Source organism: Miscanthus floridulus, chromosome 12 (assembly GCF_019320115.1).
Source record: "Miscanthus floridulus cultivar M001 chromosome 12, ASM1932011v1, whole genome shotgun sequence".
Classification (NCBI taxonomy): Eukaryota; Viridiplantae; Streptophyta; class Magnoliopsida; order Poales; family Poaceae; genus Miscanthus; species Miscanthus floridulus.
Window position 1 is genome coordinate 55,523,993 of NC_089591.1, and position 71,696 is coordinate 55,595,688.

The 71,696-nt window shown below is 44.9% G+C and overlaps 3 protein-coding genes and 2 pseudogenes across 4 annotated transcripts; 3 read left to right on the plus strand and 2 right to left on the minus strand.

Moving 5' to 3' along the window:
* Positions 1-3,566: 3,566 nt before the first annotated feature.
* On the plus strand, positions 3,567-7,143 carry LOC136496451 (probable folate-biopterin transporter 2). Its single transcript, XM_066492128.1, has 5 exons — positions 3,567-4,165; positions 4,249-4,508; positions 4,688-4,783; positions 4,877-5,047; positions 5,476-7,143. Exons 1-5 carry the CDS (start codon positions 3,811-3,813, stop codon positions 6,181-6,183), a joined length of 1,590 nt encoding a protein of 529 aa, XP_066348225.1. The 5' UTR covers positions 3,567-3,810; the 3' UTR covers positions 6,184-7,143.
* Positions 7,144-7,279: 136 nt separating this feature from the next.
* LOC136496452 (enhancer of rudimentary homolog) lies at positions 7,280-10,576 on the minus strand. Its single transcript, XM_066492129.1, has 5 exons — positions 10,331-10,576; positions 10,159-10,251; positions 9,441-9,534; positions 7,658-7,778; positions 7,280-7,558 (listed from the first exon to the last, which is right to left on the minus strand). Exons 2-5 carry the CDS (start codon positions 10,159-10,161, stop codon positions 7,465-7,467), a joined length of 312 nt encoding a protein of 103 aa, XP_066348226.1. The 5' UTR covers positions 10,162-10,251; positions 10,331-10,576; the 3' UTR covers positions 7,280-7,464.
* Positions 10,577-11,054: 478 nt separating this feature from the next.
* LOC136496449 (eukaryotic translation initiation factor-like) lies at positions 11,055-20,924 on the minus strand. Of its 2 annotated transcripts, none has more exons than XM_066492126.1 (9): positions 20,560-20,924; positions 19,911-19,982; positions 18,996-19,094; positions 18,668-18,889; positions 18,041-18,138; positions 13,546-13,633; positions 13,124-13,474; positions 12,805-13,050; positions 11,055-12,482 (listed from the first exon to the last, which is right to left on the minus strand). In XM_066492126.1, exons 1-9 carry the CDS (start codon positions 20,707-20,709, stop codon positions 11,445-11,447), a joined length of 2,364 nt encoding a protein of 787 aa, XP_066348223.1. In that variant the 5' UTR covers positions 20,710-20,924; the 3' UTR covers positions 11,055-11,444. The 2 variants fall into 2 exon arrangements, with proteins under 2 accessions (XP_066348223.1, XP_066348224.1); XM_066492127.1 differs by having other exon boundaries at positions 18,996-19,091; positions 20,560-20,923.
* A 5,276-nt stretch (positions 20,925-26,200) lies between these two features.
* Positions 26,201-40,614, plus strand: LOC136495917 (indole-2-monooxygenase-like; annotated as a pseudogene).
* Positions 40,615-65,992: 25,378 nt separating this feature from the next.
* LOC136495918 (indole-2-monooxygenase-like) lies at positions 65,993-67,679 on the plus strand (annotated as a pseudogene).
* Positions 67,680-71,696: the final 4,017 nt, after the last annotated feature.

A 71,696-nucleotide genomic window follows, 5' to 3' on the forward strand; every position in this document is an offset into this window, starting at 1 on the left:
AATCTTCACCACTCGGTCCATCTCCTCTTCCTGCTTGCTGATACGGGCCTTCTGCAGCTTATGGTCTTTAATGATGTCAGCAAGGTCGTTAAGGCACTCATCAATGGAAGCACTCTTCTTACTACGAGGGCTATTGACAGAGTAATCCCTAGTGATCTCTTGGAGGACTAACCAACACTCTAGACACCTACTGGGTCTGGTGACATGTGTTGTGCACTACCATGGCTTGCATTACTAGGTGTCCTCTCGCGATGACAGCCACCAGAAGATAGCAACGAACCCCTATCGCGGGGTGTGTGTCCCTAAAGAGTTTTCAGTAGGTCAAGGCATTTGGGAATTTTGGTGCGCTCTATAGAAGATTTGCTATTTTCCTACACATGTGTCATGGATCCACAGGTTAGAATTAGTAGAATGGGAACATCCCTAGTACTAGGTAGTTAGGGGGTTAGAAAGGAATTAGCTGGAAGTTAGTACTCCGTTGCCACCCTCAAAGAATGAGGGGTCAACTGTGACACCTCTTGTATTCGGGTCACGGCCTAGGCCAGTGTGGGTTTGTAGGTCGCGCCAAGTAAAATATGCCCTCTTCATCTCGTTGAACTTGTTCTACAACTGTTTCTTGTCATACGACAACCCCGTTGCCTTTTTGAATACTGGATAGACATTTGCCCAGCCAAGGGTTGTGAGGCCTCGCTGGTTCTAGTGTAATAGGTTTTTCTATTCTATCACTAATTCTAGAAAGGTCCTCAAGCTGGCGTCATCCTAGTTTGCACGATCCGTTGACATCTGTTGCCATATTTAAAATGTATGGTATGATGTACGCAACATAGATGAAAAAACAATGGCTCTAAGAGTTACAAACAGGAGAGTTAGGGCGTAAGAAATGGGGACGTGTCTTGGCAAAACGCTTGGCGCATTTTGAACGAAGGTTGTAGTGCCTGGCTTTAGGTGAAGAGCACGATGAAGTGAAGGATGCTGCCAGTGTGGGTAGCATTGAGCAGCACTGTTAGAACGTCCATGAAAATGGCTGCATAAATGGCAATACTACGAATGTGAGCTGTGCACTCATACAAACCCAAAAAAACACCTTGTAAATGAAATTATATGTGCGCAATCAAAGCGGCAGCATCAAGCAACAGCTACATCCAAAGGTACAGTTTGCATCAGCAACATTCTTTAAGCATGCCATCAACGTGTCATTCCAATAGAGCTACAACCAACATACAAGAAAATTCTATCTACCTGAGTATTTTGACAATTTATAGTGAGGGTAAATTTACCATTTGTCTAGCATCTAGCCATGAAAGAGAGTGTTTTTTTGTTCAAAAGGTGGAAATGTCACAAGACTAGGACATCCAGGTTCCTTAGAAGTCGGTGACGCAGCTCTTGCATGATTGGATAACTAGACAGTGAGTATTATTAACAAATAAGTGGTCAGGCACTCAGCCAAAATGTGTTGGAATTGTTAATACTTAGTTGCATCACATAACTTGCAGAAACATGAGCGCCGCGTCATGCAAACTTAGGAAGAGCCTACGAACCCAGGTATCCAATAGCATTAGTAGTTGCAAGAACATTCAACAACGGAATCAAGAATAACAGGAGCCGCCCCTGCCATGAGCCGCCTGGCTAATGTTTGGTCTACCGGGAGGCGCCAGCGAAGGGGAAGGCCGAAAGGGGCATGGGGAAAGTGGCGTGGTGGGGTGTGGCACGACGGCAGTGACTAGCGAGAGTTGGGACGTAGGTGCACGAGAACGAACTTAGGGTCCTCGGATCCAGCGAAGAGGCAGATGATTTCGGCGAGCTGAGATGCGGATCCGTGGCGGCGGTCGGGATACACCCGCAAAATGAGCATGTGGGGGTCAGATCCGGAGGGGCAGGGACGACGTCGGCATCGTATCCGAGGTTACCTATCCTCGACGGACGGGCTTCAATTACGGCGAGTTTTGGGAGGGATGCGAAGCTGGTGGTCGCCATGGAAGGCTGTCAACGACGACGGGGCGCCCTCACGGTGTTGCGAGGCGAGCGGGGAGGGAACCGCTTGCGGCGGCCGAGACAGGCACGGTGAAGCAGAGCTCACGGCCGTCGCGGCCCACGTGGAGGAGAGAGGTTGCAGGGCGACCGAGCGCAAACCCTAGCGGCTATCGGAGGAGATGAACAACCGAGGGAGTGCGAATACGCCGGCCGGTCAGCTTTTACATCAGCCGTTTGGCTAGACCTGGGCCGCCGAACGGCTGGGCTGAACAGCCTAGCCAACCGATTTAGCCTAGGCAAATAGAGCGATAATTTTAAAGCCATTAATTTATAAAAACATAAGAGGACCTATTTGTGGCTTGATCGAATTTTCAAGTTCATTTTTCACACAGAAAGGCTTATGCAAAGGTATGAATTCAACAAACATACTTCAATTAACTTTGTAAAAAAATTATAAACCACATTTTCACTATTTGAAATGTCAACAACTAAATAAATCTTAGGAAAATTTTATATATAAATTATTAAGTCGTTTATTCTATTTAGTGATTTCTATTTACAACAAAAAATGAGAATTTTGGGGTGTGACAACTTTGCCCCTAGCCGACTAGGCGTTGCTCGGGAGCTCCTAAGCTGTTGGAGAACCCCGAGAAGTTTGTATTACCCTTGAAACTACAGTGAAGAACTCAAATTGACCTTTGTGGTTGGCAAGGAGGCAAAAGAGATCCTGACCTTCATAGTCACCTTGACAACGAGGACGTAGGCACTCCTTAGTAGGGTGGCCAAACCTCGGGATAAATCCATATATGTCGTGTGCTTGTTGTTGTTGTGATTGCTTAGAATTACTTTTATTTGGTTCTTTCTTTCTCCCTCGAGCTTATTCTTAGGTATTGGTTTTGATCTACATTTGGTGGTATTTCAAAGCCAAGAAAGCATCTCAACATCTTTATCTATCTCTTAAGAAGTGGGGTAAATAATATATTTGAAATTCAAGTTGAACTTACTTTGATTTTATAGCTTCCCTTAGGTGTCGGAACTTCGACAGTTTGTGTTAAAACTTCCACCCCAAACTTTGGAACTTCCAACATTTTCTAATTCGCTATTTCAAGTTTGTGTTTAAAAACTTTCACATATGCCTAGTCACCCGCTCTAATCATTGTAGATCCTTTCACTTGCTCTTTGTTTTCTATGTGCCGCTGTTCGTAAATTTCAGGAGTTGCCCCCCTACTCAGGAACCATCATCCGTTTAATACCCTCCCAAATAACTTTAGGAAATTACCTACCTTTCAACACTTTAGTGTCACGTCATCCAGGGTTTGGACCAAATCACCTAACTTTTGGACTAAAGCCGGATGATCTGGCACTTTCCTTAGTCCAAAATCTAGATGACGTGACACTAAAGTATTGAGAGGGTGATAATTTAGTGAGGGTTTGGCCTAAAACCTTAGTGACGTGGCAAGTGTTGGAGGGTGATAATTTTGTGAAGTTATTTGGTAGGGCTGGCAATTCCTGAAATTTCCCCTGATGTTCCTTGTATCCACGGGTCCTTGTATCTGCTGTCCTAAAAATTCCCACTTCGATGCCGTCCTAAAAATTAACCGGGTTTCCCTATGAAAGGACCAGTTGGGTTCAGTGAAGAAGTCAATTCTGAGCTCGGATTTGCGTGGAGTGGAGCTAGCACTTCGCCTTTTGCGGAGTTGTGCCTGTGCTCGGCTACCCAAAACAAATTTTCGCATCTCACCAAACGGTTGCAGCCTCGCAGGCTCGCAGATTCCAGCGGCTTCTCACTAGATCCACAAGTAAAACCTGAGAAGGAATCGCTCCTGACAAGGTGCTCAAATGGAGCACCGGGAAGACGGACCCCTCCAACTCCAAGAAACAGCCGCCGGTGACCGTGGCAAATGTTGTGTCGCGTCCCCCTGCGAGTGGCTGGGACGGCTGTCCCGCGAGCTGCACTGGAGCTTCGTGCTCGCGGTCGTCGCCGTCTACGGCGCCTGCCAGGGCGTCGGCAACGCCATCGGCGGAGTCGCCGCGGGGTACTACTGGAAGGACGTGCAGCGCGTGCAGCCTTCGGCGGCCCAGTTCTACCAGGGCGTCACGGACGCGCCGTGGATCGTCAAACCCATCTGGGGCCTTCTCACCGATGTCGTCCCCGTGGTCGGGTTCCGCCGCCGCCCATACTTCGTTCTCGCAGGTCAAAGATCCGATCTTTCTTGGTTCCAGCGGATAGCTAGTTAAAGCCAGCGCGGCATCTCTCTTTGTCTTGCAATAATGCAGGCGTGATCGGCGTGTCATCTATGCTCATGCTTTCCCTAAACCACGAGCTGGGGATCATGCCGGCATTGCTGATGCTGACGGCGCAGAGTGCGGGCGCCGCAATAGCCGACGTGACGGTGGACGCTCTGGTTGCTCAGAACAGCATCACGCACCCGCCCCTTGCTGCTGATGTGCAAAGCTTGTGTGGGTTTAGCTCCTCTGTTGGAGCGTTGCTTGGATTCTCCTTAAGTGGCTTGCTTGTGCACTCAATAGGCTCCCAGGTATGCCATTTCTGGTTGATGAGTGCCTTCTGGTTTCTCATACAATCCAGAATATGCAACGTGATAACTAATTTACTAGTTTACTATGAATTTCCTTCTGGGATCATATTTAATTTTTTGACTACTAAACTACAATTGTCCGTATGGTATGACATATATATTTTGTCCATGTTATTCAGGGGGCTCTTGGTCTGTTGAGTATCCCCTCTGCACTGGTGTTATTAGCTGGCATTCTGCTGAAGGAGAACCGTGGTACAGAATTTGATTACATGCAGGTCAGATAAGGACCAACATGCAACATTTCTGTTTTTTGAATTGTTGAATTCACCCATGGACAGTAATGCAACTTAAGGTCGATCTGAATTCAGGTTCACAAGAAGTTCTACAAAGCAATACAATCCATGGGAAGAACACTGAAGTGCCCCGAGGTCTGGAAACCGTGTGTATACATTTTTGTTTCCCTCAATTTAAGCCTGGATATTCAAGGAGGAATGTTCTATTGGTACACGGATCCTGTTGTTGGACCAGGATTTTCTGAGGTACACGCGCTTACTAGATATCATTATTTCATCAAATAGATTAAAAGCCTGAAATTACAAGCTCTTATTAATTGATAAATCTCGATGGGGAGGTTTCATTTCAGCCGAATCATTTTTGTCCATATGTTAATTCTCCAAAGCTGTTCTGATTATCTAGTAAAATGGCAAGTTGTGTAAGTTACATTTGTAGTTTCTCTATGTAAATGAACATTAGTTTTGGTAATATCTGCTTATGGCCAGACCAATATATGTTGAGTTCTGATGAACAAGCTTGACAAAAAGGCTTCCAAATTTACTGAAATATATTTTATGCTATATTTTCCATTATTTGCTATATATATAATCTTGAAAATTCATCATTACATTTTATCAGTTATGCTTTGTTGCCAAATGGACTTATCACTTGTGGAACATTTGCATTGGTACAGGGATATATTGGTCTCATCTATTCAATTGGTTCAGTTGGTTCACTAATTGGAGTTTTGCTATACCAAAGCACACTAAAGGACTATCCTTTTCGGAGCATGCTATTATGGGGTCAAGTGCTCTCAAGTCTAGCAGGAATGCTTGATCTGGTGTTAGTGACCCGGCTAAACCTGAAAATTGGCATGCCAGATTACTTCTTTGCGGTGGCTGATAACGCAGTTTCCCAAATGGTTGGTAGGCTCCAATGGCTACCACTACTTGTGCTTTGCTCCAAGCTTTGTCCTCCCGGCACCGAAGGGACATTCTATGCATTACTCATGTCTCTACAAAATGCCGGGTTGCTGATGTCTGCCTGGTGGGGTGGCCTGCTCCTGCACATGCTGAACGTGACCCGAATGGAGTTCAGTAACCTCTGGATCGTCGTCTTTGTTAGAAACATATCAAGGCTTGTCCCTTTGATGCTACTGTTTCTTGTTCCTGATTGTGATCAGAACTCAACACTCCTGCCTGCAGAGATGCTTCATGGCAATGAATCAACAGAAACCATGAAAAAAGGATCAAATGAGTTTTCTGTTCTTGTTGGGGACAATTCTGGCTGCATTTCTCCTGGTGTGGCAGTTGATAGCGAGCAAATCAAAAATTTTGATGCTGAAACTGATGATGTCGAATTGATCCCACTGGTTAACAAGAGCGGACTGACCGTCTCATGATGCGTTGAATCCGGGATCCTTATGCTGATTCTACTACTGGTTCTTTCCAGCTTGTTGATGAAGACGGGAAGACTTTTTTTACTGTGACATGAAAGACAAAGGGAATTGAAGCATTTGATAATGAAGGCAGATGAGGTACTGTTACAGGGGTATTGTTTCAAAAAAGATACTGTTACAGGGGTGAGGGCACCAGAGTCATTTGCTGGAGTTGATCGAGCTCAACCGTACCTTCGTGGTACATGCTGTAGTTGTTAATTCAGTTCCTTCTGTCACCCTAGATGAGCGACTGACTGACCACAATGTTTCTTGTTATAGATAGTCCATTGTTTACTCAATTTTTTTTTAAAAAGGAGAAAACCTCTGGCTTTTAGAAAGCAATAGAATACAGAGTTCTTACAAAAGAAAACGCTGGGGAATCCAGCTACCCAGGCACACCAGACAGCCTTGTTTAGCAAAATACTTAGCACATCTGCTGCTATATTGAATAGTAGAGTTGAAAGAGGGTCTCCCTGTCTCGACCCTTGGAAGGTTTTAAAGAATTCACTCCTGTCATTTACATTTACACAAACTCTACCCCCTTGCACATATTTACTCAGATTCAGGCACAAGTCCTTTGGTCCCCAATGTAAACAAACCGGAATTACAGTAATGCGTTTCATAGAATCAGTTTGTAACTCCTGGCTTCGCAATCTGAGCTTGGATGTCTGTCCTGTTGATGACATGTCCGACTGCTTGAACCGTGTACACACCAGCAGCGTCGAACTGGGAAATGGAAGCAGCAGGCGTCCAGTAACAGTGGTCGGTCGAGTGCCGAAGCCAAATCGCTTTATGCCCACCAGCGCCCGTTCCGTGGACTCGTTTGCGGCTCTACCGAGGCCAATCAGCTGCTCTATTTGCTTCTCCCTCGAGTGAACAGTGAACTTGATCCCTGTTTGGATTTGGTTCTGTAGTTCTGCGAACGTGAAAATTCTAGATTCGCAAATAAAAGGTGAAAATTCTAGAATCAAATGGCAGTCATGATGAAGTACCTCTAACCTCAGTCATGATGCCCAGTTCGTCAGAAATCAGAAAAGAAAAAAAAAAGATGACAAATATAAAGCTGCACTGTCCAACCATTCATCTTCAGAAGCCGCAGCATCACCACATGTTTTACATCAAACTCGGGACAGAGGTCTTGTACACACACCCCGGACATTTCAAACCAAGCCTGAACCGGTAACCAGGCGCCTTGGTTCTCGACACGACGACGCATGCAGGCCAAAAACCAGCAGTGATGATGCTCTACTGTTGCGCCAGCCGCTGCAGGTGCTGAAACAGCTTCTGTTTTATCCACTGACGGTCATATGGCAGGAAAGCGCGAAGTGAATCATCGTACCTGAAATGAAAGCATAGCGTGTAAGTTCAAGAACGTAATGTGATTAGTTGTCACCCCTTCCTGATTAAACACTCTGACAGTCAAGAAACATGTACTCACACCAGTGCACTTATGTCAGTCAGGCCATCGATGAAGTTGTACAGGTCACTGATATCATAAGTCAAATTCCTGACCATCGGGTTGATATTCCTGATTTTCCTTTCATAAAGACCACAGATTCCTTCCATTCCAGATAATAATATGGTAAGAAAAATAACATGTGCCGGTAACAAATAATAACTCAAATATTAGCCACATAACTGCTGAGTAATATGGTCATATGAACATTGAACAATAGGGCAAAGTTAACAATTCTCATGCCATGAGAAATACTTATGATATAGTTGACTAGTACATGCATTTTACAAACCATGGACTCTCAATTCTTAAATTCTCCGTGTCATATGGTCAGTTGAATCTGTGAATCCACATCTTTCGTTGAAATTGCAGAGACTTGCATATTCTTCAAATAAGTCAATAAAATTCTTTAACCCAAGCATTAGCATTATGGTACCAACAGTAACCATTATATGTAGGATATTGGAGCTGTTTGTTTAGTGAACTGAAAAGTTGTCTGGCCCAGCCGATTTGCTACGCCTGTGGTCAGCGTTGCTGCCTGGCCGGCACTGCCCAGGCCAGGTACGCAAACAAACAGCCCATAGTACACAATGTCCTTTTTCACAGTTGCCAGAGCATCAGTTATATGCAAAACACCAACTTAAGAACCAGTAAAAATAGAAGATAGCAGTTTCAACTTCCAAGTCATACCATGCCACTGATACAGAAGCAAACCATAGCTCATCATGAAGGGTTGGTAGATACACCATTACCGACTAGTGTGCGTTTGGTAGGGTTCTGGATTTTCATAGAAACGTTTCGGATACAACTCTTCGGAAACATTTCTACAGCGATTCAAAATCACTTTGAAGTGTTTGGCTGTTTGGCACGTAGGCTAGATTTTGATTCTTGAAAGGCAGGGTGTTATGGGAAGTGACTAGCATACCCCTTGTGTTGATATGTTTCACCAATATGTAATTGCACATGGCTGATGAGTTCATCAGCTTCTTCTTTTTTAACTTAACACAGGCTTTATCTTTTCTTTTTTGGCCCAAGTCGTGCCTTCTTTTCTTCTTCATCCTCACACACACATCTAGTCTCTCCCATGCCGCCATGCGCCATGGCTGAGAGCTGCTATAGCTCCCATGGGTACAGGAACTATAGTACCTAGACTAGAATCAAGCGAAATCGAGCATCCATTGCCCCCTCCCTAGCTCGCCTCAATCAAAACAAGCAAATCAGGTGCTTAGGGGCGATGGGAGGAGATGGATCCTGTGGTGATGTCAGTGGAAAATACAGGTAAATTCAAGGTGAGTTCGGGGGAGGTAGGAACGGAGGTAGTGATTCTCCAGTGAAACTAGGTTTTGGGTGTTTCTCTTTGGTAGGCAAAATGAGCAAATCGTTTCCAGCCGTTCCACGCTCAAAATGAATCAGGAACGACGCTTTTGGCATGGATCCGACAGTTTCCAGGTAGAATCAGAATCATTTCAGCGTGCCAAAAGGGGCCTAAAAGTAGCAGTGTCATTTACACAGCTAGATAAAGGAAAGAACACGCAACCTTCCTCGAAATCAGTAAAGGCGTGAAGCAGATGCTTTAAAACACAGGAAATAATTGAGTGGCGTTACTATGGCAAAACAATGAACTGCGTTGAAGAAAGGTTAACATTATGCGATAACCTCATAACTATTACAATCATATGGAAAATAAAGTAATGATAAATGCTAGAATTGCATTAGCATTTTAGGCAAGGATATGAGAGGAGAAGAAAAAAACGAAGTTACATACCATCCAGCGCGTGGTTAACTGAATCGTAGTCCATAAAGGTCCTCGTCGATCTGTTCTGCGATGGTTGCATGAGAATGATGGTATGCCTTCCAGCCTGCAAGTGCGTTAGAAATCAGATAATATGCATTGGAGCCCAAAACAGTCTCAATCACCGAGTAGACATTGCTGACAGGGCAGAGGACACTACGAAGACAATGCAGTTTGCAGATGCTGAAAAGGGCGTTCAAAATTACAGAGACTGACAATTTGTGATAATATAAACTATTCGCAGATGTAACCATATCATCGTGGCATTGGTTAAAAGCGATTGAGCGCTAAACAACATTTGTCGTTTTTTTTCCCTCACTTATCACAGGCTCTGCAGTGCAGCCAGCACCTTTCGGACATCCTCAACTGAATAACTAACACGGGAAGTCTGTTCGTCACACTCAAGAACCACCCAGTTCCAACGGGGCAAACACCAGAAAGCAAAATCCCCGTGCAGAGCAAACTGCATTAGGCATCTAACTACAGCACTGGTGATAAAACCGAGCACCACCATGCACAAGGCCTGTTTGGTGTCGGCGGCCGGCTGCCTGCGCTTCCTGCGAAAACCTCACTAATAACGAAAGCAATGGCTGAACTGCTGAAGCAGTGACAGGTAACAACAAAACAGCGTGGTCGCCTCCGCCACTGCAGGAGCTGACAGGTGAAATTTAGCAGGGTTAGATCGTCATACCATGCCTGCGGCCTGCTCTCTGCGCGGAAGCTCAGCAGGAGACTGGGGACCCCGCCGCGATCCCCGCAGAATCCACCGTCCAACGACCAAACCCTAAGGGCACAAACTTGCAATCAGTCCGATGCAATCCAAGCACTGAATCACAGAACTATTGGGGCAAAGGTTCGCTTACTCAAGAAATGGGGAAAGTGCGGCAGGAACGACACTAAACACACGAACGCGCACCGAGTCCCTGCTGATGCCCCCGCAACAGCGAATGCCGAAAAGGATGTAGAGGAAGCCACTGCCCACTACTGGGTTGGGTGCAAACGGGGTGAGTCCGCTCTCGGCGGGGGTTGCGTACGAGCCACGCAGGGAGGGCAACGGTGATCGGTGAGCTATTAGCAATGCTCCAGCTCCAGTCGCAACTTCGCAGGGGCCGACCCTGAACCGAAGGAGGGGTAACTTTCACCAGGGCGGATAAACAAATGCTTAAGCAGATACGGGCTTTTCACCTGGGCAGACAAACAAATGCTTAAGCTGGCACCTTGTGTCTTAACTAAAATAACGTGACAGAAACAATGGAAAATTGGGCAGATAAACAAATGCTTAAGCTGGCACCTTGTGGCTTAACTAAACTAGCGTGACAGAAACAATGGAAAATTCTCAGAGCTTCGTCTCCAACTCCTAGACCGCCCAAGAACAGCGCCAGTCGACCGCCCAAGATATCAAAAAAGCGTGAATACATACTAGTGCATGCGCAGCCAAATGGAATACTATGCACATACACAGCCAACATCAAATCTTCAGTAGATACACAGCATGGAAATCCAAAGCCCAAAGGAAGAACCACATGCATCACCACAAGAACATCACGGCAGCAACAGGGTAAAACAGGGCCTAGGCAGATCGAGTCATGACTCCTAAATAACACAATATATTGTAACCGATAAAACATTCCAAAACCATAGTACAATGTTACAAAATGTGTAGTCACAGAAAAAGAACTAACAACATTTTAGGTGGACACAAAAACATCACATTTAGCCTTGTTCATCTGGGGCTCCAGCAAATTAAGCTGGTCGCCCAAGAGCAAAATCCATGGCTTCTTTCTTTCCTTCCTGGTTGAAACAATAAAATAATCAACACTCATCTGATCTCGCAAAATTATACAGCTCAAAACTGGCTGTTCCTGAGCATCTTTGGTACTGAGTTCCTTGGACACCTAAACTATAGAGAATACACGACCCTGGCTTCTGCAAGATACAGCATCTGAAAAAGTTGATAGGCCAAAGCTGCTAGGACGATTATTTCAAAAGGCTGTTGCAAGCGTCTATTACAGCAGCCTGTGAGCCTAACATAGCCTGACCTGATGGGTTTGCTTCCAAGGTTTTCATGACAGCATTAAAAACTGCCTTGCGGTAGAATGTATCCTCCATTTTCTTTAAAACCTCCTCCACAGCTTCAAATCTCAAGGCACCCAACAAAGTCAGGCGAGCAATAATCTCACCAAATTGTGTTGGAGCTTTAGGAAGGTCAATGCCAATGTCATCCAGCAGAGCACCGTATAACAAGCAACCGGCCTCCAGGTCTAGAGTCTTGAAAATTTTCTTTGTGTACAGATGCTCGAGTAGCCTAACGAGAGGATCAACAAAATTGGTGCCTTTATCTAGAGCAAGATTGACAGCTTCTTTAACAATTTCTGGGTAGTAACCAGGACTCTGCAACTCCTCGATACATTGTTGGGCTTCATCTAAAATACGTATGCCGAAATACTCCTCAAGAAGAGCTATTGTTTTCTTTTGAAGCTCAGCAGAGTTCCCCTTGGGAGCACTGGCTGGTTTATCAGGAGCAGGGGCAATAGCTGGTGCTGCATTTAATGGTTTTGGTGATGGTGTAGTTTGAGCTGGTGCTGGCCCAGGTGTAAAGCTGAGAGGACGAGATGGTGGAACACCAGTTCCCAAAAGTGCACTCTTGCCAATTAGTGCTGCGCCACTGCCTTGAGGAAGAAGCCTCGTGTTAATAGATGATGTCTTTTGAACTGTTGATGGCTTATTAAGCAACGGCCCCTGGTTGCGAATCGAGTCACCTCTTGGCATTGATCTAGAACGGGGAACTTCCCAGTTATCATTGTCCAACCCAGGCATTCCAGGCATCTTTCTTGAACCAGGCATTCCAGGCATCATGCCTCCAGTTCCTGGGCGATTCATTGGAAACCCACCTCCAGGCGAAAGGGGGCCTCCTGGTGAGCTACGGCCATTCCTAATGACAGATGCTGCTCCAGGTCGTAATCCAAGATTCTTTTCTGCCTCAGAGTGAATTTCACTGATCGTCTTGGCCTTAATCTGAAAGTCACAAACAGCATAGATCTCAGAATAATTTTACAACGAACTGAAAGTGTGGCTATGTTCTGTGACCTATGCATGATACACGATACCAAGAATGTTCTAAGTGATGCATCAATATCACAGATTCATTATATGCATCCAAAATCTAGAGTCAAGCATTAACTTCAGTAAAATTCATGCTGGCATATCAAAGTAACAGAATGATTCTAAGCACGCCATTCAGTCACATAGTACATGTGAGATCAAGGCATTAATGCCATTACAAATCCGAGGAAAGTAAGGTAGTTAAATCATATGTACACTAGAGTCATTTAATTACCTCCTCACGTCGAGGCACCCAGTTATTTGATCGGAGATCAATCACATTACGAACCATAAACCTCAATCGTGGTGCGAGCTGGGGATTCATTGTTAGCTCCTTCATCTGGATGAAGTAGGTATCATTAATCCGCCGAGACTTTGAGTTCTCATCAAGCTGTTTACCAATCGTATTGAAGAAATGACAGATAGCCTCGACATCTTCCTCTTCAGGGCACCTCTTATCGGGCCCAGACCCCAATAGCTCCTGCATACAAAGAATGGATTAGAAGGGTTCTCACTGGATAATAGAGGTACTGTTGTTAGTTCCTGGTATGTACCATAACGATGTGATGAACTATCTTCTCAGGAATCATTTTTTGCTTGAGTAGCTCACCAATTAGCCGAATATTTCCAAGTGTTCTAAGTTTTACCAACCGTTCTTTGTCCCTTCTCTCCATCTCTTGGTCAGGGCCAGTTAATTTAGCAATCTCAGCTCTTAAGCTGCTAGCACCTTCAAAGGCTTCCTGACAATTGTTCAATAACACACGCTTGAATGTGATCTCTTTGCCACCTGGCTCTTCAGTAGGGAATGTCGGGAGCTTTTCATTGAGATCAGAACAAAGTTGAGCATACATCGGACAGAAGGTGGGCTCAAAAACTGCCTTCTCAAATATGAGAGAGATAACATCCTGGTCAAAAGCAGTAGGGAAGATGTCAGAAAACAAAAGGTTGTAAACAGATGGTGGTAAATAAAACAAACCTTCAAAATATCAGCAGTAGTAATTCCAGCTTCCATCAGTTGACCCTTGAGAAGATCGAATTTCTCTGGTGTAAGTTTGTTCAGTATACTGCATAATTAAGAGCAATTAAACAAAAAATGGAGAAACAAGGAACTGGGGAAGTTTTATTCTATAAATCTATAAATAAGACAAACAGCATGTTGGTCCCTCAGCTGCCCTGCACAGGTAAGCAGTAAGCTTACCAGCACACTCACTCACTATGGCTAAAGGTAGAAGAAGATATTGAGAACAGCTCACACACACACAGCACAAGCTCAGCTCTGGACGAAAGCTCTGCTTCTGGATGTGGCAAACTAAACTGATTTGTTGTATTGCCTTTGGATAGAATATATACAACTCAGGTACATAGTTGTTGGTGAGTACACCAACTACCTACTACCGGAGTACAAGAGTACACCAACTACCTACTCCTAAGGTACATACTACCTACTTCTAAGGTACAAAGCTTAGCTCAGCCATCTACACTCTACATGGCTGAAGTAAACCACTATTACTATGGCCTACTGCCTTACTGCTACAGCTACAGGAACTGGTCGGCAGAGCCGATCAGTCTCCAACTCCCAACAGGGAATGGTCGGCCGAGCCGACCATCCTCCAACAATGGAGAAACAGGAGCAGCAGATTATGTCTTACAATTCTTTCCCTAATCCTGCTGCTAACCCGATGCCTTGACCTCATCCATGTCAATCATCTTCCTCAGCTCCATGAACCGCAGGCGCCCGAGTGACTTGGTGAGGATGTCAGCGAGCTATCTGCCGGTCTCGACGAACTCGATGACGATCTACCCTCCATCGATGCGGTCCCAAAGGAAGTGGAACTTGATATCAATGTGCTTGCTCCGGTCGTGGAGGACAGGGTTCTTGGCGAGGGCGATGGCGGGCTGGTTGTCCACCATCAGAGCTGGCGGGTGAGCTTCCTCACCGGTCAGCTCACCCAGCAGCCGGTGCAGCCATACAGCCTGGCACGCCGCCGTGGCTGATGCGACGTACTCCGCCTCACACGTCGACAGCGCCACGATCTTTTGCTTCAGCGACTACCGAGCAATGGGGGCCGCTCCAAGGAAGACGAGCACGCCGGAGGTGCTCCGTCGCCCATCAATGTCACCAGCCATGTCCGCATCGCTGAAGACAGTGAGCTCCGGCTCACCTTCCTTTGCCTTGGGGGTGCCTCACTGAAGACCGTGAGCCGCAACCCACCCTTGCCGCCACTCTTGGCGAAGATGATCGGTTGATCGAATGTCCCCTTCACATAGCGCAGCAGCCTCTTCACCGCCGTCCAGTGATCCTCGCGCGGATCCTCCATGAAGCGACTGACATATCCGACCGCGAACGTGATGTCCGGCCGAGTATGCGTGAGGTAGCGCAGCACAGCGACGATGCTCCGGTAGCGCGTCGCGTCCACCTTCGCCGCCATGCTGTGCTTGGACAGCTTCAACCGCTCCTCCATTGGAGATGCGCACGGCTTGCACTCCGCCATGCCGCTGCACTCCAGCAGCTTCTCCACATAGGCGCGCTGGCCCAAGGAGATGTGCTCCTTCCCCTGCCTCACCTCAATGCCGAGGTAGTAGGAGAGTGCACCGAGATCGCTCATTTTGAAACGAGCAGCCATCTCACGCCAAGACGTCCACATACACGTCGACGACGAGCTCCTTCTTCCCCCGTCACCGCGTGTACAGCGCGTGCTCTGTGGGGCAGCGAGTGAACCCAAGCTCGCCCAAGGTGGCGTCGAGCTTGGCGTTCCACGCCCGAGCCTACCGCAGCCCGTAGAGCGCCTTGCGCAGCTTGAGCGCCTTGTGCTCAGTGCCCTTGACGGCGAAGCCCGGAGCTTGCTTGACGAAGACCGTCTCCGCGAGCTTGCCGTTGAGGAACGCAGACTTGACGTTGAGGTGGTGGACGCGCCAATCCTTCGCTGCTGACATGGCCAACAGCAAGCGAACGGACTCCATTCGCGCCACTGGAGCAAAGACTTCCTCGAAGTCGATGCCCTCACACTGCACGAAGCCGCGGGCGACGAGCCAAGCCTTGTACTTGACAATGGCGCCGCGCTCGTCTCGCTTCACCTTGTCGACCCACTTCAACCCGATCGGCCTGCAGCCCACCAATGGATCCACCAGCTTCCATGTCCCATTGTCCTCGATGGCCTTCATCTCTTCCAACATCGCCCGGCGCCAATTGGCGTCGCGTTCAGCCACTGCAAACGTCGGTGGCTCCTCTGCACTAACAAGGAGCAGCTCTGGGTCGTCGAGAAAACGACTGGCCAACCCAAGAGCTCCCCCTTCGCAGACGATGTTGTCCACCCGCCTGAACCGGACCTCCTCGCCGTCGTTGAAAGCGTCAACGTACTCGTCGATGTCGGTGGGTGGAGAGGCGAACTCAATCAGTGGTCCATGGCCTCCCTGTTCTGCCGGAGTGGTCAGCATCGCTGCTGGACCGCTCGGCACCACTGCCGGATTGGTCAGATCCACTGCTGGAGCGCTCGGCACCACCTCTGGAGTGGTCGACATTGCTGCTGGACCGCTCAGCACCACTCCTGGGGTGGTCGGCACATCTTCTCCAGCGTCTCCACCACAGTGGATGACTAAGTGTTCGACGACGAAGGTGCGCTGCTCAACCTACCCGCTTCCCCCGTGCCCGGACCCTCCCAGTCCCAGGACGCCATCCCACCGAACTCCACCGTGCCGGTCACGTTGCCATCGAGCTCAGAGAGGGCTTCCTTGGAGCCCGTCATGAGGTTGCTAGCGCCGGAGTCCAGATACCACCGCTGCTCCTGCTCGCCGCCCACACGTCCGAGGTGGACTTGGGCACGCGGTTCGTCGAGGTTGACAGCCTTCAGAGCCTTGCCGTGCCCTTCCACCGCCATCACCTCTCCCTTCTCCTTAGCCTCAACGTCGTGCAGTGCACAGAACATCGCCATCAGGAGAGTGGCCTCATCAGCCTGTGCTAAATGAGCCTCAGCCTTCTTCTCCTGCTTGCGATTTGGGCACTCCTTTGCCCAATGGCCCATCTTCCCGCAGCGCCGGCAGGCGTTGGGGTCGACCTTCTTCTCCGAAGAAGCCTTGCCGCAGCGCTTGCCATCGCCACCGCGGCTGGAGGAGGCTTCCCCGAACTTCCTCTCCTTCATCCGGGTAGCCCACTCCTCTGTCAGCAGCAACTTGCCGCTGTCCGTCGTTGTTGTGGCCTGCTCCATGCGCTCATCCACCGCCCGCAGACGGCCTGTCACATCCTCAATGGTGAGGGTGGACAAGTCCAGCATCGTCTCTATGGAGAGAGCGATCTAGACGTACTTCACCGGCACGGAGTGGAGTTACTTGGAGACCGCCTCTTCTTCGTCGATGGTGTGACGCCGTGGCTCCTCAGCTTGCTGATGAGTGACGAGCGACTGCAGGCGGAGGAAGAAGTCATCCACCGACTCACCATCCTTGAACTTGAGGTTGGCGTACTTCAACTTCAGCAGCTAGCCCGTCGCCTTCTTTGAGCGGTCGGAGCAAACACGCATCGCTGCAATGGCCTCCCACGCCTCCTTAGCAGAATTCTTCGCCCCCAACGGCTCCCTATACTCCGCTAGCACAGCAGCGAGGATAGCCTCCAGCGCTAACATGTCTTCTTCGTTGTTGGTGTCCTTGTCAATGGCATTCCAGAGCCGTCGGGCTCTGAACTTGACCTTCATGGTCATCGCCCACTCGCCATAGTTGGTGCGAGTCAGCGTTGGCCAACTGGTGCCGCTAACCTCCCGCACCGTGCGCACGACGACCTCCTGTCGTGGCTGGGCAGCCACAGCAGCGCCGCTGCTGTCGCCCATCTTCGAACCGTCCATCATCGCCAGCGGTTAGTATGGTGACAACGCTTGTACAACTCTGATACCACTTGTTGGTCCCTCGGCTGACCTGCACAAGCAGTAAGCTTACTAGCACACTCACTATGGCTAGAGGTAGAAGAAGATATTGAGAACAGCTCACACACACATAGCACAAGCCCAGCGCTGACCGAAAGCTCTGCTTCTGAATGTGGCAAACTGAACTGATTTGTTGTATTGCCTTTGGATAGAATATATACAACTCTAGCTGTACCTCTACTAGGTACATAGTTGTTGGTGAGTACACCAACTACCTACTACCGGAGTACAAGAGTACACCAACTACCTACTCCTAAGGTACAGAGTACACCAACTACCTACTCCTAAGGTACAAGGGTACACCAACTACCTACTCCTAAGGTACAAAGCTTAGCTCAGCCATCTCCACTCTACATAGCTGAAGTAAACCACTACTACTATGGCCTACTGCCTTACTGCTACAGCTACAGGAACTGGTCGACAGAGCCGATCAGTCTCCAACTCCCAACAGGGAGTGGTCGGCCGAGCCGACCATCCTCCAACAATGGAGAAACGGGAGCAGCAGATTATGTCTTACGCGGCACACTTAAATAACCGATTAAGGAGACAAAATCATTATATTACCCTTTCACCGTTTTCAAGACTCTTTCTTTCTCCGAGAGATTGCCTCTTCGGGCTGACCAAGGCACTTCAGCCTTAATAAGAGCAGCGGTAGGGCCAACCTGGAATTTGGTAAAAAGAACAGGACAATTATGATCTGAAGAGTAATTACATGAAAATAACAGATAGATCTGCTAAATGGCTAGCCCGCTCCACGTACATACAAGTTTAGTGAACGCCAAAGGCCTAGATACTGTTGACAATGGCAGACCAATGTTGTTTTCCGTTACACTTATTCTCAGCACAACTTCATGTCATTTGCACAACATTCATAACTAGATTTAACATAATCAAATGGGGTATTGAACATTCCTAGGTCAGGCGTTTAGTTAAATAAATGGTTCCAACATTAATATAGTGTGATAGGCCAGAAGAATGAAGTTGGTCTACAAAATTTGACGGAAAGAGTTGCATCAAGCAAACATTGATTGTAAATGGGTAGCTAACCAAATAAGTTTCAACTTGCAACCACAGAGCAAAATATAAACAACAGCACAGGACAATAATCAAAATGCAAGGAAGAAAACAAATAATGGAATAGTAAAATGGAACAGCAAAACTAGTAGAGCTGTACGTACTCCTTGAAGGTACCTGAGCTTTCGAAGCAAACTGGGAGCTTAACTGATCTTGCCTGTTAGCTTGCTCTTGTTGCCTACCACTAGAGGCATAGGCTTCTTTAGCCTCACGTATGTTGTCCCAAGATTTCTCTTCATTAGCCGGAGGCGGTTGTGCTGACCGTGCACGCCAATCACGGTTATCAGTCTCAGCATACCGATTCTGTGCTTGTGCTTGTGCTTGGGATTGTCCTTGAATCTGAATAATGTATTTCAGTGGTTTAGCAAAACAGTACCTTGTGAACATCTGAGAAAATTAGAAGGTAAAAAAAAAGACCCAAGGAGAAGGTAATGAGGGGGCTCACAGCTGAATCATTGCGAACCCAGTTCTGATCTTCACCATGAAGCTCTACATCAATCTCTTGTTTGATCCTTAGAATGTCCTCAGACACATCAACAATCTGCTAAGACGTGGAAGAACCATAATCAGTGTATGCAAATTTGATAAACTGTATACATACCACATGATGCATTGAATGTCAGCCTCCCAATTACAAGTCATGAAGTCATCTAACATACATAGCCATATGAAATATTCCCTCAAAAAAGTGATAACCAAGTCAGTTGTCACCCTCTTCAAATTAGCACTATCCATATTTGGGTACAAGTGCGAGCTTATAAATTGAAATAAAATGAAGCAACCTAAAATGGCTACTGACAAGAGAGAAATCCAATCAGCTATGAAGCTTCCTGCCATTTTGTTTAACATCTACATGTGCAACTTCACCCTCATCTACTGTGAATGCCTCTACCTCCATCCTGAGTTTTCTTCAGTTCAGAAAAGTATACCCACTTTGGATACAGCACTGACTCCAAGATATAAATTTCACAGAGAAGTACAACTGTCAAAGTGTTTGATTAACAAAAAAAAACAATCTGAAAGTGCTACTAACAGAATAGTCATTAAAACCAAATTCTTGCAAGCAATCTAGAAACTGCTGTAATCATTTATTGGCCAAAGTTGCCATTTTACTGCACAAACACTTGACAGTAGCATACACTTGCAAGAGGAGGTATCATTTTCTCAATGCATGTATGCTCTTTTTGCCACAACCCAGATATGCAAGAATATTCAAAGAGAATTTCCGCAATCTGCAGATACGACAAGCTACATTATAGGCACTATTCTTTAAAACCACAAATGACACATCTAGGAAGACATCTGTAGCAATCTTCAAATCCAGAAATTGGCTTTGTATGAAGCATCAGATATTAAGTACCTCACGCAGCTCGAGAAGTTGATCTCTTGTGTAACGAACACGCTCGCGTGGCTCAAAATGTGAATCACCGATCTGCGCCAAAATATTAGCTATGTCAAGGTAGCACAGATGAGTCTACAGAACCATTTTAACTTTACACTAGCTATAGTATGTGATAAACTTAAGAAAATTAACCCAGTCGAAGCAGGGTGCACAGTGTACAAAACAGTTGAGCCTACTAAGAACAAGTCCATGTGTGAAATAAACAGCATATCGATGAAAGAAATATTCGTGTTAACTGCTTAGCCCCATCATATAGTATCCCAAAGACCACATACAAAGGCAAGTGAAGCCCGAAGGGTTGAATCCCTGGGCAGGAGCACGGCATGCATCAGAATCTACCAAATCGCATCCCAGGTAGTATTAATCCTTTGGTACGCATCAGCACCTTATAAATAAAATCTCATTAAGGGGCTTCAAGACTACTAAATCTCCCCATATCTGACAACGAAATGAGACGCCGCACCAAAACGAGCTCGTCTACAATTAAGTAGGCCCCCTAACAAGGAGATCCGATCGTTTCCCCCGGATCTCCGCCTCCCGCCACGCCGCAAACCAATCGAACCCACTACGGACAGCAAGCCATACATCCAGATCGAGCCTTCCTCACCTTGGAGATGCCGGAGGCGCCCCCGCCGTGCGGGCGGAGGAAGTCTCCGGAGCCGGAGGTGGCGAACGCGGGGGAGAAGAGGCGGCCGGCGCGCGGGCCGCCGCCGCCGCCGCCGGGGCGCAAGCTGATCACAGGCTGATCCGGCTGCATGCTTCGGGGGAGAGAATCCGACCAGAAAGCGAATCGCGCGGGAGTCGATCGAGGAATCGGCGGGCGCGCGGGGGAAAATCGCGGGGGAATCGAAGGTCACGGAGGGTGGAAGGGTTCCGTCTGCGACCTCTCCTTCGGGTAAGAGAGGAGAAGGGAAGGGAAGCGTGGGCGACGGGAGGAGGTGGGGTTTTATCTGTGGAGCTAGGGCTGCAGGGGCTGTATCGTAGTTCGCTGCGGAGTGGTGAGGGCAGTTTCGTGACTGTGTGCAAGGTTTTGCCTACGAGGGCTGGCGTCCGGTGGACCCCTGTCGGCGTGCGCTCGTTCTGGCGGTGATGGGTAATGACGGTTCTGGTCAGGTGAGGCGGGGGTATTTGCAGCTGGGTATCCTTTTTCAGCTGAACAGTGATGTTATCCCGTCCCCAACAGTAGACCTTGGAACCTCACGTTAGTAATCCTCTTTTCTCACTCTCCGTCGAAAATATGAATCACTCCTCCAAATTATAAGCGCGCGGCTTGGGGAAGGATGTGAGACCGAGGAAAAAAGAAAAATCACACCATCTTCTCTCTCCCAATCAGATTGCTTCTTAAATCTAAGGAATTGGTTGGGGTATGTGCTATATACGGTGGGAAGGTTTCTAAACTAATCGACGTGAGAGCTGATACATACCTGTATTTTGGATTTTTCTTTAGAAATCTATATGGCTTATATTAAGGAACGGATGGAGTATAATAACATTTATGATATTAAATAAGTATCATTAGATTCTTCATTAATTATATTTTCATGGTATACCTATTTGGTGTTATAATTTTTTCTATAATTTTGGTCAAACTTTAAATGTTTTGACTCTCAAGAAAGTTGAAATGAATTATAATTATCTATTTGATGTAATAAATCTTTGTATTTTTTGTGTAATTTTGGTCAAACTTGAAATGTCTTAACTCTCCGAGAAAGATGGAATTACTTCTAATTTGTAAGGCAGACATATATGTATTTATTTTCTTTTCATATATGTGGGTAATTTAATAAATAGTGAAGTTTTAGATATTATTAATTTTCATGCATTTGCATTTACACAAAGATCTACATTCAAATTGTGTGTGAAAAATATGGGTTTGTTTGGTCATATGGCATGCTAGGGTCTAGTTAATCGGACTAAAAACAACCAAAGAGTCTCTTTATATACCTCTGTATTGATAAATATGGATATTTTGATTTACAAACCATCATCCAATAGCTTCTTCGGTTAGATCTCCAAATTTTGTCATCATCTATTCTTGTATTCTCATTGGCCAGAGGTGAAGAGCGAAGCCACTCTCTAAAGTACGCATAAGATATAGAGAATGTTGTTAGAGGTCTCCAAAGCTCCGATACTACCACCGAAAGTCTCCGGTGATGTCAAGAACTTACAAATAATTGTATAACTGCTAGTTTATTGGTGAGCTTATAAATAGAGGGTATGACCGAACTTATAAGCAGTTAAGCACTCTTGGCACTCCTAACTGATATCCACACTTACTGGACCTCAAGGATCCACTCCACTCACATTTGCTTGCTAGAGACTGCATTTGTTGCAAGATTGGAGTGATATAGTGCATTTGCTTTTAGAGATGGCATCTAGTGGTACTAGTCATCTGTCTTTGCTACAGATTTCTTGTTGCTCTAGGTGGTAGCCGTCACCTATACGGCTTGGGGCAACAGTGACTCCGTGAAGGACTCAATTTGAGATTGCGAGGCGCTCCAGACATCGTTTGTGATAGGCTCTTGTGCTTCCTTACCAAAGATTGGCAAAGAGTAACTTTATAGAATCGGGGCTTGAGAAGCATCTCGTGATCGAACTGGCTTATGAATAAGTGTTCACGTCGGAGCCAACCTTGAGGAGTTGTCGAGCTTGTAAAGGAGCGACAATCATTGAGCATGCCTTGATGTGGACGTAGGTGACCAGCAAGTCACCAGACCATAGGGATATATCTTGCGTCTTGTCCTTGTGGTATTGATCATCTACTCTCGTGCTTTTTCTTGTGTCGGTGTTGTGGACCTAGGGTACCTCATTGCTTGAAAAAGAGCCCAACAAGGACAGGGTGGGTCGAGGCCGTCAAAGGAGAGGCCCAATCTAGATGGGGTATGTCATCTACTTGGTGGACAAGGCATAGCAAGATGTACTTAGAAACCAACTTTATTTGATAGATTTTCTTGTAATGAACTAGAAAACCTTTATGTAAATAGATCGGGACTCTATCAATAACCACACCCCCAGACTATATAAGGTGGGGTGGGGAGCCTCTCATCAGTATATCATCGAACCTTACTACCTATTAGACAGTCTTAGCGTCCTGTAAACCGTGAGCATACAAGAGAGATCAAATCTCCACTGGACATAGGCACCCCTTCATTGAACCAGTATAAATTTGTGTTCTTTGTGCTACCCACCTGATTCCCTATGCTCAATTCATTAATCTTAATTATTGAAGTTCATATTTTCCAATAATTAGTGCGACATGTAGGGGCCTTTGTGGACAAATCTATTCTCACGTGTTTCATACGGGGATTCATCTTCAATGACATTGGCAATTGTCGTCGTCTCGTGGTGACCCTCGTCGTCCCTTGTCGATAGCACATGTCATCAACTCGACGTCCCTCGTTGACGACACACGTCATCGACATGTTGTCCCTTGTCGACAGCTAGAGTTCGTCGTCGTCCCTCGTCGATGGCACTTGTCATCAACTTGACGTCCCTTGTCGATAGCTCAAGTTTGTCATCAACTTGGAGTCCCTTGTCGATAGCTTAGAGTTTGTCGTCGACTTGTCATCCCTCATCGATAGCTCAAAGTTCATCGTCGACTTGTCATTCCTCATCGACGCACACATCGTCGACTCATCGTCCCTCATCGACACTCGAAGTTCATCGACTCACTGTCCCTTGTCGATAACTCGAAGTTCATCATTGACTCGTCGTTACTTGTCGACGACACATGTCATCGACTTGTCGTCCCTCACTGACATCTCGAAGTTCGTTGTCGACTCGTTGTCCATCGTCGACACCACTTGGTGGTTGTGTAGGGGCTTCGATCATTGGCTATTGTGAGGGGCTTTGTGTTCACCTCATGTGAGTTCTAAAAAAAGTAACTCTAGTGAAATCAATCGAGATTTGGAGAGGTCCTTGGTGATCTACCAACTTCTAGTGGTGCCCTTTGTCATAAGGGCCGAGCTTGGGTGCTCACTAGGTCAAGTGAAATAGTGATATAAGGATTCACCTCAACAGGGGTTAAGTTGCCGGCAAGCAACCAAACCTCGGGATAAATATTGTGTCACTTGCCTTCAGTGGTTTGCATCCTCTCTACATTTGCATTTGCATTTGCATTTACATTTCATATCTTGTGCTTGTATAGTTGCTTGGTAGTTGTAGCTCTCTAGCTGGTTGGTTCATTGTGTATCTTAGCCCTCTAGTGAATAGTGTAGTTTAGTTGTTCTTGTTACTAGCTCACTAGTTGTTTAATTAGTAGTGCCTCTAGTTGTCTGTGTGCTCATGTGTTTACTAGTTAAGTTGGCAACTAAAATTGTGTAGGAGGCTTACATTGCTTTGAGTAGGCTAGGCAAAGTAGTGGCTATTAGGATTATTTTTTTTTATACTAATGCACTTTGTCTAGTGTCTTTGATTGTATAAATTTTAATTGGCTATCCACCCTCTCTAGTCATCCATAGATCATTTCATGGTTGCATGCGGGAAAAAAATCCACCGGCGTAGGAAGGGCAGTGGCGAGCGAGAATTCGCGCGGGGGAGGAGAATGGCTAGCCAATGCAACAAGTTTTTTTTCAGCCAGCAAGAGGTCCAAAATAGATCGCTTCTTATTTTGAAACACCATATAGAAAAGTTGTTGGAGGCTTGTTTCTTTTGAAAATTTCTAAAATTTAACTTCATGTTATAATAGCTCATCTCTTGGAGTTGCTTTGATAATAATATATCATGAAAAGTCTTCATAGTGAAATACTTCTCTGAAACCCCTAGTAGGAAATAAATGGTTCATAAAATCCCTGTCCTCATCTTGCAATGGAAAACACGTCCAATGTTACATGGGCCCGAGTCAACCCAACTCCGTACAGCTCAAACCATCAGTCAGAGGCTCTCAGCAGCCACTGAGACGTAGCCCACTACATCTTTTAGAGCAAGTATAATAAGGGATTGTAAGCGAGTTGTATGCTGACATTGAGGAGAGATGAGAGGAGAGAGAAGAGAAGCATGTTGTAAGCTTACAACCAGCTTATGCACAAAAAACAAGAAGTTCTGTGAGACAGATAAGTGGACTGTAAGCTGACTGACTATTATATGAGTGGACTGATAAATTGACTTTAAGTTTTTATAAACTAGCAGTTGGCTATATTATTAGCTTGCTCTTAGCCCGCTTCCCTTTCTTCCTCCGAGCTAAACTCAAGACGTTTTTAATGCACCTGAAGGACACGCCTTGTCGCTTGTCGGCTATCCCAATTCTAGATTAATAACAGTGTGCTCGCTCGATTCTAAAGGCATCTCTAATGTTCTAGTTTAGAGAAGTTGAATCAATTTTTTAATTGCTGAATAGTATAGTTAAAAAGTTTTTGCCTAAAGTTATTTAAAGTCCCAAATATATATTATAAGTTCGTAGATCTTGAAATCCAAAATTTAGAATTTCTAAACGGTCTTAAATGTTCACACAATTAATACTAAATAAAGTTGGAGTGACCGATTTGATCTCTAATTTTTCTATTGGTCATTTTTTTATTTGAAGTCATTTAGTGTCTCAAATATTTATTTTAAATTCACATATTTTGAGATATAAAATTTTGATTTTTTTAAACAATCCTGGATGGAGACATGTCCTATATCAAAGTTATAGTGCTTGATGGGATTTAAAACTTTATAGTTTAAACTCTTTTTTTTCAATTCAAGATTACAGAATATTTTTTTGTTATTTTTCAGTGGCGGCAAATGACAACTAACAGTGACGTCTGGTTAGAGATGAACAACCTACCACCTTTAAAAATAAAAAATGCCTGTGTCCGGAAAAAAAAACGTCTGTAGAAATGTTGTCTCGAGAGTTCCAACATAGAGAGTTCAATTCGCTCGTCCAAATCTAGAGCACCATAACTGTTATTAATCGACCCAACCCTTCACGTAGCGTACATAACTGAAGCCTATTCGACACGGGCTTGGCAATCCGCCTGGCATTACATTTCCCGTGGCAGTGGCCAGTGGCACTGTGGCAGCACGTTTGTCACGCAATTCACTATTTTACTCCTCTCGTACACGCAATGGTGCGCCTATTGGTGCTTACCAAATCCAATCATCCTAAACCCAACTTTATTAGCTCATAATAAATGCGAGGTCTGTACCACGTCAGTGACGTCTGCAATGTGGTCGATCGTGTCCGTCTTCTACTCGCGAGTGATATATCAAGCTCCATTTTGATCGATCGAGCTCTGTAAACCGGAGCGGAGAGGTACCATTTCGTTATCATGGAGAACCTAGCAGGGCAGTTCGTTTATGACATGACGAGCCCACGAGCATTGCTTCTGCTCGTCCTCTTCCTCCTCCTCGTATGCTACGCGTGAGCAACAACATTGACTCTGTTGGCCTGACTGAAAAAATAGTTGTGATGCCGATAATTTGCTGTGAGAGAAAAACTATTATTTCGTTAAAATGATATGACCGATAAGTTATAGTGAACAGGACCATTTATTGTTCGGTGCCAAGAGAACAAGGGACGACCACCAGCAGCCAGCAGATTGCCAGCAGAGTCTCCCGCCGTTGCCCCTGGCGGTGCCCATCCTCGGCCATCTGCACCTCGTCGTCGGGTCTCTCCCGCCCGTCTCCCTTCGCCGCCTCACTAGGACGACGCACGGCGCGGATCTCATGCTGCTCCGCCTCGGCTCCATGCCGGTGCTCGTCGTGTCGTCGCGCCGCGCCAGCGAGGCCATGCTGCGCACGCACGACCACGTGTTCGCGTCACGGCCGCACTCTTTAGTCGCCGAGATCGTCCTCTACGGCCTGTCTGATGTCCTTCGCGCCGCACGGCGACTGCTGACGCCGGGCGAGGAAGCTCATCACCACGCACCTTCTCAGCGTGAGGAGGGTGCAGTCGTTCCGCCATGCCCACGAAGAAGAGGTACGGTGACCAAGATTTAAGAATTAACGAGTTGTTCGCTGACGGCTTTTGCCTCTGATAAGCCAGCTGACGCTGCTTTGGCGTTGAAGCGAACGGGGCGGAAATTTTTATATCGGTTATTTGACGCTGGACTACTGGCCGGACTACTATTACTATCTACTGGTATAGGACTATAGGTGAGCATAGTGATGGCCTGGATCGCCGAGGCGGCCGCCGCGGGCGCGGCGGTTGACGTGGGCGAGCTGCTCGGCGCGTTCACGAACGACCTAGCTTCCCCTTCCTGGCTCGCTTCGGCGTGCTCGGGAAGCCAGGGGCGGAGGACCCGGTAGGGCGAGGTAGGGCGCTCGCCCTACCTTGACTCCGCCGCAGATCCCTACCCCTAAGTGCTTCCCGCTACTAGTCAGTAGCCATGGCGTGGTTTGGAAGTTCGAACGTGTCTGAATACGAACGCAGCCGCAGGTAGAAGATGAGCAGTTGAGACGAAAGGTTACTTGGGCTGTGGGCTGGGCTTTCATTAGTTTAGGACGTTATTGGCCTGCTGTGGTGCTGCCGGCCTCAGTCTTGTAGTCCGACGATTTGTGATCTCGCGCTTTTGTCTCCTCCATCTTGAATGCGTGAGGGCAACGGCGTCAGGCGATGTGGTGACTGGTGAGGTCGTGAGGGCACCGGCGGCCATCAGGGAGGCATCGAGCGTTAATGGAGACAGGCCAATAGTTCAGCACTTCCTGGTTTACTTGTGTCTTCAAATAATCAATTTATTGTTTATCAATTAATTTGGTTGCGAAGTGTTCATTAAATTTGGTTGCTGATTTTTTATATATTTTGTGCTTGACGGTCACGACTTGTGTATATAAAGCATTTTAAAGAGAGATATTACTTTGCTATCTATATTATCCATTTCGTCCACTAGTAGAGAACAGACCTTTGATCCTCGGCCAAAATGGGCTCTAGTCCCGGAATTTTTTTGCCCCCGGGACTAGAAATACCTTTACTCCCGGTTGGTGGCTCCAACCGGGACTAAAGGCCCCTGCCCAACGGCTACTGCGCCAGACAGAGGTGGCAGGGACCTTTAGTCCCGGTTGGAGCCACCAACCGGGACTAAAGGTATACTTTTACTCCCGGTTGGTGGCTCCAACCGGGAGTAAAGGTCTACTCCCGGGCCGTGGCTGCGCCCGGGGTTGGAAAGTTACCTTTAGTCCCGGTTGGATCTATCAACCGGGACTAAATGTTCTCCCTTTATAAATCGGCCGTCTCCTCCTTCCTCCCCGAGCCCGAGCTCAGCACATTTTGAAGCTCACTGCAGTAGTGTTCTTGCTTCCTCCCTCCCTCCATTGTTCCTCCATCCATTCTTCGATTCCTCCGTCGATTCTTCAGTTGTAAAGGTTACCAATCTCATACTCTCATTTTTTACCATTTTCTTATGCCATTTTATTCACTATATATATTTATGGTTCTTTATTGTGGTTTTTTTTCATTTGTAAGCAATTTGAGCTCAAAATCACTTTAAGCTTGCATATTTACATGAAAGAAGGTTAAAGTATATATAAATATAAAGTTAGAAAATAGTTAGAAAATTATAGCAAATCCTTACTAGTTGAACTTGCGGACCGTGTTCAGGTCGGCGAGGATGTTCTCTGCCGAGCGGTAACGGACGTCAAGGAGGAGCTTTGATTCTACGAGGGAGAGCGATAACGGTCGTGGAAGACCGTGTTCCCTTCCTCGTAGAATCGGAGCTCTTCCTTGACCAAGTACGGTGCCGTCCAGTGGAGAAATCCTCGCCGAGCTGATCACGTAAGCAAGGTCAACTAGTACGGATGGTTATTTATTCACATGTCCCGATATCGTCGTAGTAGTCTGTCAATCACCGTACCTAAACGTAGTATATATAAATAAAAACTTAGAAAATAGTTAGAAAATTATAGAAAATCCGTACTAGTTGAACTTGCGGACCGTGTTCAGGTCGGCAAGCATGTTCTCTGTCGAGCGGTAACGGACATCAAGGAGGAGCTTTGATTCTACGAGGGAGAGCGACAACGGTCGTGGGAGACCGTGTTCCCTTCCTCATAGAATCGGAGCTCTTCCTTGACCAAGTACGGTGCTGTCCGGTGGAGAAATGCTCGCCGAGATGATCACGTAAGCAAGGTCAACTAATACGGATGGTTATTTATTCACACGTCCCGATATCGTCGTAGTAGTCTGTTATGTGTGTACATTCCCATTCTTCTGTTAATTTGCGGAAATATCATATGAATTACTTACCTGCCGCAGTAAAAGACGAGAACACAATGACCATTAAAAATATCATTGTTTAGAGATCTAGATAATTTTATAGTTTGTTAATTTTATTTGTTTATAAAAGAAGAAATTTATAGTGTATTAAAAAATGAGTATAGAGAGTAGATGGCAACTGCTTCCGGGTCCTCGGCCTCTCATGGGTTTCCAAAGCGACTTAGGCCGGGCCTTCCTCTCATTCCATGCGGCAAGTGTCGTGATGAGATGAAGATTGTGATGGAGTACCGAGTGAAGAAGGAGGGTCCCAACAAGGATCGTATCTTCTACAAGTGTCCGGATCGCAATGTGAGTTATTTTATCGTATTTAATGATTATGGTTAGTTTATACCTATTTTCATGATGGTTGTGATTAAAGTTCTAGTTTTTTGTTTTAATTTTAGTGGGATGGCAGTGGACGATGTTCAGGCTTCTACTGGGAGGAAGAGTATGTTGAACTCGTGCAAAAATATCTTGCACAACAGGCAGATACGGCGGCTAATGAGGCAGTGATCCAGCCGAAGAAGCCCAAAGATGTTGCACAATCGGGGGATCTGTCTGTTTTAGTTGAGATTGGTCGCGAAATCCTTGTGCTCCTGAAATGTATTTTAGCTTTAGTTCTTTTAGTGGTAGTTGGGATTGTCTACATTGTAGCGATGCTTTCATAAATTTGTATCTTTTGTGGTGGCACGCATGTTGTATAAATAATTAATTATGATCTAGGTTTTAATATGATATTTATGTCATGTAATGCAGATGAGCCGTCATTGGATGTATAATGCTGATCGCCGCTCACAAGAGTTCATTGACGGCGTGCATTCTTTATTACGTGCGGCCGAGACAAACAAACGCGACGGTTTCATGTGCTGCCCATGTGCCATATGTAAGAATACGGTGGAATATCCTTGCTCAAGGACTCTTCATTCACACTTGTTCAAGTCGGGTTTCATGCCAAACTATATTTGTTGGACAAAGCACGGAGAAACCGGTGTTGTAATGGAAGAAGATGAAGAAGAACAATGGGACGACAATGATATTATTCCTGATGGTGCGTGCTTCAATGATACTGCAATGGGAGAAGCTGAAGAAGAGGTAGCCGCAGAAGATGAGCCGGCTGATGATCTTTGTCAGGTCATTCGTGATGCACAAAGAGAATGTGAAAGTGAAAAGGAGAAGATCAAGTTCGAGCGGATGCTAGAAGATCACAAGAAATTGTTGTACCCAACTTGTGATGCAGGGCAGAAAAAGTTGGGAACCACACTAGAATTGCTGCAATGGAAGGCAAAGAATGGTGTATCTGACAAGGGATTTGGAGAGTTACTAAAAATCCAAAAGAAGATGCTTCCGAAGTACAATGAATTGCCCGCCACTACCTACGAAGCAAAACAAGTTGTCTGTCCTATGGGGCTAGAAATAGAGAAGATACATGCATGTCCTAATGACTGCATCCTATACCGTGGCAAAGAGTACGAGAAATTGGATGCATGCCCGGTATGCCATGCGTCGCGGTATAAGATCAGGCGAGATGACCCTGGTGATGTTGAGGGCGAACGTCCACGTAAGAAAATCCCTGCCAAGGTTATGTGGTATGCTCCTATAATACCACGCTTGAAACGTCTGTTCAGAAACAAAGAACATGCAAAATTGTTACGATGGCACAAAGAAGACCGTAAGGTAGACAATATGTTGAGACACCCTGCTGATGGGTCCCAGTGGAGAGCAATCGATAGAGAATTCCCGGAGTTTGCAAATGACGCAAGAAACTTAAGGTTTGCTTTAAGTACAGATGGTATCAATCCTTTTGGAGAGCAGAACAGTAGTCATAGCACTTGGCCTGTTACTCTAAGTATCTACAACATTCCTCCTTGGTTATGCATGAAGCGGAAGTTCATTATGATGCCTGTGCTCATCCAAGGCCCGAAGCAACCTGGCAATGACATCGATGTGTACCTGAGACCACTTATTGATGAACTTCTCATTTTGTGGAATAAAGAAGGTGTACGTGTGTGGGATGAGTACAAATAGGAACACTTTGATCTGCGAGCATTGTTGTTCGTAACAATCAATGATTGGCCTGCTCTAAGTAATCTTTCAGGACAGTCAAACAAGGGATATAATGCATGCACACACTGCTTCGGTGATATTAGAGGTGTATTCTTGAAAAAATGTCGAAAGGTCGTGTACCTTGGCCATCGTCGATTTCTTCCTGCAAATCATCCCGTAAGAAAGAAAGGTAAGCATTTTAAAGGGAAAGCAGACCACCTGACCAAGCCTCGCAACCGAACCGGTGAGGATGTACTCGATATGGTCAATGATGTGAAAGTCGTCTTTGGAAAAGGACATGGAAGCCAACCTATTCCGAAAGACGCTAACGGTCACGCACCCATGTGGAAGAAAAAGTCCATATTTTGGGACCTACCCTATTGGCAAGTCCTGGAGGTCCGTAGCTCGATCGACGTGATGCACCTGACGAAGAATCTTTGTGTGAACCTGCTAGGCTTTATGGGTGTGTATGGAAAGCCTAAGGACACATTTGAAGCACGACAGGACCTGCGTTGTTTGAGAGAAAGAGACAACCTGCATCCAGAGAAGACAGATGATGGACGCCATTACTTACGTCCTGCTAGCTACACTCTAAGCAAAGAGGAGAAGGAAATCATGTTTGAATGCTTAAACAACATCAAGGTACCATCTGGATTCTCCTCGAATATAAAGGGTATTATAAATGTGACAGAGAAGAAATTCTGTAACTTAAAGTCCCATGACTGTCACGTTCTCATGACGCAATTACTTCCAGTTGCATTAAGAGGAATTCTACCTCCAAATGTACGTCTAGCCACCGTAAAGCTATGTGCATTCCTCAATGCAATTTCTCAGAAGGCAATTGATCCAACTGATCTAGCTAAACTACAGAATAATGTGGTTCAATATCTCGTCAGCTTTGAGTTAGTGTTCCCTCCTTCCTTCTTTGATATTATGACACACCTCCTAGTTCACCTAGTCAAGGAGATTTTCACTCTCGGTCCTGTGTTCCTACACAACATGTTCCCCTTAGAGAGATTCATGGGAGTCCTAAAGAAATATGTTCACAACCGTGCTCGCCCAGAAGGAAGCATCGCCAAGGGCTATGGAACAGAAGAGGTCATTGAGTTCTGTGTTGACTTTATTCCCGACCTTGACTCAATTGGTGTTCCTGAATCGAGACATGAGGGGAGACTAAGCGGAAAGGGGACACTAGGGAGGAAAACATATATTGGTACGGATGATGATTATTTCAATAAAGCGCACTACATAGTTCTACAGAACTCCTCTTTGGTAGATCCGTATATTGAGACACACAAGGATCTCTTACGATCCGAGTTTCCAGGGAAGACTGAAGCTTGGATTACGCATAAGCACATGGAAACTTTTGGCGGTTGGTTGCGAAAAAAATATCAAGGTGATGAGAGCATCCATGAGCAACTGTATTTATTGGCTATGCAACCATCATGGCATATCGTCACATACAAAGGGTACGAGATAAATGGAAACATATTCTACACAGTAGCCCAAGATAAAAGGAGTACCAACCAAAACAGTGGTGTCCGCATAGATGCCACAGACCCGAATGGGAATAAGCAGACATATTATGGACGCATAGATGAAATATGGGAACTAGAATATGCACCTACTTTGAAGATCCCATTGTTCAAGTGCCAATGGGTCAAGGTGACCGGAGGCGGAGTAACAGTAGACAACGAGTATAGAATGACAACAGTAGACCTTAGTAATATTGGGTACAAAGACGAACCATTCGTCCTTGCCAAGGATGTGAATCAGGTGTTCTATGTCAATGATATGTCTACCAAACCAAAAAGAGGGAAAAACGATAATGACTCAACCAAAGAGCCAAAGCGCCACATAGTTCTTTCAGGGAAAAGAGTCATCGTGGGAATTGAGGACAAGTCGGACATGTTAGAAGAATATGAAAAGGATGACCGAATTCCGCCCTTCAAAGTGAACAAAGACCCTAGCATCTTGGTAAATGATGAGGACACTTCATGGTTACGAAGCGATCATAACCAAGGGACATACGTAAAGAAGAAGTTCACTGCTGTGCCCACTTGATGATATAGTGATTTAATATAGTGTGTGTTTGAGATATTATGTAATAATTGTGAATTCAGATGTTTATTATGTCATGTTTCAAATTAAATCAATGTTTGATTTGGTGGGATTTCTCTCTCAAAAAGGTAAATTAGGATACTGAGTGATGAAAAATTAAAATATTAACGTTAAAATGATGTGAAAACAAATTTCCTGTCCAAAACTAATAATTTTAATAATTTTAATTAAACACTACATTTTTGCATTAACGAAATAATAAATATTAGTTACATTATGTTTTATAATTCTAACAAAAAATAAAAAAAGTTAGGTTATCGATTTTTCCTATGTGCAATAAACAAAAATAAAATTCATATTTTTAACAAAATAATTTTATGCCTTTTATTTAATTTACTATGTATTTAATAAAAACTATTGCATTTCTATTGTATTTAACAAGACTATTGCTTAAAACAGGCGGGAAACGAAACTGCAGGCCACCTTTACTCCCGGGTGGGAAGCCCACCCGGGAGTAAAGGTGGGCTGCAGTTTCGTGGCCCGCCAAAAAAAAGCCTTTACTCCCGGTGCGTGTTACCAACCGGGAGTAAAGGTATACCTTTACTCCCGGTTGGTAACACGCACCGGGAGTAAAGGCACCTTTACTCCCGGTTAGTAATACGCACCGGGAGTAAAGGGTTTTTACTCCCGGTTGGTGGCTGGCACCGGGAGTAATTCTCCTCTGCTATATAACCTCCAGCGCCTGGCAGATCGATCTGCTCGTCTTCTTCCTCGTCGAACACCGCCGCCCTCTTCTTCCTCGCACCGCGTCCGTTCGCCTTCCGTGACACCGGCGCCGCCGTCTTCTTCCTCGTGCGGCCTCCACCGCGCGCGCCCGTGCCCCTCCTCCGCGCTTGCCCGTGGCCCTCCACCGCGCCCTCCTCCACGCCCAAGGCCCTCCACCGCGCGTTGCCCCACCGCGCCGGCCCGAGGCCCTCCAGTACGTACACTGCCGAGCTTCGAGGTGATATATTCGTCGATCTCTTTGTACATTCGTCCGAGCCCTCCACTGCCGAGTTATAGATCACGTCGAAAACTACAACTTTGGTGTAAGCCATGTGTCAACGGTCGAGGTCGATTGAAAATTCCAAATTTTGAATCACAAAATCTAGAAACTAAAAATGAATATTTGGAACTCTAAATGATTTTAAATAAAAACATATCTTAAGGCAAGTTTTGAATATTTGGAACTCTAAATGACAAGTATAATTAAGGATCACCAATGAAATTACTTTAGAAATTAATTAGATCGATGTAAATCCATGGCTTGTATAATAAACACGCTATATATTATTTGGAAACAACGCTACGAACCATCCGCTAATGATCCAGCCCATCAACCGCCATATATTCATCACTATATGATATGCCATTATTTCAAGATGCAGTTTCAATAGAAGAATTTTTTCTATCTTCATAGATCAATGTTTGTTAACGAAATTTTATCCAAATATATTCATGTAGGGTCTTTTTTTTGAAGGATTTGTTGTAGGATATATAATGGTCAAATAGGAACTCAATTTTGATACCCAGTTTATAAACTAAGCGTTTTTTAGTTTATCAAAAATATCACATGTTTCTTCATTTGTGAACTTTGAATATACATATATAATATATTAATGTTGCTAAAGTAATATGAGCATTACATATTTTTTTCCGGGAAGACTATCTTCAAACTTTATATCATAGCATCAGAGATCGCCTGTAGAAGAAGAAAATAAATTCTTATCATTTCGGAAATAGTAATGGTTATATGAGCAATAAGACACATATACTTACATTTCATAATGACTTATACTTATATTATTAACATAGAATTTTCTCATATGATGAATGACTACATGGTTGATCACATGGTACATAGGATCACAACATCACGCACCGACACCGCCCCGGCCCGCCTCACGTCGTCGTCGTCGTCAGCACGCCGGCCCGCCTCACGTCATCGTCGTCAGCACACCGGCCACCGCGCCGACACGTATATATACGTCATTTGTATTCATATGCATTTCGTCCATGCGTTTCTATGTATACGGCGGAGCACCGCCGCCCTCGTTCACCCATGTGTACAGACATATATACGGCGGAGTGGAGCACCGCCACTCTTGTCACACCGCCCTTTCTCGTGCCCTAATTCGCCCTAGTACCGACGTAGTTCGTCCTAGTGTGGCGAATTGTGTCCATGATCGAGGGGCAAGATTTAATAATGCATATTGTTTGTAGATTTTACGCATGTAATAAGCAAAGATTTGACGTACTATATATTGGTTTTGTTTTTTGAAGCTAGATGGCCGACCCGAGAAATATGGATGAGGAGGAGTTGATGATGAATTTGATCAACACTGGCACTCAAGTTGCCGGCGATGATGGTGCTAAAAATAACGTGCAAGAGGATGTAGATGACGGGAGTCAGTACTTAGCTCTTGAACAAAATGAGCAACAACATATTGGCCAAGTATATATTTTTTATTATTAGCTATATATATATATTATCATATGTCTTATGTGTGCTCATGACATTAAAAATAATGTTTATGTTTTGTAGCCCTCTGGATCGACATCAACAACTACAACGAAGAGTAAAAATGTTCGAGGTCCCAAAAAGCCATTGGAGGGTCGCTTCATCATCTCGGAGTTCAATGTGGATATAGGAGAACCGGGGGGGGGGGGCGAATAAAATGAAATTTGTGCACCACTGTGGTTACCTTGTACGGGACCGGCTCCTGATTAGTACCCGTGAATGGAAGAAGAAGACCAATGCTCCTCATATCAGTTTTGTCTCCGATCGTGACAAGGCGTTAATTTGGAATAATGTCTTGGTACATTTCACGCTCCAAACAGATGATTATGATGATATAATAGATGGTGATGAATTGAAGGAGCGAGTTAGGGATTGGGCAATGAAGAAGATGGCCACCCAGTTTCAGACTTGGAAGAAACACCTATACACGACGTATGTCAAGAAGAACATAGCACCAGATTTTACTGTCCCAGGCCCGATCTCAAAGCAGAGGCCCTATTGGGATGAGTTTGTACAGTACAAGACTTCAGAAGAGGGTGTGAGTCGGGTGATAAAGAACCAACGTAATGCCCAACAGAAGACATACCACCATACCTTGGGATCAGGTGGCTACCCGACTGCCATTAAGAAGTGGAACAAAATGGAAGCAGACCTTCTTGCCAAGGGTATCAGACCAGAATCACTCGAGTGGGGAGAACGTGCAAAGAATTGGTTTTTCGCTCATGGGGGAACACTAGACCAGGAGACAGGGAAGTGCGTTTATGGCGCAAGACTGCAAGAAGCAGCAGAAAGATTGTTTTATGCTCAGAGAGCTACTGCTAGTGGTGCGTTCAGGCCCAACAGAGAGAAGGATGAGCTGACATACGCCATCGGGACTATTGAACATGGTGGCCGAACTAGAGGCAAAGGAAGTGTCTCGTGGGAGCATGGATTCCCTCAGGACAGACCTTCCTACAGAAGTCACCAGAGAAAGAAGGAAGAAGAGGCACACCGGCTCCAGAGGTTGGAGGAAGCGGTGCATGAAGCACAGGAGCGGGAAAAAAACCTTGAAGCGAGAATGCAGGAGGAAATCAAAAGGCAAGTGCAAATAGCAGTGAGTGCAAGCAAGCAGGCATCAGAGCCAGGAATCAACATTAGCCAATCTGTTCAGTTGAAAAGCAGCTGCGCTTCCACGGAGATACCAAATCAAGGGGACACAGGACTGCGCTTCCCTGTGGATGACGTCACTGAACCTTGTACAACGTGTGAGCTACACATTCCGAAGGAGAATTCCACAATCAAGGTGGCTATCGGTCTTGTTAATCCTATCGACCGAACCAAGACACCAAGGATTCATGGGAATATAATCCAAGAAGGATATGCCACCATCTCGGTAGATAAAGCTAAAAAAGGTTATAGTGATTTGCCTCTTGACATTCCTGGAGGTGATGGCGAGAAGACTCTAGGAGAAGCGGAGAAGACATTCATTCTATGGCGCAAGCGCTACATCATCATTCCAGGGATGTCGGCTCCACCTCCTTCTGAACTACCTCACCATAGGTACGTGCGGATGAAAACACTACATCATTAATTTGTATTGGCTTAAATAATTAACAATCTGCTCATAATAATATGTCATTCCTTTTTTTGTAGCAGATCCTCCCCCAACCTAAATCCAATTGTTCAATCGCCAGATCATCATAGTGCTCTGTACAATGACATTGTGTTGGAAGACGAGGCTGCATCCACACCCTCTCCAAGGAGGTCTCCAACGCCGCAGCCGCCACCTCCAAGGAGGTCTCCAACGCCGCTGCCAACACCTCCAAGGAGGTCTCCAACGCCGCTGCCAACACCTCCAAGGAGGTCTCCAACGCCTCCCCCGCCCCCGCCTACCAAGAAGCCTAGCAAGAGGCCAGCCCCTCAAACGAAGAACCAGTCCCCGCCTGCAAAGAAAGCCACTGTGAAACCAAGGGCTATTCCCAAAATAATATCTGAAGAGAAGGAAGAAGGAACTGATGCATATAAAAAAGACATGTCTAGATTCTATGACAAACTTAAAATGAATCAAGAAGCAAGGAGAAACCCAGAGAAACCGTACTTCTTCGTAGCTCCGGATATTTTAAGAAAAAAGGTGACTTCTTACCAGCATCAACAGCGGGAATCTCGTAAGCCGTCCAAATCAACGTTATCAGACTATGACCGCACTCTCACCAAGTCAATTGAGGCGGCACAGAAAAAGAAGCGGGCAGGGAAAGGAGTTGCCCAACTCGGACAACAAGCGCACCAATCAATCCCCCCGCTAGTTGTTGGTAATGAATATGGTTCGAATTTAGGATTAATGCATCAGGCAAACATACCTCCGGATGTCGATTTGGATCACCTTGGTGAATTTCTTGATGAGACTGGTCTCGACCTTTACCAGATGTTTGGTGATGGAAACATTGAGAGTGCGGCGGAGGTTGATATTTGGAAGAAAAAATTTGTACTAGGCCAGAGTCTATACAACCCTCAAGCCTTATCTGATCTGGGGACGCAAATGTACCTACTAAACAAGTGGTACATGCAGGCGTCTACCAGTGGAGACTTCTGCGTTGGTGTCAGAATTAGAGACGAACATTGGTTCCGTGGCGATGATGTTATGTATGTTGACTTTGCAGAATTTCATCAACTATGCCACCTGACCTCTCTGGACAAAGTTATCATTAGCTGCTATTGCCTGTAAGTAATAATTCTTTCGATCTATTATTAAACTCATCATATGTGTGTATATGCATATAAATTATCCTAACAAGTACTATATATATGCAGATTTACAATGACAGAGCTCAGAAAGGAAGGCTGCAATGAAATTGGTTTTGTTGATCCCCATATAGTATTCAAAGACCCAATTACTCCAATGACTAATTGAAAGTCTGAGTCAGAGAGTAACCTCATGAACTTCTTAGTGAACCAACGCCACAAGAAGGATATACTCTTTCCCTATAACTTCAAGTGAGTGTTAATCATGTCGATCATAGCCTTAATGGCTCATATGTTGATTCTAGTTGATTAATGAGTGTTATGCGTTATATCCTATAAACACATGCAGCAATCACTGGATATTGATGGACATTGATCTGGTGAAAAGTCACTTGATAATCTATGACTCGATGAGAAAACCACAACAAGACTACCAAGATATGATAGATATTATCCAGAGGTAATTTCGGGATCTCTAGCAACTATATATACACACAAACATGATGATTAACTATATCTGATGACGTGGCAAATTTTTTATTGGGCAGTGTTTGGAAAACCTTTATTGAGAAGCAACACATGGAAAAATGCAAAGCGCCACTGAATGTAATCCCATTGAAAGTAAGTCCCCTGAATCGCATCATCTTTATTAATTAAACATATAGCTTTCACCGGATCACCAGATTGGATGACAAATCTTTTTCTCGTAAAGTGGTGTCTGAGGCAGGAACAGGGGAACAACTACTGTGGTTACTATGTTTGCAAGTTTATCAAGGTGCTCTCCCAAAGAACTCCTACAGAGAGACTCAAAGTACGTTAAAAATACACTATATATTCATTTAATTATTATTATTGATTGTGTTACTATGTCTTTATATATATATATGTACATATATTAATTTATTTTCCTTTAATTCAAACCTGTAGACTCGATGGTTGGAGAAAAAGGTCATACGGCAAGACCAAATCAAAGCAATTCAAGAGTCTATAGCCGGATTTTTTAATGAGCAGGTCATCGATTCCAAGGGCGAGTTCTACTTCGACCCAACACTGCCATTGAAGCCAAGCTAGAGGATGAGAAGAAACTTGTTATGTCACAACAACTATAATGCAATCTTTTGTAATATATGCACATGAAATAATATAATGTAAAATACACATATGCATGCATGCATGTAAATATATATATGATGCATGCATATATATATATATATTTCTATGCTTGAATTGTGTGATTTAATACGTTCATTGTGCTTGAACCGAAACATACTATATGCGCGTATAAATGTATAATTAGCAGCGTACAATACGACTTCGAAAACCTATTTTGAAAAGAAAACAAAAAAATGAAAAGAAAAGAAAAAAGAAAAAAACCTTTAGTCCCGGTTCGTATTACCAACCGGGACTAAAGGTGCCGGCCATCGTGGCATGTCAGGAGGCACCTTTAGTCCCGGTTGGTGTTACCCACCGGGACTAAAGGTCCTCCTTTAGTCCCGGTTCCTGACCCGGGACTAAAGGACCCCCCCTTTAGTCCCGGATGCTTGCTCCCGGGTGGGGAACCGGGACTAGAGGGGGTTCCCCACCGGGAGTAAAGCTCGGTTCTCTACCTACCTTAATTTTTTTCGGTCCTCCGCCACTGCGGGAAGCTGGTCTGCGCCAAGCCCGAGAGACTGAGGCAGAGGTGGGACGACCTACTCGACAGGCTGATCGAGGACCATGAGAAGCCAGTATGAGGCGGCGATGGCGGCGGCGAGTTATCTCAAGGACGATGACGACTTCATACATGTTTTGCTCTCAGTTCGACGGGAGTACGACCTTACCAGGGAGCAAATGAAAGCTCTCTTGCTTGTAAGTGCATATCCAGCTCATGTCTTGCCTGTACTTAAAAAGTTGCTGCAAGTCTACAGCAATCATCGAACTGGCATGAACTAGATCTGAACATGCAGGACGTGTTTGTCGGGGGGATAGACTCATCATCTTCGCTGCTCGAGTTCACCTTGGCCGAGCTCATGAGGAAGCCACGAGTGATGAACAAGCTACAAGCCGAGGTAATAACGAGCAGCACGTCCGTGTGGGCGCTACTGGGGCGAGGACGCCGAGGAGTTTGTCCCTGAGAGGTTCATGGATGGCGGCAGCGCTGTACATGTCAGCTTCAAGGGGAGTGACTTTGAGTTCCTCGATAGATTTGACAGGATCGTCTAGCCATAGATCTAGCATGTATAACATTTAGGATAAACAGCAAGTCCTAGAATATGAACTAGTACTGGATTTAAAGATAAGGTGAGATAGAGAGAGGGGTTGCAGAGGTGCAAACCATCGTCTGCCTTCGTAGAAGACGAGCTGGCCATGGAGTTGCTTGTCGGTGACGCGGTGAAGCCCGGCGGTGAAGACGTTGTCATGGTGGCGGCGGTGCAGGGGCGGCGGTGGCCGGTGGCGAAACTTCCCGTCGCTGGCAACGCCCTCTCTCTAGATCGGCTAGGGTTAGGATGTAGATGGGGCGTCTGGCAGCTCAGGTGAACCTCGTGTCTTGTGCCCTGGCCCCCACCTCTCTTTTTATGGTATTGTGTGACGGGGACCCACCAACCATAGTTAGGGTTGGGCTCCTTCGATCAGGGCGTGGATCAAGGCCCAATTGGCCATTGGGCCAAACTGGTGGGATCAATCTAACATTCTCTCCCTTGATCTCACCTTATAACTTAATCTTAACTTACTTACTTTATCTTGTTCCTATTCCATCACAGATCAGAACATAGAGCGTGCCTCATCATCATGGTCTGTTGTCATTAGATTAAACAGCTACAATGCACCTCTCTGTTTTGAAACAGATTCTCAACTAGGCCCTCATTGTCTAGGAATCATAGACTTTCCCTTAAACCCACACCGGCTAAGTGTTCTCTGAACACACTGGGTAGTAAGCCTTTTGTAAGTGGATCCGCGAGCATATTTTCTGTTTTTATATGCTCAAGACTAATTATATGACTCCAGACTTTGTATTTTATAACATAATACTTTATGTCAATATGTTTGGCAGCACCACTTTGAAAGCATCTAGGCCCCTAGTTGGGTTTCGGTGATTAATGACAATACGTGATTACTGTGACTAACGTGTGTTTTGCAGACGCAATTAAGTTAGGTCACGGTAATGGAGATCGATTGGGCTATCATGGTGGTCATACCCCTACGATGAAAATCATTTTGGTTTTTAAATGCTAGACGACAAGGTTAAGGATGGACTAGTTCTAAGTGTCATTTGGTGTTGAGGAGATACTTAGAGTAATTTAGGACTTTATTTTTCCTTTGGCTATACTATTAAGGGGGGTATGGACGGGTAGCTTGACCTAGGAGAGTCTAGTGGGTTAGGTGTGGTGCACACTTGCTAAATCTAGCACTAGGTAGCTCCTAAAAAGCCCTTAGATCCATTGGAGAAAACTTCATTCACATATGATCGAGAGTTGAAAGTGAATGGAGGGTCAAATACTGACCGGACGCTGGTTCCGGAGTGATCGGATGCTGGTGCAGAGTTCGGTCAGTTCATTTGATCAAGGTGATTTTGTCTGGTGCGACCGGACACTGAGTCCCAGCGTCTGATCGGCTTCAGTAAGGTTCCAAAGAGGGAAAATCGTGACCGGACGCTGTCCAGCGTCCGATCATAACTTAAACACTAGAGTTCGGAGAGAACTGACTAGGGTATCCGATCACCCCGCAGAGGCATATAACGATTCGTTTTTCAACCAAGGTTATAAATACTTTCTCCATTCGTGTGAGGGGGCACTTTTGCTCATTCCAACAGCTGAGAAACACCCTTGACGATGCCAAGAAGAGCAAGGTCCTAGTGAGGTGATTGAGATTTGAGAATCCCAAAGAGAACCCTCATTAGTGAAAGCAAGAGTAGCATAGTGTGCATCCACCCTTCTCATTAGGCTTATCATGGTCAAGTGAGAGTTTGTGCTTGTTACTCTTGGTGATCGCCATCACCTAGACGGCTTGGTGTTGATTGCGAGTTTGGTGATCATCCAACGGAGCTTGTGGATGATCCAACTTGAGTTGTGAGCGGTTGTGGGTGATTCACCACGACAGAGTATCAAAGAATCAACCTATAGAGAGCACTTGATCCTTACGCGGATCAAGGAGGAGCTACACCCTTGCGCGGGTGCTCTAACGAGGACTAGTAGGGAGTGACGACTCTTCGATACCTTGGCAAAACATCGCCGCGTTCCTCCTTCTCTCTTTACTTTGAGCAATTCAATTCTTGTCATTTACATTTATAGAATTGCCATGCTAGAGTAGGATTGGAACATAGGTTGCTAAACTTTTGTGCGGTAGATCAATAGAAACACTTTCTAGGCACAAGGGGTTAATTGGGCTAACCGTAGGGTTTAATTATTGCAAATAATTTTAGAATTAGCCCAATTCACCCCCTCTTGGGCATCTTGATCATTTCAATTGGTATCAGAACCTCGTGCTCACGTATTTAGGCTTAACCGCCTAGAGAAAGATGTCTCACGGGGATGGACCTCCTTCTATCTTTGAGAGGGATGATTTTCCATATAGGAAAATCCGTATGGAGGCGTATCTAGAAGCTCTAGATGTTGAAATACTTAGAGCCGCCTCACAAGGCTTCCCAAAACCTCGGGATGCCACACACCTACAAGGCGATGAAGTGAATTATGAGAAATGGAATGTAAAGGCTCGAAACACCATCTTTAGAGGCCTTTGCAAAGATGTGTTCAACCGGGTGAGGAACCACAAAGACACCCATGCACTATGGTCGGATATTTGTGCGCTCCATGAGGGAACAAAGAGCGAGCGTGAGGAACGCTATCATCTTGTCATGAAAAAGCTAAATTCATTTGAAATGCTTCCTAAAGAGAGTGCTAATGAAAGTACTCACGCTTGAATGTTCTTATAGAGGAAGTCAATGGCCTTGGACTCACTCAAATGCAACCATCCGATGTTGTAAGAAAGATCTTGAGTGTCCTCCACATTGATAAATATGGGCATATTGTGACCGTGCTTCATCAAGGTGATCTTTCCACCGCTACACCGACACAAATCTTGGGAAAGATCAATGCTCATGAGATGTACATGCATATCACACCACAAGATGGCTCATCATCTACTAAGAAGAAAGACAAGGACTTAGCATTCAAAGCTAGTCAAGAGAAGGGCAAAGCAAGGCTTGAGTATGAGAGCTCAAGTGATGATGAAATTGATGATGCAAGTCTTACTCTTATGGTGAGAAGAATCACCAAGATGCTAAAGAAGCTTAACAAGAGTAGCATCACGTTTGATGGTAAAAAAGAAGTTCTTCACTAGCTCTAGAAGGAAGCCAATCTTGGAGATGGATTGCTACAATTATGAAGAATTTGGTCATCTAGCACACCAATGCACAAAGCCCAAGAAAGACAAGTACAAGGGCAAAAAAGATGACTCAAGTAATGAAGAAGAAGATGAGAAGAAAAAAACAAGCCATACAAGAAGAAGGATGGCAAGAAGAAGGAATTCCACAAGAAGAAGAAAAGTGGGAAGACATACATCGTCGATGATTGGCTTACAGACATTGATTCATCAAGTTGCTCATCCGATGATAATAGTGATAATGAGAAGGTGGCCGCCATTGTGATTGACTCTTCATCATCTTCACCAATACCACCGCTATCATCCTCTACACACCTATGCCTTATGGCCAAGGGTGAACAAAAGGTATCAAATGATGATGATAGTAGTAGTGATGATCATGCTAACAATGATGATTGTGATAGTGATAGTGATGATGATGAATCTGAATCACCTTCATATGATGAACTTATCAAATTGCTAAACAAATATACTAGGATCATTAGAAAGACTAGAGCTAAGAATGACTAAATGTGATGTAGCCAAAAATGCTAGTGTTGAGCTTAGAGAAGCAAATGATGCTATATCATCCAAACTCAAGGAGCTCAAATCTTCTAAGAAAGAGCTTAAAGAAAAACATGATAAACTCAAGAGGATACACAATGAGCTCATCACTAGCCACAACATACTAAAAGAAGAATACACTACTCTTAAGATTAATCATTATAATCTTGTCATTGCTCAAGAATATTTATCTAATGAGCCACATGATGCTACTAACGATGTTGTTAAGATTGATATAGCTACATCATGTGATGATTTGATCATTGAGAGCATTGAGCAAAGTTCTAGTAGCAAGGGCAAGCAAGTGGTTGAGACCAATAATTATGATGAGTATGTCAAACTCAAGAATGACAATGAAAAGCTAAAGAAAGATCTTGAAGAGCTCAAAACCACCAACACTATAGTGCTAGAAAATCTTGATCATGATGGTGACTTGATTCTTGAGAATGAGAAGCTCAAAGAATAGAACAAGAAACTCACGGAAGAGAAAACAATGATGCACTCAAGGAAGAAAACAAGAAGCTCAAGTTGGAGAAAGAGCATCTCAAGATTGGATTGAGCAAGTTCATAAGAGGCAAGCATCTTTAAAGTGAACTACTAATGAACACCATCATGAAGATGGATAGAAATGGCATTGGGTACTTGGCAAACCAAGAGAAGAAGGCTTAAACTCGACAACAATACAAGTCAAAGCCAAAGCCAAAGAGATGTTTTGAGTGTGGACAAGAAGGCCACTTTGCCCATGAGTGCCAAACTCCACCACCACAACCCTTGCCCAAGCATGCTAGACCTTTTACTTTCAATGCTCATTATATGCTTAGAAAGGATTCTAGTGGTAAGATGAAAGTTATGTTCTTAGGACCTCCCAATAAGAATAGGCATAAGAAAATTTGGGTAGCAAAGTCACTTGTTGAGAAGGTGAAGGACCCTCAACAAGTTTGGGTTCCTAATGCTTGATCTCTTGTGTGTAGATGAACTACAAGACCGGTGGAAGTCATTGGGTTATTGATAGTGGTTGCACACAACATATGACCGATGATCCTCGTATGTTCACCTCACTAGATGAAGAAGTAGATGGACAAGAAAGAATCATATTTGGAGATAAGTCAAAGGGCAAGGTTAAAGGATTGGGCAAAGTGGCAATATCAAATAATCATTCTATCTCAAATGTGCTATATGTTGCTTCACTGAGCTTCAACTTGCTATCCGTTAGACAATTGTGTGATCTTGGCTTCTAATGCTTGTTCACCAAGAAGGAAGTTATTATATCTAAGAAGGATGATGATAAAGTGATATTCAAAGAATTTAGATACAACAACCTATATTTAGTAGATTTCACCTCTGAAGATGCTAACTTGAAGACATATCTATTTAACAAAACAACACTTGGGTGGCTATGGCATAGAAGACTTGCTCATATTGGGATGAGTTCACTCAGAAAGCTAATGAAGAATGATTTGGTGAGAGGGTTGAAGGATGTGAAGTTTGAGAAGGACAAGCTTTGTAGTGCATGTCAAGCCGACAAGTAAGTTGCAAATACTCATCCAACAAAAGTTTTCATGTCAACCACAAGAGTGCTAGAACTCCTTCATATGGACTTATTTAGACCAACAACATACAAGAGTTTGGGAGGAAATCTTTATTGTCTTATGATTATTGATAACTATTCAAGATACACATGGGTATTCTTCCTTCATGACAAATCCGAAGTTGCATCATGCTTTAAGAAGTTTGCTAAGAGAGCATAAAATGAATTTTAAGTGAAACTCAAGAAGATTAGAAGTGACAACGGCAAAGAATTTGACAACACAAACATAGAAGCCTACTGTGATGAAGTTGGGATCAAGCATGAGGTCTCCGCAACATATACTCCTCAACAAGATGGTGTAGTTGAGAGAAAGAACCGGACATTGATCACTCTAGTAAGAACAATGCTTGATGAGTATAACACTCCCAAAGCTCTATGGGCGGAAGCTATCAACACCGCTTGTTATACATCCAACCGCCTATTCCTTCAAAAGTTTCTTGGCAAGACACCTTATAAGTTGCTCAATGGGAAGAAGTCAGACGTCTCCTTCTTTAGGGTGTTTGGTTGCAAATGCTACATCTACAAGAAACGACAACACCTAGGGAAGTTTTAAAGACGTTGTGATATTGGTTTTCTTATTGGTTACTCATCAAAATCCAAAGCATATAGAGTATTTAATCATGCCACTGGCTTGGTTGAAGAAACATATGATGTGGAATTTGATGAATCTAATGGCTCCTAAGGAGCACATGAGAATCTTAATGATGTAGGTGATGAACCATTGAGGGAGGCCATGAAGAACATTCCGATTGGAGACATCAAGCCTAATGATGATAAAGATGATGTACAAGTGATCAATCCTCCTTCATCAAGTGTGCCACAAGATGGTGAAAAAGATAGGAGAGTAGAAAATGAAGACACTCATGTCTCCCATGAGCAAATGGTGGTACAAGCATAAGATGTTGATGCTCTACAACCTCCCACTCAAGTGGTTGATAGAAGAAATTTACCTCTATTATAAGCTCATCCACAAGTTCTCATCATAGAGAGTCCATCAAAGGGAGTAATGACTTATTCTCAAAAGCTTGCTTCATTTATTGAACATCACTCTTTTGTCTCTTGCTTTGAGCCTACTAAGGTATAAGAAGCTCTTCAAGATCCGGATTGGATAAACACCATGCATGAAGAGTTGAACAACTTCACCTGCAATGAAGTGTGGACTCTTAAAGAGCGACCAAAAGGTGCAAGAGTCATTGGAACAAAGTGGGTGTTCCATAACAAGCAAGATGATCAAGGCGTTGTTGTGAGGAACAAGGCAAGACTAGTTGCAAAGGGGTTCTCTCAAGTTGAAGGTTTGAATTTTGGAGAGACCTTTGCACCGGTTGTAAGACTAGAAGCCATTTGTATCCTCCTTGCATATACATCACATCATGAAATAAAACTATATCAAATGGATGTGAAAAGTGCATTTTAAATAGCTTTATTAATGAACTAGTCTATGTTGATCAACCTCCCAAGTTTGAAGACCCTAGATATCCTAATCATGCTTATAGGTTGTCCAAGGCGCTATATGGGCTTAAGCAAGCCCCAAGAGCTTGGTATGAGCGCCTTTGGGACTTCCTCATTGAGAAGGCTTCACCATTAGGAAAGTCGATACCATACTATTCATCAAGAAGCTTGATGGATATATCTTCATTTGTCAAGTGTATGCTGATGATATCATCTTGGGGAAATTGGCTGGCGGACACCCACAGTGGTGGTCGTTTGCTGGCGAACACCCAAAGTGGAGCTGTATGCTAGAAGACACTCTGGTTTGTTGTAATTATGCCAGAGGATACCGCGGGCTGGTTTCCCCTGGTTGAGGAGAGAGAAATTTTCAGTTTGGACATCCGGTGCCCCTGAGTCATGTTTGGGTCTGGTTGGATCGGCTAATAACCGACCCGAACCTGGTCTGCGGCCCGTCCCAATTTGCTCGGACTTACTGTGCGACGGTCGTCACCATGGCCGCCGACCTCGCTGTGCCAAACCGACCTCCTCCTATGTCGTGTCCTGTCGATCGAGCTGGAGCTTGGCCATGGCAAGGAAATATCTACAAGTTGACCTACTATGCCGAACCAGCTTACTCTGACTACAAAAGGGAGCCAGCAAGCTCACCGTGGATGCTATGGAGGAAGCAGGGAACTAGATGGATAGGAAGGTGGATGAGGCCGAGCATTGTCGCAACTCGTTCCTTCTTCGTCGCTCTCTTGCCTTCCTCTGCTCCACACGGGGACAAGGAGACCGAAGCCGGTCCGCCGCTCACCGTCGGAGCACAGACGCCACCCGCACCATGGCAGCCCGAGCCCACGCCAGAGCCACCCTTAGCAGCCCTGCTCTGACTCCTCCCCATCCTCTGCCTTGCCCAATGCCATGAGCCCTCTGCCCTCTCCGTCTCTCTCTCATCTCCCTCTCTGCTCCACTTTCACCCCACACCGCCGGAGCCAACCTCCCCATAGTCGATGCATCCCTCCCTCTCTGTTCTGCCTCCCTCTCCTCCCTCACTATCTTCCTCTACTCTCTCTCTCTCCTCCGTCACCATCCCCTATGTCCTCCGTCGATCGGTCACCGCATTGGAGCCATGGCCATGAGCCACCGCCACCATGCCCTCTCCTCTCTTTCCGTCGCCCTCTCTCTCTTCTTTCTCTCTCTCCCTTCCTCTCCTTTCTGACCTCATGGCTTGGCAGCAGATGAGGATGACCAGTGTAAGGCAACACTCGGTCACATCACTCGGCCCAATAGGGGTAGGCCACGCATGGCCGTGGGGCCCGCCTATCATAGGCTCCACTCCCTGTCCCTCCTCTTCTGTAGACAAGGTTCACAAAGACCACTAATACTGAAGGGGCAAGTCCACAGATCGGTGTATAGGTCCATGAGCTCACAGTGCCCCAGTCAGCCCTGACCCACGCGTCAACCACATGATAAATTGCTATGCATACACAGGGGATGTACATAGAATAGTAAAGAACGACCCAAACGTGGCTCAGGGGCACCAGATGTCCAAACTAAAAATTTCTCTCTCCTCAACTGGGGGAAACCGGCCCGCGGTGTCCTCTGGCATAATTACAGCAAACCAGAATGTCTTCTAGCATATAGCTTCACTTTGGGTATTCGCCAGCAAATGACCACCACTATGGGTGTCTGCCAGCCAATTTCCCCTATCATCTTTGGATCATAAAATGAAGATTCTTACAAAGAGTTTGGTGAATTGATGTCGAAGGAGTTCAAGATGTCAATGATTAGAGAGCTTACATTCTTTCTTGGTTTTCAAGTCAAACAAATGAGAGAAGAGATTTTCATCTCTCAAGAAAAATATACAAATGATCTTCTCAAGAGATTCAAGATGGATGAATGTAAGTTAATCAAGACACCAATGCCAACTAATGGACATCTCGACCTAGATGAGGGAGGTAACATGGTTGATCAAACTCTCTACCACTCTATGATTGGTAGCTTATTATATTTAACCGCATCTAGGCCCGACATCATGTTTAGTGTGTGTATATGTGCTAGATTTCAAGCTAATCCTAAGGAAACTCATTTGATTGCTGTTAAAAGAATCCTTAGGTATCTTAAGCACACACCAAGCATTGGCCTTTGGTATCCTAAAGGAGCTATATTTGAATTAGTTGGCTATTCTGATTCGGATTATGCCGGTTGTAAAGTGGATAGAAAAAGCATATCCGGAGGGTGCCATTTGCTTGGTAGATCACTTGTGTCTTGGTCCTCCAAGAAACAAAAAAGTGTGGCTTTATCCACCGTCGAAGCGGAATACATTGCCGTAGGTGCTTGTTGTGCACAAATACTTTATATGAAACAAACTTTGCTAGACTATGATGTAGTTCTAGAAAAAGTACCTCTTTTGTGTGACAAAAGTGCGGTAAAACTTGCAAATAATCCGGTTCAACACTCTCGCACCAAGCACATAGATATCCACCATCACTTTTTTGGAGATCATGTTGCAAAGAATGATATTTCATTATAAGGTGTAAGGACCGAAGATCAATTGGTGGATATCTTTACTAAACCGCTAGTTGAGGTGACTTTTTGTCGATTGCGGAATGAGCTCAATGTTCTTGATTTTAGTAACTTCACTAAAAATTGAGCTTGTATTGTCCTTTGCATTGTATTGTAATATACAACATGTTTACTTTATGGTAATGCACTTAGGGCTTGTCTAACATGGTTAAGATAACCACCGTAAAGCATGTGAAGAAGCTTAACCTTGATCAAACTTGAAAAGCAACTAGATTTACTTTCAAGTATTGCATTGCATATGCATGAATGTTGCTTTGTCGTTTTTTTCAATTGCCCTCTTATTGCCTATTTTCTTAAAAAAGAATTATAGCCTAAGGCAAAATATTTTAAAAATATGAGGGTTTGAGAGAGGTCACTCATATCAGTCCCAATCGGTGTTTATTTGGGTCTTATTCATGTTGGGACTTGATTGGGAATAGGCAACACGAAGGACTTTGAAGATTTGCTAGAAAAAGAGTGATCGGACGCTGCACCGAACTCTGAAGTCTAGCATCCGATCAGTTCATAGGAGGTGAACCTGCTGCAATGGAGTGACCGAACTCTGCTGTTCAGCGTCCGGTCAGATGGTGGTTCAGCATTCGATCAAGCAAAGGCATTCAAGGCAGTGAGGACCAAACTCTAGCTGCGTCCGATTGGGGTTCACTGGATGCGTTCGGTCGTGATTCCAAGGGTTTTGGACCTCTCTAGAATCGACCAGACTTGGGGTGGCAGTGTCCAATCGTTGCCACCAGAGCGTCCAGTTAGTAGAAATCGTGCGGATTTAGGACTTCTTCTCCGTTTCCTTTTCTGTCTCGCGGGGAACCACCATATAACTGTCGTACGCGCCGTGACCTAATCCCTCAACCGCACCAGCACCGACATCACCATTTTCCCCTACCACCATGCCACGTAAAGCCCTAGCCACGCAGCAAGCACGTCGCGCTACTCAGCTCACCGCGCCGCCCAGCTCCCACGCCCTAGCCGCCATGCCCATGCACAGCCGCTCTAGCGCGCTGCCTCTAGTCCACGCCTCAACTGCAGCGCCGCCGTAGTGCCCGCGCCTCTTCCCTAGCGCCGTCGAGCCCCTACCCTAATGCTATCGAGCTCGTGCCCTAGCGCTGCCCTCACCATAGCCAAGCACCAGTGCCACATTGCTCCATGCCATGGCCTAATCCACTACCCTACATCTACTCGGCTGTCGTAGCACTTCACCAGAACCCTAGCTTCATAGTGCCGATCCGGTGGTTTCCCGATCCGTTCCTTATTCTTCGGTTCACCGGTTCGTTAGGTAGCAAGCCCTCGTTTCCATTTTTGTATCTATTGCTTGCTTCTTTGGGTTTCGTATCTCTAGATATGTTGTAATTATTTATAAATCTGATCTATTCTAACGTGTAGCGAGTCGGTATTTCTGAGGTCTCATTGGTAGTTATCAGTCAACTCAGGGCTAAGCTCGCGAGTACGGATCGAGGCCAAGCCTCGAAAATGACAGTTGGCAATTGATCTTTGTCAGCGGTAGTTATTCTTTTAAGATCCATCAGATGGCTCATGTCAAGAATGTTGAAGGAGGTCCTAGTGATGAGGATCCGAGCCCCCCACCTCGCCTGCCTATAGATACAAAAAGCATATAGGCCTCTAGTTAGGTTTTGGTGATTAATGATAATACATGATTACTGTAACTAACGTGTGTTTTGCAGAGGCAATTAAGTTAGGTCACAGTAATGGAGATCGATTGGGCTATCATGGTGGCCAGGCCCCTATGATGGAAATCATTTTGGTTTTCAAAGGATGGACGACAAGGTTAAGGATGGACTAGTTCTAAGTGTCGTTTGGTGTTGAGGAGACACTTAGAGTAGTTTAGGACTTTATTTTTCCTTTGGCCGTATTATTAAGGGGGGTATGGACGGGTAGCTTGACCTAGGAGAGTCTAGTGGATTAGGTGTGGTGCACACTTGCTAAATCTAGCACTAGGTAGCTCCTAAAAAGCCCTTAGATCCATTAGAGAAAACTTCATTCACATATGATCGAGAGTTGAAAGTGAATGGAGGGTCAAATGCTGACCGGACGCTGGTTTCGGAGTGATCGGATGCTGGCTTAGAGTTCGGTCAGTTCATTTGATCAAGGTGATTTCGTCTAGTGCGACCAGACGCTGAGTCCCAGCATCCGATCGACTTCAGTAAGGTTCCAGAGAGGGAAAATCATGACCGGACGCTGTCTAGCGTCCGGTCATAACTTAAACACTAGAGTTCGGGGAGAACTGACTGGGGCATCCAGTCACCCCGTAGAGGCATATAACGATTCGTTTTTCAACCAAGGTTATAAATACTTTCTCCATTCGTATGAGGGGGCACTTTTGCTTATTCCAACAACTAAGAAACACCCTTGACGGTGCCAAGAAGAGCAAGGTCCTAGTGAGGTGATTGAGATTTAAGAATCCTAAAGAGAACCCTCATTAGTGAAAGCAAGAGTAGCATAGTGTGCATCCACCCTTCTCATTAGGCTTATCATGGTCAAGTGAGAGTTTGTGCTTGTTACTCTTGGTGATCGCCATCACCTAGATGGCTTGGTGTTGATTGCGAGTTTGGTGATCATCCGACGAAGCTTATGGATGATCCAACTTGAGTTGTGAGCGGTTGTGGGTGATTCACCACGACAGAGTATCAAAGAATCAACCTATAGAGAGCACTTGATCCTTGCGCGAATCAAGGGGGAGCTACACCCTTGCGCGGGTGCTCTAACGAGGACTAGTAGGGAGTGACGACTCTTCGATACCTTGGCAAAACATCGCCGCGTTCCTCCTTCTCTCTTTACTTTGAGCAATTCAATTCTTGTCATTTACATTTATAGAATTGCCATGCTAGAGTAGGATTGGAACATAGGTTGCTAAACTTTTGTGTGGTAGATCAATAGAAACACTTTCTAGGCACAAGGGGTTAATTGGGCTAACCGTAGGGTTTAATTATTGCAAATAATTTTAGAATTAGCCCAATTCACCCCCTCTTGGGCATCTTGATCATTTCAATTGGTATCAGAACCTCGTGCTCACGTATTTAGGCATAACCACCTGGAGAAAGATGTCTCACGGGGATGGACCTCCTTCTATCTTTGAGAGGGATGATTTTCCATATTGAAAAATCCGCATGGAGGCGTATCTAGAAGCTCTAGATGTTGGAATACTTAGAGCCGCCTCACAAGGCTTCCCAAAACCTCGGGATGCCACACACCTACAAGGCGATGAAGTGAATTATGAGAAATGGAATGTAAATGCTCGAAACACTATCTTTAGAGGCCTTTGCAAAGATGTGTTCAACCGGGTGAGGAACCATAAAGACACCCATGCACTATGGTCGGATATTTGTGCACTCCATGAGAGAACAAAGAGTGAGCGTGAGAAATTGTATCATCTTGTCATGAAAAAGCTAAATTCATTTGAAATGCTTCCTAAAGAGAGTGCTAATGAAAGTACTCACGCTTGAATGTTCTTATAGAGGAAGTCAATGGCCTTGGACTCACTCAAATGCAATCATCCGATGTTGTAAGAAAGATCTTGAGTGTCCTCCCCATTGATAAATATGGGCATATTGTGACCATGCTTCAAGGTGATCTTTCCACCGCTACACCGACACAAATCTTGAGAAGATCAATGCTCATGAGATGTATATGCATATCACACCACAAGATGGCTCATCCTCTACTAAGAAGAAAGACAAGGACTTAGCATTCAAAGCTAGTCAAGAGAAGGGTAAAGCAAGGCTTGAGTATGAGAGCTCAAGTGATGATGAAATTGATGATGCAAGTCTTACTCTCATGGTGAGAAGGAATCGCCAAGATGCTAAAGAAGCTTAACAAGAGTGGCATCAAGTTTGATGGTAAAAAAGAAGTTCTTCACTAGCTCTAGAAGGAAGCCAATCTCGGAGATGGATTGCTACAATTATGAAGAATTTGGTCATCTAGCACACCAATGCACAGAGCCCAAGAAAGACAAGTACAAGGGCAAGAAAGACGACTCAAGTAATGAAGAAGAAGATGAGAAGAAAAACAAGCCATACAAGAAGAAGGATGGCAAGAAGAAGGAATTCCATAAGAAGAAGAAAAGTGGGAAGACATACATCGTCGGTGATTGGCTCACAGGCATTGATTCATCAAGTTGCTCATCCGATGATGATAGTGATAATGAGAAGGTGGCCGCCATTGTGATTGACTCTTCATCATCTTCACCAACACCACCGCTATCATCCTCTACACACCTATGCCTTATGGCCAAGGGTGAACAAAAGGTATCAAATGATGATGATAGTAGTAGTGATGATCATGCTAACAATGATGATTGTGATAGTGATAGTGATGATAATGAATCTGAATCACCTTCCTATGATGAACTTGTCAAATTGCTAAACAAATATACTAGGATCATTAGAAAGACTAGAGCTAAGAATGACAAGTTAGAAGCTAAGAATGATTATCTTTTAGCTAAATGTGATGTAGCCAAAAATGCTAGTGTTGAGCTTAGAGAAGCAAATGATGCTATATCATCCAAACTCAAGGAGCTCAAATCTTCTAAGAAAGAGCTTAAAGAAAAACATGATAAACTCGAGAGGATACACAATGAGCTCATCACTAGCCCCAACATGCTAAAAGAAGAATATACTACTCTTAAGATTAATCATTATAATCTTGTCATTGCTCAAGAATATTTATCTAATGAGCCACATGATGCTACTAATGATGTTGTTAAGATTGATATAGCTACATCATGTGATGATTTGATCATTGAGAGCATTGAGCAAAGTTCTAGTAGCAAGGGCAAGCAAGTGGTTGAGACCAATAATTATGATGAGTATGTCAAGCTCAAGAATAACAATGAAAAGCTAAAGAAAGATCTTGAAGAGCTCAAAACCACCAACACTATAGTGCTAGAAAATCTTGATCATGATGGTGACTTGATTCTTGAGAATGAGAAGCTCAAAGAAAAGATCAAGAATGTCACGCTTGAGAGTGACCGGATGCTGGCTAAAAGCATCTATGCCCCTTGTTGGGTTTTGGTGATTAATGACAATACAAGATTACTATGACTAACGTGTGTTTTGTAGAGGCAATTAAGTTAGGTCATGGTAATGGAGATCAATTGGGCAATCGAAGTGGTCATGCCCCTACGATGGAAATCGTTTCGGTTTTCAAAGGATGGACGACAAGGTTAAGGATGACTAGTTCTAAGTGTCGATTGGAGTTGGAGTGACACTTAGAGTAGTTTAGGACTTTGTTTTTCCTTTAGCTATACTATTAAGGGGGGTATGGACGGGTAGATTGACCTAGATGAGTCTAGTGAGTTAGGTGTGGTGCACACTTGTTAAAACTAGCACTAGGTAGCTCCACAATAGCCCTATGATCCTATGGAGCAAACTTCATTCATATATGATCGAGAGTTAGAAGTGAATGGAGGGTCAAATGCTGACCGGACGCTGGCTCCGGTGCGACGGACGCTGGCCGCTGGGTCCTGTCAGTTCATTTGATCAAGGAGATTGCGTTCGGTGTGACCAGGCGCTGAGTGGTCAAGTGACCAGATGCTGAGAGGCAGCGTCGGTCGACTCCAATAAGGTTCTAGAAGAGTGAATTTGCGACCGGATGCGTCTGGTCGATACTGACCGGACCCTGAGGATCCAGCGTTCGGTCGAGTACAGTAAGCATCCAGTAAGGGTTTAATGCAATCGAACACGTCCGGTCAGTGGTGATCGGACCCTGCCAGCATCCGATCAACACTTAATCACTGGTGTGCGGGTTGAACTGATCGGAGCGTCCGATCAACATGACCGGAGCATCCGGTCACCCCACAGAGACACATAATGGTTCATTTTTCTGGCTGTCTTATAAATAGAAGCTCCACTCATGTGTGGAGTCACTTTTGCTCATTCCAACAGCTGAGAAACACGTTTGTGAGTGCCAAGAAGAGCAAGGTCCTAGTGAGGTGATTGAGATTCGAGAATCCAAGAGAGTAGCCTCATTAGTGAATCAAGAGTAGCAAAGTGTGCATCCACCGTTCTCATTAGGCTTCGCATGGTCAAGTGAGAGTTTGTGCTTGTTACTCTTAGTGATCACCATCACCTAGATGGCTTGGTGGTGATTGGGAGCTTAGTGATCACCCGACGGAGCTTATGGGTGACCCAACTCAAGTTGTGAGCGGTTTTGGGTGATTCACCGCGACGGAGTGTCGAAGAATCAACCCGTAGAGAGCACTTGATCCTTGAGCGGATCAAGGGGGAGCTACACCCTTGCGCGGGTGCTCCAACGAGGACTAGTGGGGAGTGGCGACTCTCCGATACCTCGGCAAAACATCGCCGTGTTCCTCTTTCCCTATTTACTTTGAGCATTTACTTTAAGCAATTCAATACTTGTTTTTACATTCATAGAATTGCCATGCTAGAGTAAGTTTGGAACATAGGTTGCAAGTCCTTTGTGCGTTAGATTGATAGAAACACTTTTCTAGGCACAAGGGGTTAATTGGGCTAACCGTAGGATTTAATTATTGCAAGAAAATTTAGAATTAGCCCAATTCACCCCCCTCTTGGGCATCTTGATCCTTTCACTAGCGCAGAGTCCAGTTAATTCATTTGATCAAGGTGATTTCGTCTGGTGAGACCGAACGCTGAGTCCCAGCGTCCGATCGACTCTAGTAAGGTTCTAGAGAGGGAAAATCATGACCGAATGCGTCCGGTCATAACTTAAACACTGAAGTTCGGAGAGAATTGATCGGAGCGTCCGGTCACCCTATAGAGGCACATAACGGTTCATTTTTCAACTAAGGTTATAAATACTACCTCTATTCGTGTGAGGGGGTACTTTTGCTCATTCCAACAGCTGAGAAACACCCTTGAGAGTGCAAATAAGAGCAAGGTCCTAGTGAGGTGATTGAGATTTTTGAATCCCAAAGAGAGCCCTCATTAGTGAAAGCAAGAGTAGCAAAGTGTGCATCCACCCTTCTCATTAGGCTTATCGTGGTCAAGTGAGAGTTCGTGCTTGTTACTCTTGGTGATCGCCATCACCTAGATGGCTTGGTGGTGATTGGGAGTTTGGTGATCATCCGGCGGAGCTTGTGGATGACCCAACTTGAGTTGTGAGCGGTTGTGGGTGATTCACCGCGACGGAGTGTCAAAGAATCAACCCGTAGAGAGCACTTGATCCTTGCGCGGATCAAGGGGGAGCTACACCCTTGCACGGGTGCTCCAACATGGACTAGTGGGGAGTGGTAACTCTCCGATACCTTGGCAAAACATCGCCGCATTCCTCCTCTCTTTATTTTGAGCATTTACTTTGAGTAATTCAATTCTTGTCATTTATATTTATAGAATTGCTATGCTTGAGTTGGATTGGAACATAGGTTGCTAAACTTTTATATGGTAGATCAATAGAAACACTTTCTAGGCACAAGGGGTTAATTGGGCTAACCATTGGGTTTAATTATTACAAAGAATTTTAGAATTAGCCCAATTCATCCCCACCTCTTGGGCATCTTGATCCTTTCACACTTGACTTATTGTCGTGAGCATAACATATTGTTGGATTATTATAACAGTATAACTTGAGTGGTTTATGTATATCGTCTACCACTTTCAACCCGAGCAAGAATTTCTTCAGCCAATTCACCTACCGTGTGGCCTCATAACATGTTATAAACTCGGCATACATTGTGGACGATGTAGTGATAGCTTGCTTTGAGCTTTTCCATGATATAGCTCCTCCTGCGAGAGTGAATATGTATCCTGACGTGGACTTTCTGTCATCTCCCGCATAATCAGAATCTATATACCACTCTATGTGCAGAGAATCGGATCTTCTTTATGTTAGCATGAGACCCTTCGTACCTTGCAGATAACGCAAAACTTTCTTTACTAATTTCTAGTGTTCTATTCTTGGATTACTCTGATATCTGTCAAGTAACCCGGTAACAAATGCTAAGTCAGAACGAGTACACACTTGAGCATACTGTAAACTTCCGACATCTGAACTATATGGAACCACTTTTATTTGATTGATCTCATATTGGTTCCTAGGATATTAAAATTCTCCATATCTATCGCCCTTGACTATGAGAGCAGGTGAAGACTTACAATTTTGCATACTATATTTCTTTAGAACTTTTTCTAAGTATGCCTTTTGTGATAATCCTAATATCACATTTTCTCTATCTCGGTGAATCTCTATTCCTAGGACGAATGAAGCTTCACCGAGATCCTTCATATTAAACTTTGAGGACAAGAACTTCTTTGTTTCTAGTAGTAGATTAACATCACTGCTAGCGAGCAAGATGTCTTCCACATACAAGACTAGGAAAATGTATTTCCCATTCTTGAACTTTGCATAAACGCAATTGTCCTCCACATTTTCTTAAAACCCAAACTTTTTTATTGTACTATCAAATTTCAAATACCACTATCTTGAAGCTTGTTTTAATCCATAAATGGATTTCTTCAGGCGGCATCCCATACATTCTTTTCCTTTCACAACAAAACCTTTTGGTTGTGCCATGTAAACATTTCCCTCTAGATCTCTGTTTAGGAATGCCGTCTTTACATTCATCTGATGTAATTCTAAATCGTAATGTGCTACAAGTGCCATTACGATTCTAAAGGAATCCTTATATGAGACTAGAGAAAATGTCTCATTATAATCTATACCTTCTCTTTGTGTGAAACCTTTTGCCACAAGTTGCACTTTAAATCTTTCTATATTCCCTTTAGAGTCATGTTTGGTTTTGTAGACCCATTTTATAGCCTACTGCCTTGGCTTCATTTGGAATGGTTTCTAAGTCCCAAACACCGTTGGTTTTCATTGATTTCATTTCATCTTCCATAGCTTCAGGCCACTTGGATGAGTGAGCGCTTCTCATGGCTTCTTCAAATGAGGTGGGATCACCCTCCATTTAAAATTCCTCACATTCATAAACTTCATAGTCATTAGAAATGGTTGATCTCCTAACTCTTTGAGACCTTCTAGGGGCCTCGTTAGATGACGCTTGTTCTATATAAGGCTGTTGTTGCTCTCCCTCATGTGTGACAACAGGTTTTAGGGGATCCTAAAAGACAAGTTCCTCATGTTCATTCATGGTTGCCACAGGAGAACTAACAACAGGTGATGTTACTACAGTGTCTTACATTGTTGGTATAGCAATGGCAGGTAGCGTGAAGAATGGTTCTTGAACCATCAGAGTGGGCACATATACCCGCTTCTCTTCAAAACTAATTTCTCGCGCTACCATCCCCCCTGATCATATCATCCTCCAAGAAGACAACATGTTTTGTTTCTACAAACTTTGTTTATCTGTCAGGACAATAGAAGCGATAATCTTTTGACTTTTCTAGATAGCCAATGAAATGGCAACTGACTGTCTTGGAGTCTAGCTTCCCTATATTTGGGTTAAAAACTTTTGGCTCAATTGGACAACCCCACACACGTAAATAGTTAAGTGAGGGTTCCTTTCCTGTCCATAACTCATACAGTGTTTTGGGAACCAACTTGCTTGGCACTCGATTAAGAATATGAATGACGGTTTTTAATGTCTGCATCCATAAACTTATTAGTAGGGTAGAGTAACTTATCATGCTTCTCATCATATCCATTAAGGAACGGTTGCATCTTTCAGCTGCTCAATTCTGCTGAGGCTTGCCTAGTGTAGAATACTAGGCAACTATGCCATTTTTCTGTAAGAACCTTGCAAAGGGTCCAGGAACTTGGCCATATGGGGGGTGTTGACCATAGTACTCTCCCCTATGGTCGGATCTTACTACCTTAATCTTTAAGTTGTGCTAATTTTCAACTTTAGCCTTAAATATCTTAAATTTATCCAACGCTTTCGATCTTTCCTTAATTGGATAAATATAGCCAAAATGAGAATAATCATTTGTGAATGTTATAAATGAATCATAACCATCCACACTTTTCATAGGAAAAGGACCATAGATGTCTGTGTGAACTATTTTTTAAAATTCCTACGCTTCATTTGACATCTTTCTTTATTTTTTTAATGTACTTTCCTTTTATGTAGTCAATGCATTGCTCTAAATCTGAAAATTCTAAAGGTGGAAGAATTGATTTCTTAATCAATCGCTCTATTCTCCCCCTCAAAATATGGCCTAAACGATAGTGCCATAATTTCAAAGATACATCATACATTCTCTTCCGCTTATTTGTTGCATTCATAGACGAGAAAATATTCTCATTCTCATTGCTCACAACATTCACATTCTTAGAAAATAATAATAAATAAAACTTGTCTTGTCGGAAGGCAAGACTAACACAATTATTATTATACACAATCCGACATTTGCCATTACCAAAAGGACAATCATAACCATCATTGTCAAGTCATGAGACACTTATCATGTTTCTATGCAAAGAGGGTACATAAAGAATATCTGAAAGCTAAAGTCCAAATCCATCATCTAATTCTAGAGAGAGATCTCCAATGGATTTAACTTCAGCTTCAACTTCATTTGCTACTTTAATCCTTCTTTCTCCTCTTTGCAGGGTTCTCCTCGTACGAAATCCATACAATGAATTTGCAACATAAACAGTTGCACCTGAATCAATCCATCAAGTAGATTTTGCATAACTTAAAAATAAGGATTCATCTATAAATGTAATGAAATCCTCACCTCTCTTCAGAAGGCTTTTCAAGAAGTCCGGACAATCCCTCTGGTAATGTCCATGCTTCTTGCACCATTTACACTGATTCTGTTAAACTTGAGCATTGCTGTTCTTTTAATGGTGGTCATTCTGAGGGACTTTCCCTTAAGGTTTGGCATTCTTATTAAAATTCTTCTTTTTATTGTCCTTCACAAGGTTAGCAGAGTCACCTTGTGAGCTTTTCAGCCTCTTCTCTTCTTGAACACACATTGCGATGAACTTCTCTATATCCCACTTATCGGGCTGCATGTTATAGTTCACAACAAAAGTTTTATATTTCTTAGGCAAGAAAGCAAAAATCAAATGAATGAGAAACACATCCTTGAGCCTCAAATCCATTGGCTTCAGCTTCGAAGCCGTGTTGCTCATCTTCAATATGTGATCTCTGATACCGCCACCAGTGTGTTTCTCATTGAACAATTTCTTGATCAAAGTACTGGCATAAGCCTTTGAAGAGCCAGTGAACTGACTCTCCACTTTCTTAAGATACTCTGTGGCGGTATCACAATCTGGGATAGACCCTCTTATAACATCTGAAATTGTGGACTTAGCCACCATCAAGCATTTGCGGTTTGAAATGTCCCATTTCTTGCATTCGAGATCATATTTCATCCACACTTCTGCATGATCTCGCTGTCGAGCAATGAAATCAGCATCAGTCTCATTATCTTCCCTCATCGGATCCACTGGCTCACTAGGGCACGGAGAGGTAAGCGCTAGGTTATTTTTAGACAACGCAAGTGCTAGTTCATACTTCTTTCGTCATACCCTATAGTTGCCCCCTTCAAGAGACGGTATGTGCGAGATAAAAGCCATTGGGTCGAGTCCTGGAAAAACACCGTCAGAGAAAGTGAGAAATTTGACATAATAATTGCATGGTTTAATTTAACGTTGGTCAAAATTAAAACATACAACTTTCTTATACACTAATTCTACATCACCGTTGGGCAGAAATAGAATTAATGCATGAAAAACTTATGAATAAATATTATAATATTGCTATTGTCAACGTTGGTCAGAAAAATAACAATATTATAATTTACTAATTAAAAATGACTACTCTTCAAATTAAATTCTCTCGTTGGTTCGAATTTAATTAGAAGATAATAAACTTTAACATTGCAGCGAAAACATGAAAAAAATTCATTATCTATTTTTCAGAAGCATTTAACTTTTCTCATCTACTCTCTGAAAAAATTATCCCGTTAGTTCAAATTTTGACAGAGATTTAAATTAGACAAAAATCATCAAAAAATTACTTTTGAAAAAGAATAAAACATAAACTCATAGTTCACTGTTCATTTGGCCCAGTCCGTTGAAACAGTGCTCGGCCCAGCGACAAAAAAGGCGGCCCGGCCTGCTCACGCCCGCATGCGTCCGCTGCGCCTCCTAGGCCGCAACCTGGGCCTAGGCTGGCAAAGCGGCTCGGTGCGCTCGTAGCCGTCCATCTCAGATCGACGGTTGAGCGTGCGTCTCGGTTGATCAAAACGGCGCGACGGCGCCGCTCGCCCTCGAACCCTAGCCATTTGGTCTCCCCTTCTGTCTCTCAGCCCCGCATGCGAACGAGCGCAGCGGCCACCGGTTAGAGCCCGAAGCGGAGGATGATGGCACCGTCACCGGCCCCCTCTCCGGCGCGCGCACTCCCTAGCAGGTGAGCGTGCCGCCGTCGAGCGGCCTGGCGGCGGTGCCCTAGCGCAGCGTGGAGCCGTGCCCTAGCGCGGTGTGGAGCCCTTCCCGGAGTACTCCGGTGAGTGGAGGCCGGTGAGGTAAGCCTCAAACCGCATCCCAAGCCCTTCCCTTTTCCCCTTCTTCTCTCTGTATTGGATCTTCTTCTATTTTTATCGGAGCTGGTCCAATCTAGGGTTAGGGCTAGGGTTAGGATTTGGGTTACTGTTCATCTTCCCCAACGGGTTAGGGTTAGGGTTCGAGTACTTTTCAAAACCGAGACCTCCTTCTTACTCCTTTTCTTTACCCGGTTAGGGTTTAGGGTTCGATGAACCCTCTGCTTCTCTTTTCTTTCGATCCAAACCGAATCACCTCCTTCTAATTTATTCTACTCGGTTTTCTATCTCGATAAGCTAGATCTACGCCTAGTTAGGCTATTGATACCATTGATAGACTTGACAGGATCATCTAGCCATAGATCTAGCATGTATGCTGACATTTGAGATAAACAACAAGTCTTTGAACATGAACTAGTACGGGATTTAGAGATAGGATGAGAGAGAGATAGGGGTTGCGGAGGTACAAACCATCGGCCGCCTTCGTAGAAGACGAGCTGACCATGGAGTCGCTTGTCGGTGGCGAAGTGAAGCCCGACGCTGAAGACGCTGTCGCGGTGGTGGCGGTGCAGGGGCGGCGGTGGCGGGTGGCAGAGCTTCCCGTCGCTGGCAACGCCCCCTCTCTAGATAGGCTAGGCTAAGGATGTAGGTGGGGCGTCTGGTGGCTCAGGTGAACCTCGTGCCTTGTGCCCCGGCCCCACTTTCCTTTTTATGGCGTTGTGCGATGGAGCCCACCAACCATAGTTAGGGTTGGGCGTCCTCGATCAGGGCTTGGATCAAGGCCCAATTGGCCGTTGGGCCAAACTGGTGGGATCAATCTAACATTCCTGCCTTTTGGGTCTAGACGAAGGATGTGCGCCGGGATGAATTTTGCGATGGCCGCTGTAGAGCTAATGCTGGCGAACCTCGTGCATCATTTTGACTGGGGTTTACCACCGGGGAAGAAGGAGAGTCGCGACATTGATGTGTCACAGGTGTTCGGGCTAGTCGTCCGTCGGAAAGAGAAACTTATCTTCGTTACAAAATTGTGTGTGTACTAGTAGCATTTTTTCTGAAGACATACTGGGATATTCCGTATGTTGCATATATGGATGCACTGCAATAAAGGTTGCTTAGGTGTAAGCTGCAACATGACTTGTATATATACTGGTATAATGCATGACCCATTCTTCGGATGCCTGAAATTTCAAAGAGTAGTTCAGCAGATATGGTTCACCAATATGGTTCAAGATCAGTCGTGTGATTAATTTTAAAGACATGTGTCATCCATCAAGAATAGATCCAATCTCTCAGATGGACCTTATCCTCGATGAATGACACATGTCCTTAGAATTAATCACATGGCTGATCTACTGGTCTAACAAGGTAATGCTTCGTGAACCATATTTGTGCATTTAATTGATAGATTTGTTAACCATATATGATTTGTTTAAGATGTCACATGTTATTCATCAAGGATAGAGATCCATGTAAGAGGTTTGGACCCAGGGTCCATGCAATTTAATTCTCTCAACCCGGGTTCCAAACCTCTCGGAATTAAAAGCAGTGATATTTATGCATAATACACCCAGGATATACTTTATGCTTGATTAAAAGCAGAAGTTTGTCCCCTCAAAAAAAGCAGAAGTTTGTGAGGGTGAACTGAGAAGATCGGCGGATCACATTGCTATTTTGAGCAGCCGACAAACTCTGGAGCTGACGGAGATGGGATCACCTGGGTTGGAGACGGCCACTAGACAAGGGCGGCAGAGGTGGCAGCGCCCCCATCAAGGCACGCTGAAGATGAATGTCGATGGCTCTTTCAAATGTCAAGATGCATGTGGAGGCTGGGGATATGTGATTAGAGATGATCTGGGAGCTATCATCCAATCAGGCTGGGGTCGTAAAGTCTTCGCCTGCCGTTACATATGGAGCTATTGGCGTGTCTTCAGGGACTCAGTGCGGCGGTGCAGCCTGGCACTCGGTACCTGGAACTGGAGACCGATGCGAAGCAAGTTGTTGATGCAATCAAGGGAAATGACTTCAGACTTTCCTTGGTTGGAGGCCTCGTGCATGAAGTGAAGGGCTTGCTAGCTGAAAATTTTACGCAGGCCTTAGTGCTTTATGCCCCACGTGATTGTAATCGAGTTGCTCATGAATTAGCTGCTCTAGGTAGCAAGTGTGAAGAGGCTCAGCCCTCAGTGTTGGCCGTGGTGCCAGATTGTATCATGTATTTAGTGTCAGGCGATTTAGCCGACGTGGTTGATTAATGGAATCATGAATTCCCTCAAAAAAAAAAAAGATGATTGGTCTCGTTAAAAAAAGATGATTTGGTCATAAGACCACAAATTGTCAAATTGACATCCAACTGCACCGTTGCCACTTAGTACGTTCACGTGGTTCTCGTGGGACTCCAACGTTTTATAAAAATGGCCTTTCATGGCCCAGAAATCGATCTTCAATTTGAACTGTGATTCATTCGTCAGTAGAGAAGGAAAGGTTGCATCCATAGGCCACAGATACGATGGCATGTAATAGTGTATACGTTGACTAGCTACATTCATCAGTTCACAACAGAAAGATTATAGAAGGATATGCCTACTGTCAATACAAGCTCGACAATTAAGGGGATGTTTGGGACTGCTTCCCAAACTCTACTCCACGAACTCCACCATGGAGCAGCTTTACAAAAAAAACTAGAGTTTGTGGAGTACATCTTTAGCTGCTCTTACAACTCCACCCTTTTTCTTCGAACAGAGTGCGTGGAGCTGAAACTATTTGACTAAAAAACATGGAGCGAAGCTGAAAAACGTGGAGCGGAGCAGTCCCAAACACCCCCTAAGTGTTTTGGGACTGCTCCACAAATTCTGCTCCATAAACTTTACCATAGAGCAGCTTCACAAAAACCTAGTGTTTGTGAAGCATCTCTAGGTGCTCTCACAACTCCATCTTTTTTCTCGAACAGAGTGTCTGAAGCTGAAATCGTTTCGCTAAGAAAACGTTGAGGGGAGCTATTTACAGTTTCGTTAACTCCTAATGACAACAAAACTTGGAGATGTCAGATGACGTAAAGGACCACTTGGCCACTTGGGCCGCAACGAATCAAACGTGACTTCAGGATCCTCCTCAACTTCATCCTTACTGAAATGACCAATGAAAACGACGAGATCTTCGACAATGCAGCAAACAAACCGGCTCGTCCTTCTTCGACCATGACAAGCAACCGGTTACAAAGGAGCATTATCATTCGTCCCTCCCCAGATCGAGGTTTAACAAACTGACCAGAGACAGAGAGCTACTCCAGGCCTGTGTTTAGTTGATGGAAAGTTAAAAATTTAGCTACTATAGTATTTTCGTTTTTATTTAGCAATTAGTATTCAATCATGGACTAATTAGGCTCAAAACGTTCGTCTCGCAATTTTTAACTAAACTGTGTAATTAGTTTTTTTTCGTCTATATTTAATGCTCCATGCACATATCGCAAGATTCGATGTGATGAGTATTGTAGTATTTTTTAGAAAAACTTTTCGTGAACTAAACCAGGACCAGGCTACCATCCTCTCTGTCACGGCAAACCAAGTACAGCAGCTATTCATGCGTGAGATGACGTCTCCACGAGCATGGTTTCTGCTACTCCTTCCACTCTTGCTCTTGATCGTGCGCTACTCGTTGGCCAACAGGCAGAGGCAGAGGCCGCCTCTGGTCGTAGACGACGACCGTCTCCCGCCTTCGCCTCCCGCTCTGCCCGTCCTCGGTCACCTCCACCTCGTCGGCTCGCTCCCTCACCTCTCCCTCCGGAACCTCGCCACGAAGCACGGCATGGACCTCATGTTCCTCCGCCTCGGTGCCATGCCGGTCATCGTCGTGTCGTCGCCAACCGCCGCCGAGGCGGTGCTGCGCACGCACGACCACGTGTTCGCGTCGCGGCCGCACTCTTTAGTCGCCGAGATCGTCCTCTACGGCCCCTCCGACGTGGGCTTCGCGCCGCACGGGGACTACTGGCGGCAGGCCAGGAAGCTAGTCACCACACACATGCTCAGCGTCAAGAAGGTGCAATCGTTGCGCCTTTCCCACGAGAAGGAGGTAATTAAACAAAACAATCCCCCATTAATTAGTTCAGGACTTCAGGCGATGAGTCCATGGCGATGATGTGCACGCAGGTGAGATTGGTGATGGCCCAGATTGGCGAAGCGGGCGCGGCAGGTGCGGCGGTGGACATGAGTGACCTGCTCGGCTCGTTCATCAACGACCTGGGCTGCCGCACCGTGATGGGCAAGTCCTTCCGGAGCGAGGGCCGGAACAAGCTGCTCCGGGAGCTTGTCGGCGACACCTCGCCGCTGCTGGCCGGTTTCAACGTCGAGGAGTTCTTCCCGTTCTTAGCTCGATTCGGCGTGCTCAGCAAGATGGTTCGCGCGAAATCCGAGAGGCTGAAGCGGAGGTGGGACCATCTGCTGGACAAGCTGATCCAGGATCATGAGAGAAACAGCGATCTGCCGAAAGACAAAGATGGTGATTTCATTCATGTTTTGCTGTCCGTTCGACATGAGTACGGACTCAGCGGAGAGCAGATGAAAGGAATCCTGCTTGGTAGTATATATTCTAGCAAACATAACTTCAAGTCCCAGCCAATTTTTTGTCCCGGATGTGATCTTTCTCGGTTTTTTCGAGCGTGCTGTGTGCAGGATGTATTTTTCGGAGGAACAGGGACATCGTCTTCGGCGCTGGACTTCACCATCTCAGAGTTCATGCGGAGGCCGCGTATGGTGAAGAAGCTTCAAGCTGAGGTGGACAGCAGCATCCCCGAGGGACAAGAAGCTGTCAGCGAAGCTGATCTAACCGACATGACTTATCTGAGAGCTGTCGTGAAAGAGTCGCTCCGGTTACACCCCGTGGCGCCTCTGCTCCCACATTTCTCCATGGCTCGCTGCAGCGTCGACGGCTACACGATCCCAGCTGGGGTACGGGTCCTGATTAACTCCCTGGCCATCGGCAGGGACGCGCGCTGCTGGGAGGACGCCGAGGAGTTCGTCCCGGAGAGGTTCATCGGGCACGGCACTACGGCAGCGCCGCGCACGTTAGCTTCAAGGGGAACGATTTCCAGTTCCTGCCTTTTGGGTCTGGGCGAAGGACATGCGCTGGAGTGAACTTCGGGATAGCCAGCGTCCAGCTGATGCTGGCTAACCACTACTGGAATCGTGGGATTTGCCTAGTGCCGCAGGCACTAGGCAAAGGCCTAGAAACACTAGACAAACAGTTTACATAGTGTCACACTAAGTAAACAAGGGTCGACAGAGGCGGATTAGGCAAAGAGCACTTTGCCGAGTGTCAAACCTCGGACACTCGACAAAGTGTTTGTCTAGTGTCAAGGACACCACTCGACAAAAGTATTCCACTGACGGTGAAAATAGTAACGGACGTTTTGCCTAGTGTCGGAGGTCAGACACTCGGCAAAGTATGCTAGGTTTGCCTAGTGCCAGGCGTCCGACACTAAGCAAATATGTCAAGCTTTGCCTAGTGTCAGGCCGCCTACACTAGGCAAATATGATAAGCTTTGCCTAGTGTCAGGCCTCCGACACTAGGCAAACTGCCTACTTTGCCTAGTGTTAGTTTTCTGACACTAGGCAAAGCATGTTCCCAGGTGTGCCACGTGTGGCCCCTTTGCCTAGTGTCAGACCCTTGACACTAGGCAAAGTAACCAGAAGCTGATTTTTTTTTGATTATTCCATTTGCGACACAAATATAAATCATATTCAAACACCGCAAATATATCACATGAATCATAAATAAGAACCACATGTTCACATATATCACATGTTCATACCAAAAGTCTAAATGTGCCACAAGCTCACAAGTTCATAAGTGCACAACCAAATTTCTTAACAAAGTTCACAACAAGCTGATCACGACGATTGTCAAGGGTGAAGAGGCCCGTGGTTTGATGCTCCAGGCGACCCTTCCACTTGATTCGGCTCAAGCTGTGGTGCCGGCGACGCTCCAATCTGTGAAGCCGACGACCCTTCCACTTGATTCGGCTCAAGCTGTGGTGCCGACGACGCTCCAATCTGTGAAGCCGGCGACCCTCCAATTTGATTCGATGCCACGCCCGATTGATACTGAAAAACATGAAAAAGATACCGTCAATAAAAAATTTCGACAGAACCTCCCCTGCACGGAGAGGTTTCCAAACCCTGCAAGAAGACAAACGGCACGATGACCGTCAAGAACATACATATCAATACACCGCCACCAACACCACCACCACCCGAACACCACAACTGCCACCACCACACCACAACAACAACCGCCGTCACCACCAACACCATATTATATGTTTGAGATTGCATATTTTTTCTAGTGTGCCCTATGTCAGGTTGGAACATAATAAGTAATATATTGGTACTCACAGGAGTAGCTGCTTGAGGAAGTGGCAAGACTAGGCTAGCTGGCATGGTCCGCCCCATAGCGGCGCCAAGAGTGGACACGAACCCCACCAGCTCCTCTATCCTCTGTCGTTGGGCCTCCCGCTCTTCCACCGCCCTCGCTTCCATCTCCTCGCGAAGCCTCCTTTCTTCTAGCAGTTGGGCCTACAACATTTGACCCCCAATGTTAAACACTATAAGACATGTGTGGTTTTTTGACATTCTATTTATGTCAAAATATATGGAATTAATGTCACAACTTAAGATTTATGACATCCAGTTGACAAAAATTCGAACATCAAAAAACCAGCGTCACAAATTGTGCAGCAATAAACATCAACCTCCAGGGCACTAACATATGGGAAAACAACGTAAAGGATACACCATTTGTAGTTTCATATCACATAAAATAATGGACAAGATCTATTACATTCTAGGGTAATAATGTGGCCATCATATTAAAGAAACAAATCCAGACTCAAATATTTTTCAGAACTAATATATGGTAAAGAAAATTTAGATTATCTCAGAAACATTCACGGCTGATAGTGCAACCATATGTAGAGTTAGTAAACAAAATCGATTAACCAAAACTGTCTTTAATCAGAAAACTTGTGAACTAAGAGGGCTGCTACATCTCACACAGTATGAATGAACATTCAAAAAACTTGTGAACTGCATTCAAGACGGCTGCTACATCTCACACAGGAATGAATGAACAATTTTAATTAGCATAGACTTATCAATGATTGCTAAAGTTTTTTTTAAATAATAGCACACAGAAAAGTTAGCTATTCGGTAACACAGTTATTCTATTAGAGAAGCTAGCTATTCACATGCCAATCAAAGTTGCATTCAGGCTTATGCCCCGGTGCCAAATAAATAACTTCAGCAAACATAATATTTTATAGCTGTACTGTTATATACGGCAAGATGGACTTATAGCACATACTGCAATTTAGTACCATATTATTTAAGAAAGCAAGATGACCAATCAACATTACAAAAGGATATTCCAACAAAAATGTGCCATGCCGTCACGGAGATTGGGGAAATCAGGAGCACCTGCTTACTTGGCTGCTTCTCCCATTTGGCAGCTTGAAAGAGCAGCGTCAGGCACAGGAACAGCACGCTGCCACGGCCCACGGCTCAGCCTCGAGGCGTTTTCACCGGTCTGGACCCCAATCCAAGAGGCAGCGGTAGCCGAAGCCTGCAGCATCTGGTGTTAACACAAAAATAGACAGGCAGACGGATCGACGGACAACAGGAAGCGAGGCGGCGGACCTTCAGTGAGATGGCGCACTAGACGGCGAGTCAGGGGAGGAGCATGGTTGCTTGCATGCCTCCGTGAACTCCATCCCCTTTTCCCCCTCTCAGATCCGAGCACGAGCTTCGCCACTGTGGATTTCCACAGGTCACGCCAGGCTGCGCACGGGACCACGCGAGAACGGCTACACCAAGCCTTGCGACGGACTGCCGAGTAAGAATAGGACGGGCCTGGCGCGTACCACGACGGTGATCTCACGTACTCCTCCGAGGACGGTGGCCGCAACACCGCGCCGCCCTGAGCTTGACGAGGAGCGGAGAGGAGGCCGGCCCCGGCAATGGGACTTGGCCAGAGACGACCGAAGGCCGGCCATGGTGCCTTGCAGCCTCCCCAAGCCGGAGGCGATTGGAGAAGGCCCGATCTACGACCTCCATGGCCGGATCTATGTCGGCGCAATGCAGATCGCCGGCGGCGGCGGCATGCTACGGCGGCTGCTCGAGACACTGGGAGACTGGTGAGTGGTGGTTAGGGTTGGGTTCTCAGACTCCTGAAACGTGGGGTGGAGGAGGAGCGTCTGAGGAAGTGCGGCGGCTGCGGAGAATAGAGAAATGAGAGGGAACGGTTAGGGTTCTTGACTTTTATTCCTATCCTGATGCATCTTGACCATCGGTTTTCATTCAACGGCATAGGAGCGCGAGTGACATCGGGCTAAGTGAGAAAAGCCCACTTACAGCGTGATTTGCTGGAACAAAAAGGCCCAAGAGCCGTAGCAGTACACCTATGATTTTTTTTTAAAATTAAAAAACACTCAAACAATATAAATTGAAAATTAACTTTGCCGAGTGTCGATAACCCAACACTAGGCAAACACTATAAAAAATAAGTTTGCCTAGTGTCTTCCATGAGACACTAGGTAAAGAGGCCACTTTGTCTAGTGTCTAGCTAGCACACTAGGCAAACTTATTTTTTTTTTCAATTTTGGTCTTCAAACTTTTTATCGAGCCTCCCTACATAAAATGAGACTACATGTTGAAAGTTGGCATAATTTTATGAAATTTTTCTATATTTCTTTAGTTTATTTAATTTCTTTGAATTTTTTCGACAAATGCAAATTTGAACTGCAAGTGTGTCGAATAATGGCAATTCATGAATGCAAAAATGATATTAATGTTAGTAAGTGTTAGTTGAGGCCGTATCCAGAAACAGACCAAAAATTTGACACATCTTCACGTCGAGACATGACCACGAACTTACGAGCAAATAGTTTTTAAATTCTATTAAATGAAAACGGAGTCTGAAATTCATAAAACTTGTCGACAAGTCAAGATATCGCATGCGGGTGCCATGATAAAAATTTAAAAAGATTTCGAGCACATCGTCACGTATGATGCTTAGAAACCCTAACATCTCCACATACGTGACGATGTGATCATGTGGAGATGTTAGGGTTTCTAAGCATTATACGTGACGATGTGCTCGAAATCTTTTTAAATTTTTATCATGGCACCCGCATGCGATATCTTTACTTGTCGACAAGTTTCATGAATTTCAGACTCCATTTTCATTTAATAGAATGTAAAAACTATTTGCTCGC

Excerpts from the sequence above, each read along its gene's own strand:
- LOC136496449 (XM_066492126.1), bottom strand. The coding sequence starts at position 20,709 with ATGCAGCCGGATCAGCCTGTGATCAGCTTGCGCCCCGGCGGCGGCGGC. Across the intron at positions 18,890-18,995 it reads GGGTTCGCAATGATTCAGCT|ATTCAAGGACAATCCCAAGC; the intron begins GTGAGCCCCCTC and ends TACATTATTCAG. Across the intron at positions 13,634-18,040 it reads GTCTTGAAAACGGTGAAAGG|TATACTGAACAAACTTACAC; the intron begins GTAATATAATGA and ends TTAATTATGCAG.
- LOC136496451 (XM_066492128.1), top strand. The coding sequence starts at position 3,811 with ATGGAGCACCGGGAAGACGGACCCCTCCAACTCCAAGAAACAGCCGCC. Across the intron at positions 4,166-4,248 it reads CCCATACTTCGTTCTCGCAG|GCGTGATCGGCGTGTCATCT; the intron begins GTCAAAGATCCG and ends GCAATAATGCAG. Across the intron at positions 5,048-5,475 it reads TTGGACCAGGATTTTCTGAG|GGATATATTGGTCTCATCTA; the intron begins GTACACGCGCTT and ends GCATTGGTACAG.
- LOC136496452 (XM_066492129.1), bottom strand. Across the intron at positions 7,779-9,440 it reads AGTTAACCACGCGCTGGATG|GAATCTGTGGTCTTTATGAA; the intron begins GTATGTAACTTC and ends CTGGAATGGAAG. Across the intron at positions 7,559-7,657 it reads ACTGACATAAGTGCACTGGT|GTACGATGATTCACTTCGCG; the intron begins GTGAGTACATGT and ends CTTTCATTTCAG.